Below are 65,229 nucleotides of genomic sequence, written 5' to 3'. Positions count from 1 at the left end.
ATCAGATATTCAACCCAAGTGGGCCTTGACGGATGGGTTTTTTTTATTTAATTTTATTTTAACTAATAAGGTTAACTAATAACTAATCAGATATTGGCACTTGCCAAGAGGACTTTGTACCGGTGTGGGGAAGTGCAGCAGTAATTTTAAGTGAATTCCACTGTGTTGAAGGAAGTCCAGAAGTGGGTCTTTTAAATGTATTTTTTATAAAGTAAAATTTGAACAGAAAGGATGGTTCTGAAAGAGACAGAACAGAATAGTGTATCTGTGTGGGATCCTGTGTCTTGTCTGACTGTGTCTGTGGGTAAAAATAGTGACCCCCCCTCCCTGGTCACTTGAGAACAGTGAATGAGAGAATGAGCCCTATAGGAACTTAAATGTGAGGTATTGAAAATAAATAAAGGACATTAGAATATTGTTTCAAAGTATTAGTTCTGCAGAACACTGTAATATGATATATATAAAAAATAATAATATATATATTTATTTGATAAATGTAATGCTTTATTTTAATAGATGAATAAATAATAAGATTGCACGTGCTTAAAGTATTATTTATTATATATAAAGATGTCTAAAAATGTCTATCTCTTTATCCCTAGGGGACAGTATGAGAAAGTATTCCAATGCAGAGAATTATGCTTGTGTTAAAATAACTTGTGCATTGAGCTGAGTGAGAGCGAGATTGGGTGACCAAGTTTAAAGAAAAGTTTCAACATTTATAGATAATTTGCAACAATCATAGGACCTTAGTGAATGGGACTTGGTGGTTCAAATTAAACCAAAAAAGAATTCCTGTTGGTTGAGAAAAGTTTTATTTACCAGATTATTTTTATTCCAGCATGTGAATATAGAAGAATGAAAAGTATTTAGCTGTATCACACTCAGTATCAGTAAGATAGATTATTGTCTTTCTTTTCTGCATACTGCAACGAAGAACTTGCTTTACTAAAAATAGAATGAAGGAACTGCTGTTGTCAACCAGTGACATTTGAAAACCAGTGAAGAAAATGGTTAGAGAATTGAATTTAGAAAAAGAGCTGATTGCTCAGATACAACTGGAATTAGAAGATATAAAAGTTCAATCTGATTCATGCAGATCTCTGAGTGTTCAAATTTCAGATGGCTTCAATGACAGTGCCTTGACCACTGAAGCAACAAGTGGGGAAAGGTGAAGACACGGCTGCAGGGAGAAGAAGAGAGTGGATGATGGGCTTTTTTCAGCTCCCTTCCTGAAAGGAGAAGATGACGCTTTCCAAAAGGTCAGCATGGAAAAAGACTGATTTAATGCAGGGAAAGGTGAAACTTTCACTTGAGGCTTTCCCGAGAACAGAGACAATATCCTGACATGCAAAACTTTGACAAGATTAGTCAAAAAGCTAAAATGGAGAAGAGGCTGAGAAACGACAGAGCCTAAGTTCCACTCGACAACACCAGGACTTTGCAACAGGCCTTTGAGTGATATCCGGCTGACGACACATGCAGAACAACAGCTGAGGAGCTTCAAAAGACTGATGATCTATACAGAATGAGTGACGTCGATTCCCTGACGGGCGGCACAGGTGCGGAATCTACAATGATCACTCTAGAGTCTGCTTCAAATTTGTTAGTTATGATATTCACTTGATTCATCTTGATAATTCACTGGTCTCATAGCAGTTCTTTGTATTCTCTGCTAAACTAACCTTCTCTGCTTTTTCAGTATAGGCACCAGTCCAGCCCTATGTCTGATGAAAAAAAAAAAGAGAAAAGAAAAACACAGTGCATTGACAGACAATAGTGGGTGTTCAACTCACCTAATAGTTACAACTGAGGCTGGATTTGATATAGTAAGGGCTAGAATGTTAAACATCTAGGGCTAAAATCATTAAATATGTATTCATTGGTTAAGAAAATATAGACACGAGATGTCTCACAGAAAAATATGGTAGGTAAACTGAATGTTGGTCACTCCATCTTGTTTAATAAATTTAACTTTAACTAGAGCTGGATTAAATAATAATAACTCCAAAGTCAAAAACATGAAGTCAGAATGCTGTCATCAGTGGGATAACGAGATAAAAATATTATTGGCCAAGGATCCATGATAATGAAGAGATCTCCAATATCATTCTTAAAGAAGTTCATGAGCAACAACAAAAAGAAAATTACAAACTTAAAATGAGACGAAAAAATTATTAAATGCACTTGAGAAATTACAATCGACTGTCTCAACTGCACCATAACTAGGTCTACTATCTATTAGACTTTGTGAGAAAAAGAAAGGTTCATGCACAGGGAATGCTACAGTGCCATGTTCAGACCTTGTGGCATTCCTGGTGTTCCTCAATTAGAGCACAACCTGTTGAAGCAGAAACAAAAATACATGATGGGGGTGTGATTGATGGCCATGGAGTGTGAGTGGATTGACAGAGAGTGTCTGAAGAGACACTAAGGCAAAAATATATTTTGCCAAAACAGCTGTATTTAAATTTAGTTTTTGTGGGCCCACAGGGCAAATTATGCCCAATAAAACAATGACCATGGATGAATTTGGTTAAGCTTCCTGGTCAATACTTTTGTGGTAAAAAAGAGGGAAAAATATTGCCACATTTGCGCAGCGCATAACATATCTACATTTCTTTTCAGCATATCGCTATGGAGCTGACGGAGCGGAATCAAAAGTGTAATATCATGTAACTGTTAACTTGAGCAAAGTGGGTTGAGTGCTTTCCATATGCATCAGAAATTATGAAAGAATAATGAGACTCAAAACAATGAAATAACTGAGTTGAATTGGCTAATTGTAAAGAATGAATTTGAAACTCTTTGGGGAAAAATGGTATAGGACAAAAATGATTATGAATAGGGGTTTTAGCCCTGCTAGTGATGTAAGTTGAGAGCCCTAAAAGGGGACAGGACAGCGCTCAGCCTCACAAAAGCTTTTCACAGGGACAGTGGGACAGACGAGCAGATGATTATTATATGTTGTTGTCACTAACAAGAAAAGGTTTAGTCTCAATTATAGGTGACAGGAGCTCAATTCAAGGAAGGATTCCAGTATGATCCAACAAAAAGAACCAGTGAATGCGCATTGTGATCTCATAAGAAGAGTGTGCATTGATCACCAGAGGACACTTGAGTCCATGCTTCTCATCTTAAAATACATCAACCAGCTTCAGCATTCCCACATACCATGAAGTAGGGGATACAGAGCGTACTAGTGACGTCTCTCCCTTACCAACGAGGGAAAGCCCATTGCAACGGCTCGCAAAGAGTCAACCTGGTGAAGAGTTGCTCACAGAATGATCATCATCTCAACAAATGGAAAAAAGGGGATAGGCTTGACCAGAGATGCACAAAAAAAAGTGTTGTAACTCATAAGGAGCTATGCAAGACAAAAGAATCAATCCAGAATTTCAAATGTTATGCTTTAGATCTCAACAGACGTATTAACAATTTAAAAACCCCAGTAAAATAAGAACTGATTAAAAAACAAGAGATAAAACTGCAAAACTGTAGAGGTGCAGATATTGAAAAATAAGAGAAAAAAAAGGTTGAGATGCAAAAATACTTGTAAGAGCCCCATAACTTCAAGGAATAAGAAATAAGAAAGAATAAGAAAAAAAAATAAAAAATATTATTACTACTAATAATAATAGTAATACAGAAGAAGAAAAACGTAAAATGCAAACTATATCACTACCGTAGATAAAAGATTGAAGTTTAGATAGTAGTAGCAGATATCTTTGGACTTGTGGTAAAGAATGACTTCTAGCCTCTTTGCCACTAAGAAATGAGTGCTAGAGTACGGCTAATTAAAGCATTGGCAATGAGAAGCAGAACAACTTATAAAGGCTTATAAAGGTAGAACTAAAAGAGCTTATGAACAAGATCCTAATATAAAATAGATGACTAAATTTCAGTCTAAAGTTAAAACAAAGTTTGAATTAGGACTATAGGTATTACCACGAATTTCAATTTCAATTCAAAAGCTTGATAGCTTGATTTAGTAAGACACTATGATACAACTAATTTGAATATTTATCAAGTAGTGCTTACAGAACCACAACCAAATTTAATAAAAAGTAGGCCATTAGAAGGCAACAAAAGAGGGCCAAAAAAGATATTTGCCATTCAGATAAAGGACAAATTGTTGCAACAACCCTTTTAAACATTCTTCGATGTGCATAGTTTGTGACATCTAAGAATGTTGAGGGGGGAATAAGATATTAGATGATAAGGAAAGATTAATGGATATTTATAAGATAAGGAAAGATAAGGAAAGATTAATGGATATTTATAAGCAATGTAAGAAAATGTTCAGTCTGAACTGTGAACATGTGTGCCAAAATATCGAACAAAAGCACTAAAAGCGATAAGTAATTGATTAATGAACAAATACTTAAATTACACACAAAGGAGTTTTATAATTATGTTTCTACTTCTAATCAAGTTTTAGAGTTTTGTTAGTAGTAAAAAGGAAGAAATGATTGCTTCATGAGCAGCTTGAACTGAGCCACTAAAGCAATCAGTCAGACTGCATTAAACTTAAGTTAAAATTATATTTATTGTAATAAACAGACAAGAATTTAAACAATCTAACAAAGAACTAAGTGTATTGTGACAACAAATGCACAACAATATTCTGATCATTCATCATCTAAAAATGATTTTGACTAAAAGATTGATTCTTCAGATTAAGGAATTAATAAGACTTTATAAAAATAGGAATTGATCAAAAAATAAGAAAGATAGTTTACCTTGGTTTAACCAACAATTATATGGATCAAGCAAAATAAAAACAGAAAATGGCTAATTTATATTTACTATAGTCAGGAGATTTAGAGATGATGCTTTATCTGTGCTATAGAAGAACAATTAAATGAAACAAATAGAATGACAAGGCAAAATAGGCAAGCCCTTATTTGATTATTGGTTATTGGCAGACAAAGTTATGAGTAAATTAAACAAGAGGCGTAAGAGCAGAAGTTAAAGAAAACTGGTTTAATTCTAAAGTTTGAAGAGTGATTTGCTAAATAAGGGATGTCTTTAAAAGTTACAATATCAAGATTGTTCTGTATCAATATGGTTATTTTTCTGCTGTGAAATTTTCATGTTAATATCACTAATTGTCAAAGCCATGGTTAAGTACATGGAAATGCTAAAAGGTTAAGATAATGAGACAACAATTAAGAGGGCAAACAAAGTATGTTAAGATTGGTCTGACAAACCAAATTGAAATGTACAAACATCTGATGGAGATTTAAGTATATCTAATGAGGGCAAAAAAGACGAATATGAGAACAATGTCTGGGTTAAGGATGTCTACATTCCAAAAATAACTTGTATTAGTATTATACATTGATATACTCTACATAATTGTGAAAATAACTTACAAGGCTGAGCCAATTGTATGTTCATGCTTACAACAATGGTCTAGTTTTAAAGGGAGCAAAAGAATCTTTTACTCTTTTCGGAAAAAGAAAAAGAATAAAAAGGAAAAATACACCTAAGAAAGGAAGAAAAATGTCTGAAAAGAGATGTTTGGTTCTGATGCTCATCCAGAGTGTGGTTGCATAATCTGGTCTTTGGCAATGAAGAGTGAGTGACTTAATTTAAGTCATTAGGAAGTATAACTAAGGAAGCTAGATTTTGAAGCTACACGTCTGGAAGAAAGATACAAAATTGGGGCTTAGGTAAGCCCCAGAGGGGGGAATGTAGAAGATTTTTATTATTGAATTTAATGTAAAATAAGCTGTATATAAGACACTATTAGATATTGGCTGTTTGCTGAGGTTGTGTTTCCCCTGTTTTAAGTTCGTGGGGACCTTGACAACATGCTTGAAAATAACATGTAGAAGATGCATGATGGACAGAAAAGGAACTGGGTATGCTGTGACATATGAGCCAGGAAACCAACTGGAAAACTAGCTGAAGGTTGTGACCATTTTGGGAAAGCATCTGTGTATATATGCTAGGTAAACCAAAGAACTGGAGTTGTCTCCTGCAGGGGAAACTCGGCTTTGTTAATTTGAATAAAGTCTTTCTGAAATCAAATGATCTTTGGGAAATGGTTTTTGCAAGAAGAAAATTTCCAACATGGCCTAGTGGGTACTCATCCCCATTTCGTCGTTCCGACGCAGTGTGAAGTTCCCTCGATATAGGGAACGGCTCGGGTTATGTATATAACCCTTGTTCCCTGAGAGGGAACGAGCACTGCGTCGCGCCGCCAGACCTCGGCACGCCTGGAGCGCATGCTTCAGAGCAAAAAACTGCCGCCATTATGCGCCGGCTCCCCTTTTATACTTCCGGGTACGCCGTCACAATGACGTCATCACGCACGCCAATCGGATTGGTCTAGTTTCTATTCAGACTTCAGAGCCGCTGATGCTTAGGGAGCATCCCCATTTCGTCGTTCCGACGCAGTGCTCGTTCCCTCTCAGGGAACAAGGGTTATATACATAAACCGAGCCGTTTTCTAAAAGTGCTGGATTCAGAGAGGGTTTCTTAAGCAGTGGGGTTACCCGAGCCTGCTTAAATGCTGTGGGAAAGGTTCCCGTGTGAATAGAAGTGTTGACAATGTGAGTGAGTGCAGGAGTGATTGAAGAAGAAATGGCCTGAAGGAGGTGAGTGGGTATAGGATCAAGTGGACAGGTAGTAGGGTGATTGGAAAGGATGAGTTTAGAAATATCTGCCTCGGAGAGAAGGATGGAACCGTGTTCGCGTTAGTTGTTGAGATGTGCGTGTCAGTTTGTGGTGAGGAGAACTGGTTGCTGATGAGAGAGATTTTGTTTGTGAAATATGATGCAAAGTCATCAGCTGTAAGAGTTGATGAAGGAGGGGGAGGAGGAGGACAAAGAAGACAGGAGAATGTTTTAAAGAGTGCGCGAGAGTCAGAGCAATTGTTGATTTTGTTGTGGTAGTATGTTGTTTTAGCAGTGGAGACATTTGTAGAGAAAGAAGAGAGAAGAGACTGATACAAGGTAAGGTCAGTAGAGTTAGAGAATGTACTGACCAGAACAAACTTTGTTCTTGTTCTTGCCACCTCGAGAAAACAAACAAGTGTCTTATTCTTGCAGAGTATGTTCCAAGCTTGATGAGTTAGAGAAGGATCAAAAACATTGCAGTTGGATAAAAGGTATTCTGACATCAACACTCCAATCGCGGAGTGAGACGTGACGAAGCCACCTTACGTATTTTTACTAAATTAAGGACAATCCAACACCTAGTTATCTACTACCCCATATGAAGAAAAAAAACCTATATGGTTCATATATGGCAACCATATATCTTCCTTGCTTAAATCATTCAGAATTATCTTGTATGTTTAATGTAAGTCCCATATATGCCATACACAAAATCGGACCGTTTATGGCCCATTTCATACTAAAGAGCACACAGACAACTTGTAGGGTATTTTTGGGTCATGTATGAATACTGCAAAAATATGAGTTTTACATGTAAACAGTATGCAATGGTATATGGTATTAGTGGCAAATACCTGATATTCATATACAAATCATATAAAGTTCTTATACTGAATCATATGCTAGTCAAATTAAAGTCATATAGGATTTATTTACATTTTTTCATTTTTTCATATCCTTTTCATTCAGATTTCATATTTTTTAATAGGGAAATGGTGTGCTAGCTCTTCAAGTTTATATACTATACATATAAACTACATATAATAATCATACATGATTTCAGTCATTATTACAACATCTCTAACATATATGATTTCAATCAATGACATACACACATTTGTGATGGAAACACTTTTATTTCAACACAAAATGAAACACTCAAATTATACTCCACATGAGTAATTTACAATTCCAACTTGATAGCAAACTGAACTTTGCTCAGGAAAAAAAGAAAACCCAAAAAACGACAACAAAATACATTGAACACAGTATAATGGCCATCAATCAACGATAATTAACGGATTAGTTCACACCAAAATTAAAATTGACTGATAATTTACTCGCCCCCATCTCATCCAAGATGTTCATGTCTTTCTTTCTTCAGTGGAAAAGAAATTAAGTTTCTTGAAGAAAACATTCCAGACTTGTTCATCATATAATGCTTTTCAATTGCAAACAAAATGTTGAAGGTCCAAATCAATGCAGTTTCAAAGGGCTTCATAGCCTCTGCGTGATCCCAGATAAGGAATAGGGTCTTATCTAGTCAAATGATCATTTAAAAAAATGAATATACTTTTTTAACCCTCATTGTTCAACTTGCTCAGCTCTGCGAGGTGCCAAGGATGACATAATCACATGTAAATGGTCACATAGACGTAAGCAGAAGTCCCGCCCTCGTGTTTACAAAGCGCTCGTGTGAAGACTAATACAAACGGCCTTTAGCAAAAACACAATTTTCAACTTCAAAATCATCATGTATTGTTGTTTTACCCCTTTTTTTTGTGCTAAAGGGCATTTGTATTAGTCTCCACATGAGCGCTTTGTAAACACAGAGGGGGAACTGCATTGATTTGGACCTTCAGTATTTTGGTTGCAACTGAAAACCATTATATGCTGAAAAATCCTGGAAAATTTTCTTCAAAAAACTTAATTTCTTTTCGACTGAAGAAAGAAAGACATGAACATCTTGGATGACATGGGGGTGAGTAAATTATCAGGACATTTAAAAAAAATATTTTTATAAAGGCCTTCTGAAGAGAAGCTATGCATTTTTTATTAGAAAAATAACCATATTTTTGACTTTATAGACTAAAATATCTTCCGGCAGTTAACCGTGCGTGTCTACTTACGCCAAAAGAGTGACCTCTGACCTGAAGCATGATGTATTGATGAATGTGGATATGCAGAGACTAGAGGAAAACAAAACACTGGTGATGAATTTGAATTTAAAGAGGATTCGATATAAGAGAAGAGCTTGATTTTGCAGCATAATTAGGCTAACGTTACCTGTACGTTCCCTAACACTAAGGCTGTGGCACCGACATGATTACAGAAACAAACAATTTACAAATCTTTTAGCAAATCTTGCCATTAAATAAGTTAACATTTGCATTTAAAATGACATGTCAAACACAAATCTTACAGGGAGCTCGACAATTCGCGGTCCCGCTGGGAGGCAATCATATCATAGGCGGAGGCAATGAACCCGCGATTGATTTCCGCCTGGCCGCGGCGCGTTGACGCATGCGCAGTTTGCGATGACAGAACTAAGGCTATTTTTTAGGTTTAATTATTTTTTTTTAAATATTGCTGATATTACTGTTAACAAATAGTTTGTATAGGTAGAACACTATTACGAAACAAATATATGGGAATATACTGCAAAGATATGCAAAATAGCCTATATTAAAGGAAATATAAAGGAATAAAGGAAACTAAAGCCTTTTTTAATATAGCTACTGCAATGTATGCATTGACCTTGTATGGCTATATTTTAACACATACAATATTTAGCATCCAGCATTTTTTTTTTTTTTTTTTTTTTACCATGTAGGACATATATGATTGAAAATATATTAATATTGCGCAATTTGTATATGTGGGACAGCAGCGGAGGAAATTTGCAGTGCCCAGGAGTAAAACAAAAAGACATTAACTTTATTTTATCTCACATACTCTTAAATTGCTTTACAAATAACTTTTAGGTGTCTGATTGTATGAAGTCTATTTCTGCCATTTTTTTTTTCTGAGTATTTGGGCTGTATTACCTCACATAATTTAATGATAATATTATATCAGAAATATTTGATTTTACTTGCTCTTTAGATATTTAGATTTCTCTGTTTTAAAATAGGTATATAATGCTAGTTAATATTTCAACATGTCTACAAGCAAAGCAGAATGCACCAAACATCTACTCAAAGTATTTTGAGCAAGCTCTAGTAGCAAACCTGTGCATGAACCTTTTTACTTGTCTTCAATATGACAAATCTGGCCAATTGGAATCAAGAAATATCACACGTGTATATATTTGAGAACCAATGAGAATCTTCTGGTAGCATAAGCTCCCATTTGGGCAAGTCTGGAGAATCGTGATTGTTAATGAAGAGGGAAGGGATTATCGTTAATTAGCCAAAATCTGTGGAATACAAAAAGACCAAAGGGCAGCATCTCAACAGTGTGACTAGCTGTTGAACAATGGCAGGAAGTTGGTGTGCAGTGCAGTCTCTGGCACTTTGTGTGTGGTTTTGTGCTTTCTGTCATGCTGTTCCACAGTGGAGTAATCTGCCCCAGAATCCTCAAGCTCTGATGTTACAGCAAACTGACCAGCGGCTTCAGAAGCAAGTTGGTCAACAGTTTCCTCAGTGGGTTCAACAACAAGCTAATCAGCAGGTTCCGAAACAAGCTAGTCAGCAGTCTCCTCAGTGGGTTCGACAACAAGCTAGTCAACCGTCTTCTCAGTGGGTTCAACAACAAGCTAGTCAACCGATTCAACAGCAGGTTCAGTCTAAGCAGCCAGTGGTGCAGGCAGAGCCCCTTGACAAATGCGTTGTAGCTGATTATGAGCAGATCCAATGTGGCCCAGATGGTATCAGTGGTGCTGACTGTGGAGCGCTCAACTGCTGCTTTAACGGACAGCAGTGTTACTATGGGAAGGCAGGTAAGAGTGTTGAGTCAATTTAAAGGGGTTCATGTTAAACTTCTCTTCAGCAATAACCTGCTCTCTTTGTTCCAGTGACTGTCCAGTGTATAAGAGATGGTCAGTTTGTGGTAGTGGTGGCTAGAGATGTCACTCTGCCTCGCTTGAGCCTGGATTCAGTCCGTCTCCTGGGTGGAAATGACCCACCTTGCAGTCCTGTGGGATCCACACCTTCCTTTGCTATATACCAGTTCCCTGTCACTGCATGTGGCACGAGCATGATGGTGAGTAGCTGCTTGTGCTTCTCTTCTGCTTAGAATGGACTGGATGCCAACAGTTACTATTTGCAGGAGGACAGTGGATATGTGGTGTATGAAAACAGAATGACCTCCTCGTATGAAGTGGGTGTCGGACCACTTGGTTCCATCACAAGGGACAGCCATTTTGAGTAGGTGACTTATTGTCTAGCATGCATGTTAATCCTTTACAAATGCTACAAGCTCTCTGTTTGTTGTCCAGGCTTCTCTTCCAGTGTAGGTACTCTGGTACTTCTGTGGAAGCTCTGGTTGTGGAGGTCAACACTGTTCCTGCACCTCCACCAGTAGCTGCTTCTGGACCCCTCAGGGTGGAGCTTAGACTGGCAAATGGTCAATGTGTCACCAAAGGCTGTGCAGAAGGCAAGTGTCTGTCCAAGTATGGATGATTTTCTACAACTCCAGGTTGCAGCAGTTTCTGTTTAAACGCTGTGTTCTTCCTCAGGGGATGAGGCGTACACGTCCTACTACAGTGATGCTGATTATCCGATCACAAAAGTCCTGCGGGAGCCTGTGTTTGTTGAGGTGCGCGTGTTGGAGAGGACTGACCCCAACATTGTCCTGATGCTGGGACGTTGCTGGGCAACATCAACCCCCAGCCCACTCAGTCTACCCCAGTGGGACCTTCTGGTAGATGGGTGAGTAAGGCTGGTCTTCATCCATCTAGTGTGCTGTAAGGCCTTTCTGACTGCCCCTTTGCCTTTCAGATGCCCTTACCGGGATGACCGTTACCTGACCACACTGGTTCCGGTGGCTGGATTTTCAGGTCTTCAGTTCCCAACCCACTACAAGCGCTTTGTTGTGAAGATGTTCACATTTGTGGATCCAGCATCACTTGCTCCTCTGCAGGAAACCGTAAGCTCCACAGCCTTGCCTGAACCCTTGATATTAGTCTTTGTTTTTTTTGTTTTTTATAGTGGCTTATGTGGCTTGACCCTTTTCCCTCTGCTAGATCTTCATCCACTGTAGTACAGCGGTGTGCCACCCCTCTTCTGGCTCCTGTGAGCAAAGCTGCGCTAGGAAAAGTGAGTGCTTGCTGTAAACTGACTTCAGGAACCATGAGAATTTGTTTTTTAAATGCCCCTCACAATTCTGCCATTTCTTTTCCAGGAAGAAATGCTGATGTCAAGACAGTCTCCGTTGGACAAACTGTGGTGTCTAGTGGAAAAGTTACCATGGTCATGTGACTTTAATGGTCTTAATAAACATGAAAATCAACAGCAGTGTCTCTTTGGTCTTGCTTTCTGATGCCGTTGGGTTTGCTTTATTGGGTCACTAATCTAAACCAGACTTTATATGAAATGGGTTGACTTAGAATGTCTTAAGTACATGTGTAGTCTCATCCTGTCATAATGAGTCAAGGGTCTGTCCATCTAAACCTCCCCTGTCCACTTGTGGAACACTTCAAATTAGTGACAGGGATTACCCTCAGTTATCCTCTATATTTAGCATATAGTTTAGCTTGGTGGTATGGTTCTGTTCCAGGCAAGAACTCCCTGTGCATTGTAGATAAGAGCAGCGAAAGGGCTCCCCAAGCACATGTAATGAAAGCCTTAAGCAACAAGCATGTTGCCCTTCCTCAGACAACCACATTGGACTAATAGGTAGCTGTAGTCAGGTGATGCCAGCTTGACTAATGTGACCTGCTAGAACTAATGGGGACTCTGTATAGGAGTTTTTCATTGGCAATGAATGGAACTAAGACAGTGGACATGTGCTGCGTTCTGTTTTTATCATGCCCTTCACTTGCAAACTTCCGTCTCGTTCACTCGGATGTGCGTCATTGCTTACGTTGCATGAGTGCCTACTACTGGCGGAAACTTTGCAATGGACTGAACTGGAACGCCCTAAGCCCTTGATCACTTCGAATCCACTATGGAGTTGATTTATTTATTTTCCTTTACAAAATTGTTTAATGCAGCATTCTATATGTATATGGATGTGTTTGGGTTGTTTTAAATGTTTTTTAAAATATCATAGAGTTGTTTGTGGTGGGGTAAATTAAATGAGATATGCGGTGACGTCACAATCGCGTTGCATTGTGGTATATGAAGCTGCGTGAAGTGTACATATGAAGTAGACTAGGTCAAAATCGAGGGAGCAAGGGTCTGTCCATATAAACTTCCCTTGTCCACTTCACGCAGTGGAACGCTCTACAAAATGGCGGCGGGGATTCCCCCAAGGGGAAGTGCTTAGGGAAGTTTGCAAGTGCCTGTCTTAAAGTGGAGTGCAACGCAGCAATGGTCATCAGTGAAAGGAATGAGGAAAACATTCCCTGTTCTTCCGATTTTCAAATTTAATTGGATAGTTAATTGGTCTGGTGCAATTGGAAAAGATGTGTCTTAAGATTTTATTTTTTTTAAATGACTTGGCAGGACGAATTGAGATTGGCAGGTCATTCCAACAGTTGGGAACGGTCCAGGAAAATGTCCGTGAGCGATTTCATGCCCCTTTGGGATGGAACCATGAGGCGCCGTTCACTCGCAGAACGCAAGCTTCTGGAGGGTGTGTAAGTCTGAACAGGCGATTGTAGGTATATTGGTGCAGAGCTAGTCGTTGCTTTGTAGGCAATAACCAGTGCCTTGAATTTGATGCGAGCGGCCATTGGACACCAGTGCAGTCTGATGAGGAGAGGAGAGGCGTGCCATGCGCTCTCTTCGGCTCGTTAAAGACCACTCTCGCTGCTGCATTCTAGATTTGTTGCAAGGGTTTGATAGTGCATTCTAGAAGGCCAGCTAGAAGAGCATTACAATAGTCCAGTCTGGAAAGAACAAGAGCTTGGACCAGGAGTTGTGTAGCCTGTTCTGATAGGAAGGTTCTAATCTTTCTAATGATGTATAAGGCAAATCTGCAGGACCGGGCTGTTGCAGTAATGTGGTCAGTGAAGTTTAAATGGGCATCAATCACAACTCCAAGGTTCCTGGCTGTCCTGGATGGAGTTATGGTTGATGAACCGAGCTGAATGAAGAAATTTTGATGAAGTGCTGGGTTGGTTGAGACAACAAGTAATTCTGTCTTTGCAAGACTGAGTTGAAAATGATGCTCCTTCATCAAGTCAGAAATGTCTGTCAGACCGGCAGCGATACGAACACTGACTGTAGGATCATATGGTTGAAATGAGAAGTAGAGTTGAGTGTCATCACCATAGCAGTGATAGAAGCCATGTTTCTGAATGACAGAGCCTCATGATGACATGATGGAGAAGAGAAGTGGTCCAAGCACTGAGCCCTGGGGAACCCCAGTAGCTAGATGATGTGACTTAGACACTTCACCTCTCCATGACACCCTGTAGGACCTACCTGAGAGGTAAGACCTGAACCACTGGAGAGCAGTTCCTGAGAGACCCATCTTCTTAAGTGTTGACAGGAGGATCTGGTGGTTAACTGTGCCAAAAGCAGCAGACAGTTCCAGCAGGATGAGCACTGAGGATTTGGAAGCTGCTTTTGCCAGTCTCAGTACCTCAGTTGCCGAGAGCAAGGTAGTCTCAGTCGAGTGGCCGCTTTTGAAGCCGGATTGGTTGTTGTCCAGGAGGTTGTTCTGTTCAAGAAACATAGAGTTGATAGAACACAACTCGCTCAAGTGTCTTTGCAATGAAAGGCAGAAGGGATACCGGTCTGTAGTTTTCTAAAAGTGCTGGATTCAGAGAGGGTTTCTTAAGCAGTGGGGTTAACCGAGCCTGCTTAAATGCTGTGGGAAAGGTTCCCGTGTGAATAGAAGTGTTGACAATGTGAGTGAGTGCAGGAGTGATTGAAGAAGAAATGGCCTGAAGGAGGTGAGTGGGAATAGGATCAAGTGGACAGGTAGTAGGGTGAATGGAAAGGATGAATTTAGAAATATCTGCCTCCTCAAAAACTTCATTTGCTAAATAACGATATATCTTCAAAATGTCAAAGGTGTAAAACATCTACAGGAAGTTTACTTCATATGCTTTGGAACTGTCCTGTACTAAATGACTTTTGGGAATATATAATTGGTACCACTTCAAATATTATAGGTACCCAAATGAGTAAAGATCCTAAAATTTGGATATTAGGGAATATTGATTTGTCAGTCTGTTCTCATCATAAAAAGTATTTTCTACAGTTAGCTGGAACTGCTGGAAAAAAAAAATTATATTAGTGAACTGGAAGTCGATTCACTCCCCATCCAGATGACAATGGATCAATGTACTCATTTCATACTGCACCCCTGAGAAAATTCCTTTTAATGTTAGGAATTCTCCGAGAACTCGTGAAAAATATGGGGCTCCTTTTTGAAACATTTACCTTCTCTTACTGTAAACTAAATGCAAAGTCATCTGTTGCTTTTTTTTATTTAAATTTATTTATTTATTTTTATTTATTTTTTTTGTTAGTTTGTTTGTTTGTTTGGTATAAGAAAAATTAAGGTTATATTTTATATTTATTTATATGTGTTCATTCATTACAAATTAAAATAAAACCGTAAAAAAAAATATATATATATATATATCTGCCCCGGAGAGCGGAGAGAAGGATGGAACCGTGTTTGCGTTAATTGTTGAGATGTGCGGGTCAGTTTGTCGTGAGGAGAACTGGCTGCTGATGAGATATGTTTTGTTTGTGAAATATGATGCAAAGTCATCAGCTGTAAGAGTTGATGAAGGAGGTGGAGGAGGAGGACAAAGAAGACAGGAGAATGTTTTAAAGAGTGCGCGAGAGTCAGAGCAATTGTTGGTTTTGTTGTGGTAGTATGTTGTTTTAGCAGTGGAGACATTTGAAGAGAAAGAAGAGAGAAGAGACTGATACAAGGTAAGCTCAGTAGAGTTAGAGAATGTACTGACCAGAACAAACTTTGTTCTTGTTCTTGCCACCGCGAGAAAACAAACAAGTGTCTTATTCTTGCAGAGTATGTTCCAAGCTTGATGAGTTAGAGAAGGATCAAAAACATTGCAGCTGGATAAAAGGTATTCTGACATCAGCACTCCAATCGCGGAGTGAGACGTGATGAAGCCACCTTACGTATTTTTACTAAATTAAGGACAATCCAACACCTAGTTATCTACTACCCCATATGAAAAAAAAAATATATGGCTCGTATATGGCAACCATATATCTTCCTTACTTAAATCATTCAGAATTATCTTGTATGTTTAATGTAAGTCCCATATATGCCATACATAAAATCAGACCGTTTATGGCCCATTTCATACTAAAGAGCACACAGAAAATTTGTAGGGGATTTTTGGGTCATGTATGAATACTGCAAAAATATGAGTTTTAGATGTAAACAGTATGCAATGGTATATGGTATTAGTGGAAAATACCTGATATTCATATACAAATCATATAAAGTTCTTATACTGAATCATATGCTAGTCAAATTAAAGTCATATAGGATTTATTTACATTTTGTCATTTTTTGATATCCTTTTCATACAGATTTCATATTTGTTAATAGGGAAATGGTGTGTTAGCTCTTCATGTTTATATAATATACATATAAACTACATATAATAATCATACATGATTTCAGTCAATATTACAACATCTCTGCATATACTAAACATATATGATGTCAATCAATGACATACACACATTTGTGATGGAAACACTTTTATTTCAACACAAAATGAAACACTCAAATTATTCTCCACATGAGTAATTTACAATTCCAACTTGATAGCAAACTGAACTTTGCTCAGGAAAAAAAGAAAACCCAAAAAACAACAACAAAATACATTGAACACAGTATAATGGCCATCAATCAACGATAATTAACGGATTAGTTCACACCAAAATTAAAATTGACTGATAATTTACTCGCCCCCATCTCATCCAAGATGTTCATGTCTTTCTTTCTTCAGTGGAAAAGAAATTAAGTTTCTTGAAGAAAACATTCCAGACTTGTTCATCATATAATGCTTTTCAATTGCAAACAAAATGTTGAAGGTCCAAATCAATGCAGTTTCAAAGGGCTTCATAGCCTCTGCGTGATCCCAGATAAGGAATAGGGTCTTATCTAGTCAAATGATCATTTAAAAAAATGAATATACTTTTTTAACCCTCATTGTTCAACTTGCTCAGCTCTGCGAGGTGCCAAGGATGACATAATCACATGTAAATGGTCACATAGACGTAAGCAGAAGTCCCGCCCTCGTGTTTACAAAGCGCTCGTGTGAAGACTAATACAAACGGCCTTTAGCAAAAACACAATTTTCAACTTCAAAATCATCATGTATTGTTGTTTTACCCCTTTTTTTTGTGCTAAAGGGCATTTGTATTAGTCTCCACATGAGCGCTTTGTAAACACAGAGGGGGAACTGCATTGATTTGGACCTTCAGTATTTTGGTTGCAACTGAAAACCATTATATGCTGAAAAATCCTGGAAAATTTTCTTCAAAAAACTTAATTTCTTTTCGACTGAAGAAAGAAAGACATGAACATCTTGGATGACATGGGGGTGAGTAAATTATCAGGACATTTAAAAAAAATATTTTTATAAAGGCCTTCTGAAGAGAAGCTATGCATTTTTTATTAGAAAAATAACCATATTTTTGACTTTATAGACTAAAATATCTTCCGGCAGTTAACCGTGCGTGTCTACTTACGCCAAAAGAGTGACCTCTGACCTGAAGCATGATGTATTGATGAATGTGGATATGCAGAGACTAGAGGAAAACAAAACACTGGTGATGAATTTGAATTTAAAGAGGATTCGATATAAGAGAAGAGCTTGATTTTGCAGCATAATTAGGCTAACGTTACCTGTACGTTCCCTAACACTAAGGCTGTGGCACCGACATGATTACAGAAACAAACAATTTACAAATCTTTTAGCAAATCTTGCCATTAAATAAGTTAACATTTGCATTTAAAATGACATGTCAAACACAAATCTTACAGGGAGCTCGACAATTCGCGGTCCCGCTGGGAGGCAATCATATCATAGGCGGAGGCAATGAACCCGCGATTGATTTCCGCCTGGCCGCGGCGCGTTGACGCATGCGCAGTTTGCGATGACAGAACTAAGGCTATTTTTTAGGTTTAATTATTTTTTTTTAAATATTGCTGATATTACTGTTAACAAATAGTTTGTATAGGTAGAACACTATTACGAAACAAATATATGGGAATATACTGCAAAGATATGCAAAATAGCCTATATTAAAGGAAATATAAAGGAATAAAGGAAACTAAAGCCTTTTTTAATATAGCTACTGCAATGTATGCATTGACCTTGTATGGCTATATTTTAACACATACAATATTTAGCATCCAGCATTTTTTTTTTTTTTTTTTTTTTACCATGTAGGACATATATGATTGAAAATATATTAATATTGCGCAATTTGTATATGTGGGACAGCAGCGGAGGAAATTTGCAGTGCCCAGGAGTAAAACAAAAAGACATTAACTTTATTTTATCTCACATACTCTTAAATTGCTTTACAAATAACTTTTAGGTGTCTGATTGTATGAAGTCTATTTCTGCCATTTTTTTTTTCTGAGTATTTGGGCTGTATTACCTCACATAATTTAATGATAATATTATATCAGAAATATTTGATTTTACTTGCTCTTTAGATATTTAGATTTCTCTGTTTTAAAATAGGTATATAATGCTAGTTAATATTTCAACATGTCTACAAGCAAAGCAGAATGCACCAAACATCTACTCAAAGTATTTTGAGCAAGCTCTAGTAGCAAACCTGTGCATGAACCTTTTTACTTGTCTTCAATATGACAAATCTGGCCAATTGGAATCAAGAAATATCACACGTGTATATATTTGAGAACCAATGAGAATCTTCTGGTAGCATAAGCTCCCATTTGGGCAAGTCTGGAGAATCGTGATTGTTAATGAAGAGGGAAGGGATTATCGTTAATTAGCCAAAATCTGTGGAATACAAAAAGACCAAAGGGCAGCATCTCAACAGTGTGACTAGCTGTTGAACAATGGCAGGAAGTTGGTGTGCAGTGCAGTCTCTGGCACTTTGTGTGTGGTTTTGTGCTTTCTGTCATGCTGTTCCACAGTGGAGTAATCTGCCCCAGAATCCTCAAGCTCTGATGTTACAGCAAACTGACCAGCGGCTTCAGAAGCAAGTTGGTCAACAGTTTCCTCAGTGGGTTCAACAACAAGCTAATCAGCAGGTTCCGAAACAAGCTAGTCAGCAGTCTCCTCAGTGGGTTCGACAACAAGCTAGTCAACCGTCTTCTCAGTGGGTTCAACAACAAGCTAGTCAACCGATTCAACAGCAGGTTCAGTCTAAGCAGCCAGTGGTGCAGGCAGAGCCCCTTGACAAATGCGTTGTAGCTGATTATGAGCAGATCCAATGTGGCCCAGATGGTATCAGTGGTGCTGACTGTGGAGCGCTCAACTGCTGCTTTAACGGACAGCAGTGTTACTATGGGAAGGCAGGTAAGAGTGTTGAGTCAATTTAAAGGGGTTCATGTTAAACTTCTCTTCAGCAATAACCTGCTCTCTTTGTTCCAGTGACTGTCCAGTGTATAAGAGATGGTCAGTTTGTGGTAGTGGTGGCTAGAGATGTCACTCTGCCTCGCTTGAGCCTGGATTCAGTCCGTCTCCTGGGTGGAAATGACCCACCTTGCAGTCCTGTGGGATCCACACCTTCCTTTGCTATATACCAGTTCCCTGTCACTGCATGTGGCACGAGCATGATGGTGAGTAGCTGCTTGTGCTTCTCTTCTGCTTAGAATGGACTGGATGCCAACAGTTACTATTTGCAGGAGGACAGTGGATATGTGGTGTATGAAAACAGAATGACCTCCTCGTATGAAGTGGGTGTCGGACCACTTGGTTCCATCACAAGGGACAGCCATTTTGAGTAGGTGACTTATTGTCTAGCATGCATGTTAATCCTTTACAAATGCTACAAGCTCTCTGTTTGTTGTCCAGGCTTCTCTTCCAGTGTAGGTACTCTGGTACTTCTGTGGAAGCTCTGGTTGTGGAGGTCAACACTGTTCCTGCACCTCCACCAGTAGCTGCTTCTGGACCCCTCAGGGTGGAGCTTAGACTGGCAAATGGTCAATGTGTCACCAAAGGCTGTGCAGAAGGCAAGTGTCTGTCCAAGTATGGATGATTTTCTACAACTCCAGGTTGCAGCAGTTTCTGTTTAAACGCTGTGTTCTTCCTCAGGGGATGAGGCGTACACGTCCTACTACAGTGATGCTGATTATCCGATCACAAAAGTCCTGCGGGAGCCTGTGTTTGTTGAGGTGCGCGTGTTGGAGAGGACTGACCCCAACATTGTCCTGATGCTGGGACGTTGCTGGGCAACATCAACCCCCAGCCCACTCAGTCTACCCCAGTGGGACCTTCTGGTAGATGGGTGAGTAAGGCTGGTCTTCATCCATCTAGTGTGCTGTAAGGCCTTTCTGACTGCCCCTTTGCCTTTCAGATGCCCTTACCGGGATGACCGTTACCTGACCACACTGGTTCCGGTGGCTGGATTTTCAGGTCTTCAGTTCCCAACCCACTACAAGCGCTTTGTTGTGAAGATGTTCACATTTGTGGATCCAGCATCACTTGCTCCTCTGCAGGAAACCGTAAGCTCCACAGCCTTGCCTGAACCCTTGATATTAGTCTTTGTTTTTTTTTTTTTATAGTGGCTTATGTGGCTTGACCCTTTTCCCTCTGCTAGATCTTCATCCACTGTAGTACAGCGGTGTGCCACCCCTCTTCTGGCTCCTGTGAGCAAAGCTGCACTAGGAAAAGTGAGTGCTTGCTGTAAACTGACTTCAGGAACCATGAGAATTTGTTTTTTAAATGCCCCTCACAATTCTGCCATTTCTTTTCCAGGAAGAAATGCTGATGTCAAGACAGTCTCCGTTGGACAAACTGTGGTGTCTAGTGGAAAAGTTACCATGGTCATGTGACTTTAATGGTCTTAATAAACATGAAAATCAACAGCAGTGTCTCTTTGGTCTTGCTTTCTGATGCCGTTGGGTTTGCTTTATTGGGTCACTAATCTAAACCAGACTTTATATGAAATGGGTTGACTTAGAATGTCTTAAGTACATGTGTAGTCTCATCCTGTCATAATGAGTCAAGGGTCTGTCCATCTAAACCTCCCCTGTCCACTTGTGGAACACTTCAAATTAGTGACAGGGATTACCCTCAGTTATCCTCTATATTTAGCATATAGTTTAGCTTGGTGGTATGGTTCTGTTCCAGGCAAGAACTCCCTGTGCATTGTAGATAAGAGCAGCGAAAGGGCTCCCCAAGCACATGTAATGAAAGCCTTAAGCAACAAGCATGTTGCCCTTCCTCAGACAACCACATTGGACTAACAGGTAGCTGTAGTCAGGTGATGCCAGCTTGACTAATGTGACCTGCTAGAACTAATGGGGACTCTGTATAGGAGTTTTTCATTGGCAATGAATGGAACTAAGACAGTGGACATGTGCTGCGTTCTGTTTTTATCATGCCCTTCACTTGCAAACTTCCGTCTCGTTCACTCGGATGTGCGTCATTGCTTACGTTGCATGAGTGCCTACTACTGGCGGAAACCAAGGTTATTATAGTTTTGCTTTTTTAAATTAGTTTTTATTTTATTATCGTTTTCAATTTTGCTAAAAATTTCAGTTTCGTTTTAGTTAGTTTTACAAATGGTTTTGCTAGTTTTAGTTTAGTTTTTATTTTGCAAATACATTTCTATTTAGTTTTTATTTATTTAGTTTCAGTTTTAGTTTTAGTAATTATAGTTTAGCAGAGTTACCATAATGAAGTGTAGAGACCAAATCGAGGTTTTTAATTTCAGCAAAGTTTAATTAACAGATTAGAGTTTAATCTTACTAAACATCCGTAAGTGAAATAACTTGATAAACGAGCATTATTGTTTAAACCCAGGACGGTCTTACAAAACATGCAGTAAAGTTGGGTCTTCACCTTTGAGCAAAAAAGCTTGAGTCAAACTATGACCTATACAGGATCTATCTTAAAGAACAAAATAGATGCAACGTAAAATATAAAAGTAAAAATTATAAATTCCAGACAAACTCACTCATAACAGATGAAATATTGTTAAACAATTAAATGCTTATTTTAATTTCTTCAGTAGTACAATGTAGGCTAGCAGTGTCTACACACTGTTTTGCTCTGTGTGTGTGTGTGTGTGTGTGTGCGTGTGTGTGTGTGTGTGTGTGTGTGTTTTTCTAGCCTGGTGAGGACTTCAACCTGAATGCACACAGACTCATGGGGACTCGTGTCACCGTGGGGACCTAAATTGAGGTCCCCATGGGTACAAAAGCTTATAAATCATACATAATGAGTTCTTTTGAAAATGTAAAAATGTAGAAAGTTTCCTGTGATGGGTAGGTTTAGGGGCAGGGGCAGTGTAGGGGGATAGAAAATATGCTTTGTATGGTATAAAAACTGTCTATATGGCAAGTCCCCACAAAGATAGCGCACCAGACATGTGTGTGTGTGTGCGTGTGTGTGTGTGTTTGTTGTGCTATAATTGTAAAGGGGACCAATATCCTCACTTATCTAGTAAAATATTATGATAACTGACTAGTAAGAACATTTGACTGGTCCTCACTAGTTAAAAAGGCTTATAAATCGGCCAAAACATGTTTTTATTTAAATCTAATGTTTTGCACGTTCTTGGGATGGGTAGGTGTAGGGATAGGAATTGAGTTAGGAGATATAAAATATCCTTAACCTGATATAAAATCAATGGAAGTCCATGCAATGTCCTCACTTATATAGTGAAACAAACCTGTGTGTGTGTGTGTATCCTGGCATTCCCTACTTTGTGCGGAAATGTCTCCACACAGATAATAATATTAGTAGTAGTAAATGATTATGATAACACCTTTGAGCCTGTCAATATTATGCAAACATGAAATCTCAAACGCACAGTAGGCTAGTAACGTTATTTGCTAATATAGTTGCTGACTTTTGCGCCTGCGTCTCTCGTTGTGTAAGAAACGGCATTCTAAAGCAGTGAGGTTAAAAGAAGTTCAACGTGCGTCTCATTACCTTGTGTTATTTCCCCTTTCACTGCCACGGACGCATTGATTCTTTGTGAACTCCCGTTTAGGACTGGCTATGTGTATACTGTCTGCACGCGTCCGTCACAGGATATCGGTTCATCTCCTCCTCAGATCACTTCACGCGCACTAGCGCAATAGACACTCCCTCAACCGCCACAGTCAGATTTTCCACCACATTAAATAGGGCTTATTAACAACGAAAACGAATATTTATTTTTGCTAATTATTATTTTATTTCAGTTAGTTTTTTAGTAAGAGTAGTTAGTTTCGTTTAGTTTTAGTTTTTTATTTATTCAGATTTTTAAATTTTATTTCAGTTTACGAAAATGTTTTTTGACCAATAGTTTTAGTCTTAGTTTCAGTTTTCGTTTACGAAAATAACCTTGGCGGAAACTTTGCAATGGACTGAACTGGAACGCTCTAAGCCCTTGATCACTTCGAATCCACTATGGAGTTGATTTATTTATTTTCCTTTACAAAATTGTTTAATGCAGCATTCTATATGTATATGGATGTGTTTGGGTTGTTTTAAATGTTTTTTAAAATATCATAGAGTTGTTTGTGGTGGGGTAAATTAAACGAGATATGCGGTGACGTCACAATCGCGTTGCATTGTGGTATATGAAGCTGCGTGAAGTGTACATATGAAGTAGACTAGGTCAAAATCGAGGGAGCAAGGGTCTGTCCATATAAACTTCCCTTGTCCACTTCACGCAGTGGAACGCTCTACAAAATGGCGGCGGGGATTCCCCCAAGGGGAAGTGCTTAGGGAAGTTTGCAAGTGCCTGTCTTAAAGTGGAGTGCAACGCAGCAATGGTCATCAGTGAAAGGAATGAGGAAAACATTCCCTGTTCTTCCGATTTTCAAATTTAATTGGATAGTTAATTGGTCTGGTGCAATTGGAAAAGATGTGTCTTAAGATTTTATTTTTTTAAATGACTTGGCAGGACGAATTGAGATTGGCAGGTCATTCCAACAGTTGGGAACGGTCCAGGAAAATGTCCGTGAGCGATTTCATGCCCCTTTGGGATGGAACCATGAGGCGCCGTTCACTCGCAGAACGCAAGCTTCTGGAGGGTGTGTAAGTCTGAACAGGCGATTGTAGGTATATTGGTGCAGAGCTAGTCGTTGCTTTGTAGGCAATAACCAGTGCCTTGAATTTGATGCGAGCGGCCATTGGACACCAGTGCAGTCTGATGAGGAGAGGAGAGGCGTGCCATGCGCTCTCTTCGGCTCGTTAAAGACCACTCTCGCTGCTGCATTCTAGATTTGTTGCAAGGGTTTGATAGTGCATTCTAGAAGGCCAGCTAGAAGAGCATTACAATAGTCCAGTCTGGAAAGAACAAGAGCTTGGACCAGGAGTTGTGTAGCCTGTTCTGATAGGAAGGTTCTAATCTTTCTAATGATGTATAAGGCAAATCTGCAGGACCGGGCTGTTGCAGTAATGTGGTCAGTGAAGTTTAAATGGGCATCAATCACAACTCCAAGGTTCCTGGCTGTCCTGGATGGAGTTATGGTTGATGAACCGAGCTGAATGAAGAAATTTTGATGAAGTGCTGGGTTGGTTGAGACAACAAGTAATTCTGTCTTTGCAAGACTGAGTTGAAAATGATGCTCCTTCATCAAGTCAGAAATGTCTGTCAGACCGGCAGCGATACGAACACTGACTGTAGGATCATATGGTTGAAATGAGAAGTAGAGTTGAGTGTCATCACCATAGCAGTGATAGAAGCCATGTTTCTGAATGACAGAGCCTCATGATGACATGATGGAGAAGAGAAGTGGTCCAAGCACTGAGCCCTGGGGAACCCCAGTAGCTAGATGATGTGACTTAGACACTTCACCTCTCCATGACACCCTGTAGGACCTACCTGAGAGGTAAGACCTGAACCACTGGAGAGCAGTTCCTGAGAGACCCATCTTCTTAAGTGTTGACAGGAGGATCTGGTGGTTAACTGTGCCAAAAGCAGCAGACAGTTCCAGCAGGATGAGCACTGAGGATTTGGAAGCTGCTTTTGCCAGTCTCAGTACCTCAGTTGCCGAGAGCAAGGTAGTCTCAGTCGAGTGGCCGCTTTTGAAGCCGGATTGGTTGTTGTCCAGGAGGTTGTTCTGTTCAAGAAACATAGAGTTGATAGAACACAACTCGCTCAAGTGTCTTTGCAATGAAAGGCAGAAGGGATACCGGTCTGTAGTTTTCTAAAAGTGCTGGATTCAGAGAGGGTTTCTTAAGCAGTGGGGTTAACCGAGCCTGCTTAAATGCTGTGGGAAAGGTTCCCGTGTGAATAGAAGTGTTGACAATGTGAGTGAGTGCAGGAGTGATTGAAGAAGAAATGGCCTGAAGGAGGTGAGTGGGAATAGGATCAAGTGGACAGGTAGTAGGGTGAATGGAAAGGATGAATTTAGAAATATCTGCCTCCTCAAAAACTTCATTTGCTAAATAACGATATATCTTCAAAATGTCAAAGGTGTAAAACATCTGCAGGAAGTTTACTTCATATGCTTTGGAACTGTCCTGTACTAAATGACTTTTGGGAATATATAATTGGTACCACTTCAAATATTATAGGTACCCAAATGAGTAAAGATCCTAAAATTTGGATATTAGGGAATATTGATTTGTCAGTCTGTTCTCATCATAAAAAGTATTTTCTACAGTTAGCTGGAACTGCTGGAAAAAAAAAATTATATTAGTGAACTGGAAGTCGATTCACTCCCCATCCAGATGACAATGGATCAATGTACTCATTTCATACTGCACCCCTGAGAAAATTCCTTTTAATGTTAGGAATTCTCCGAGAACTCGTGAAAAATATGGGGCTCCTTTTTGAAACATTTACCTTCTCTTACTGTAAACTAAATGCAAAGTCATCTGTTGCTTTTTTTTATTTAAATTTATTTATTTATTTTTATTTATTTTTTTTGTTAGTTTGTTTGTTTGTTTGGTATAAGAAAAATTAAGGTTATATTTTATATTTATTTATATGTGTTCATTCATTACAAATTAAAATAAAACCGTAAAAAAATATATATATATATATATCTGCCCCGGAGAGCGGAGAGAAGGATGGAACCGTGTTTGCGTTAATTGTTGAGATGTGCGGGTCAGTTTGTCGTGAGGAGAACTGGCTGCTGATGAGATATGTTTTGTTTGTGAAATATGATGCAAAGTCATCAGCTGTAAGAGTTGATGAAGGAGGTGGAGGAGGAGGACAAAGAAGACAGGAGAATGTTTTAAAGAGTGCGCGAGAGTCAGAGCAATTGTTGGTTTTGTTGTGGTAGTATGTTGTTTTAGCAGTGGAGACATTTGAAGAGAAAGAAGAGAGAAGAGACTGATACAAGGTAAGCTCAGTAGAGTTAGAGAATGTACTGACCAGAACAAACTTTGTTCTTGTTCTTGCCACCGCGAGAAAACAAACAAGTGTCTTATTCTTGCAGAGTATGTTCCAAGCTTGATGAGTTAGAGAAGGATCAAAAACATTGCAGCTGGATAAAAGGTATTCTGACATCAGCACTCCAATCGCGGAGTGAGACGTGATGAAGCCACCTTACGTATTTTTACTAAATTAAGGACAATCCAACACCTAGTTATCTACTACCCCATATGAAAAAAAAATATATGGCTCGTATATGGCAACCATATATCTTCCTTACTTAAATCATTCAGAATTATCTTGTATGTTTAATGTAAGTCCCATATATGCCATACATAAAATCAGACCGTTTATGGCCCATTTCATACTAAAGAGCACACAGAAAATTTGTAGGGGATTTTTGGGTCATGTATGAATACTGCAAAAATATGAGTTTTAGATGTAAACAGTATGCAATGGTATATGGTATTAGTGGAAAATACCTGATATTCATATACAAATCATATAAAGTTCTTATACTGAATCATATGCTAGTCAAATTAAAGTCATATAGGATTTATTTACATTTTGTCATTTTTTGATATCCTTTTCATACAGATTTCATATTTGTTAATAGGGAAATGGTGTGTTAGCTCTTCATGTTTATATAATATACATATAAACTACATATAATAATCATACATGATTTCAGTCAATATTACAACATCTCTGCATATACTAAACATATATGATGTCAATCAATGACATACACACATTTGTGATGGAAACACTTTTATTTCAACACAAAATGAAACACTCAAATTATTCTCCACATGAGTAATTTACAATTCCAACTTGATAGCAAACTGAACTTTGCTCAGGAAAAAAAGAAAACCCAAAAAACAACAACAAAATACATTGAACACAGTATAATGGCCATCAATCAACGATAATTAACGGATTAGTTCACACCAAAATTAAAATTGACTGATAATTTACTCGCCCCCATCTCATCCAAGATGTTAATGTCTTTCTTTCTTCAGTGGAAAAGAAATTAAGTTTCTTGAAGAAAACATTTCAGAATATTTCATCATATAATGCTTTTCAATTGCAAACAAAATGTTGAAGGTGATCAAAATCAAAATGTTGAATCAATGCAGTTTCAAAGGGCTTCATAGCCTCTGTGTGATCCCAGATAAGGAATAGGGTCTTATCTAGTCAAATGATCATTTAAAAAAATGAATATACTTTTTTGACCTTAATTGTTCAACTTGCTCAGCTCTGCGAGGTGCTAAGGATGAGCGCTCAAGGATAGTCTCCACATGAGCGCTTTGTAAACACAGAGGCGGAACTCCATTTATTTGGACCTTCAGTGTTTTGGTTGCAACTGAAAAACATTATATGATGAAAAATCCTGGAATATTTTCTTCAAAAAACGTCATTTCTTTTCGACTGAAGAAAGAAAGACATGAACATCTTGGATGACATGGGGGTGAGTAAATTATCAGGACATTTAAAAATATATTTTAATAAAGGCCTTCTGAAGAGAAGCTATGCAGTTTTTATTAGAAAAATAACCATATTTTTGACTTTATAGACTAAAATATCTTCCGGCAGTTAACCGTGGGTGTCTACTTACGCCAAAAGATTGACCTCTGACCTGAAGCATGATGTATTGATGAATGTGGATATGCAGAGACTAGAGGAAAACAAAACACTGGTCATGAATTTGAATTTAAAGAGGATTCGATATAAGAGAAGAGCTTGATTTTGCAGCATAATTAGGCTAACGTTACCTGTACGTTCCCTAACACTAAGGCTGTGGCACCGACATGATTACAGAAACAAACCATTTACAAATCTTTTAGCAAATCTTGCCATTAAATAAGTTAACATTTGCATTGAGAATGACATGTCAAACACAAATCTTACAGGGAGCTCGACAATTCGCGGTCCCGCTGGGAGGCAATCATATCATAGACGGAGGCAATGAACCCGCGATTGATTTCCGCCTGGCCGCGGCGCGTTGACGCATGCGCAGTTTGCGATGACAGAACTAAGGCTATTTTTTAGGTTTAATTATTTTTTTAAATATTGGTGATATTGGTGAATATTGGTAGAACACTATTACGAAACAAATATATGGGAATATATTGCAATTATATGCAAAATAGCCTATATTAAAGGATATATAAAGGAATAAAGGAAATTAAAGCCTTTTTTAATATAGCTACTGCAATGTATGCATTTACCTTGTATGGCTATATTTTAACACATACAATATTTAATAATTAAGACAAATAGCATTACATGTAATATCCATAAAGTTTTATCCTTTATTGTGTAGCCTTACTGTATATTGAATTTCCCATATTATTGAGAATGCATACATGCACACACGTATAAACATCTTTACAGAATGAGTTACAACAAATTTCTACTTCCCATCATGCTTTACCTCTGGTTTAAAGGAGGTTAAATGTTAAAATGAATTGTTATTTCATGTGTTTTTGCTCAATTTAATAGAGGGAGATAGATTGAGATAGTGGATATAGTGAGGTTGACGTTTGACCAAACACCAATAAACGTGTTACTTTTACAAACCTATAAATGTTTCTTTTTAAAAAAAATACTGTGTGTGCACTTTTCAGTACAGTTATAGCTCTTTGCTTAATATTTAGGAGCATGCCGGTGTGATTGACTTGTGGGATTGTTAACTGTAAGTGTGTGTGTGTGTATGTATATATATATATATATATATATATATATATATATATATATATATATATATATATATATATATATATATATATATATATATATATATAAATGAAAATGTTAACGATTACAAAGGGTTTTATATATATATATATATATATATATATATATATATATATATATATATATATATATATATATATATATATATATATATATATATATATATATATATATATATATATATATATATATATATATAACCCTTTGTAATCGTTAACATTTTCAGAAGTAACTGTAATATATATATATTTTTTTGTGCAATATATTTTTGGGTATATCATCACATGCACATCAAATAAAATGACATACATTATGATATATAAGTAAATATATTGTCACAAATTGAAAGCAGCAATTCCTCATGTATTATTCAATATTGTAATATATTTATCCTGTATATTTTTAATATGCAGTTAAATAATTTTATATATTTATCATTCACATAAATAAGGAAATATTTTCTTTGCGTTAGGGTTACCCATTTTTATTCGTTTTACTTGCTAATTAATTTACTAAAGTAAATTGCTAATTAATTTACTCACAAATAAATCATCTTTCATTCAAGACCACATCATGGATAAGATATTAGACCTTATGTGCTTAATGGGAACATGGCATCAGCCTGCAGTTTACTCAGCTTACTTAATGTAACCCCCTGGTTACAGCTACACTGGTCATGGTGGTGGCTTAGCTGTAATTCATAGACAATCATTGGAGCTGTCTTTTCTCCCTTTGCCCACAGTGTCATCATTTGAATATCTTGCTTTTAAATGTAAACCCCCTTTTTCTTTGACAATACTCCTTATTTATCGGCCACCCCCCAAAAAAATCAGTTTTTATATCTGAGATGCATGACTTTCTCACAACACTCTGCTCTACTTCTGCCAAAATTTTAATATTAGTAGATTTTACTATTCATTGTGATAACCTCTCCTGCCACCTGGCAGCTGAATTTCTGCAATTATTGGACTGCCTCAATCTCCAACAGCATGTGGATGGCCCCAATCATTCTAGGGGGTACAACTCTGGACTTGGTCATTTCGAACTCTCCTCATATTAGAAACCTCTTGGTGTATGATCTGGGTGTGTCTGACCACCAGGCCATCTTAATGGAGCTGTCACGCCCCTCTTCCCTCACCAAAGATACCCGTCAAATTTGCTTCAGGAACCTGAAAAAGATTAACCAAGACACTTTAACTACAGACCTTCAGCAATTCTCCTCTGCTGATCTCTCCTCAGTCACGGAGTTGGTTGACTTCTACAACCAGTCTCTGATCAGCCTGCTAGATCTTCACGCGCAAAACTAGAATGGTCACCTTCTCGTGCTCAGCCCCCTGGTACACCAGCGAACTGCAGAAGATGAAGACGGTTGGGCGTGTACTTGAGAGGTGTCTCAAGCTTTCAGGACTTACTGTTCAAAGCCTACAGAGATCATCAGAAGGCCTATGCAAGGTCCTTGAGAGGTACTCAGTCTCAGTTCTACTCTTGCATCATCAAAAATAACCATGGAAACTCCAAGAAGCTTTTATCCACTATTAATCACATCCTCAAACCGCAAACTCTAGCAAAATATAAATTAAATCTAAATTTCTAGCAACGTGGGGGAAAGGACGCTGGCATTGTCTGTTCGCCGCTCCTCCACCCACAAATCATGTTAACTGTACAGTTAGATTTAGATTTTGTTTTCTTGTGGCTGTGACTAGTCAAATGGTCAGGGCTGCAGTTGGGACTGTTGCTGATTGCTGGCGGCCGCGGAGAGGACGTTATTCGTCGTTTTCCACTGCTTCACTGCTGTGTTTGTTTGGATTGTTGCAGTTGCTTCTGGTTTGAAGGACGTTTCGTGTTGCTCGCTGCGGCTGCTTGCTGGTGGTCTCCCTCGGGCTTGGGCTGCATGGTGGCTGAGGTTGGCGGTTGATTGGCGGCGTTTACCCGGCGTAATCGGCGTCAGGCAGGATGTTGGGATGTTCCGTGTCTCGGCTGCACTGCTTCTCCGTCTTGCATTGCAGCCGTGGAGCTGCTTGGACTTCTGCGCCAACCCCGCTGTGTCCACAGAGGTGCCCTGAGAACTTAGTTTGCCTCCTGCATTGTGCTGTGGCAAACCCTCCATCTGATCTTCAGCTGCCATGCCTTGACGATGTCATCAGGACACTGGCGCATTGGGAATATGTAGCAACAGAGCCTCTAGCGCTGGGAGAAATGTAAAACATGGAGTGGGCCATAGTGTACTGTGGAGCTTACAGAGACTTCCACCATCAGCTCATGTGGAAGCTCATTTTAACTGTTATGTGTTGGTTGATTGGTTGTATTATTCTCGATTTTTACATGTTAATCTTTTTTCTTTTTTTATTGTTGTCATTATTATTAATATTAAACTCACTTTTTCAGAAGCCACAGAAGAGAGGTGCAATAAGTTCATGACCTTTTTTGAGAACAAAGTAGACAACATCCATTTGCTCCTATCTAGCACCTCCGCTCTGCCTGTCCGATTTGTTGATCCACAACCAGGGACCTTTCAAAATCTCTGCTGCTTCTCTATCATCACACAGCACGAGGTTGATGACATCATCAGATTACTGAAACCATCCACCTGTGCACTGGATCCTTTTCTCACAGCCTTGGTAAAATCTAACCTCTATGTCTTAAGTCCCTTTATAACCAAGATCATTAATAATTCCCTCCAGGCTGCCCATGTTCCTTCATCTCTAAAAACTGCTATCATCAGACCACTTCTTAAAAAACCCACTTTAGACCCAGATGTTATTGACAACTACAGGCCCATCTCCAACCTCCCATACCTCTCTAAGGTGCTGGAAAAAGTTGTTGCTGCACAGCTTCAGGTCCATTTGGAGCAAAATAATCTATATTAGAAATTTCAGTCTGGTTTCCGCTCAGGACACAGTACAGAAACAGCTTTGGTCAAGGTTAAAAAACGATCTATTGTTGGCAGCAGATGCTGGTTCCCCATCCCTTCTCATCCTCCTGGACTTAAATGCAGCTTTTGATACTGTTGATCATAACATCCTCCTTCACCGTTTAAATTCCACAATCGGTCTCTCTGACTCAGTCCACGATTGGTTCACATCTTTTCTCACTGGGAGAACTGAATATGTTACGTTGAGAGAAGCCACATCCATGTCACACAATGTCACCGGCTGTGTCCCTCAAGGCTCAGTGCTCGGCCCCACCCTGTTCATCCTCTACATGCTCCCGTTTTGTTTGTTTCTTTTCACTGCTAGGCTGATGACACTCAACTTTGCCTTTGGACAAGTTCATCCACCTCTGCTGACCTCACACCATCCATCAAAACTTTCTGCAGTTAAACAGCTCCAAGACTCAAGCTATCTTAGTTGGCACTCCACTTCAGGCCCGGAAATCCGTTATCATCAGGATTGCTTTCTCCCAGCCAACACGTGTATGTGGGGCCCACGTGGATTAAACATGGGCTACAGGGGTACAGAGTGGGCATGGGCTCAAAATGGGCATCTTATCTGGGGCCCACTTGGGTGAACCAAGTAGGTCCCACATGGGCAAACCCAGCTGGGCTCCTCATTTGGGACCTAGTTGGTTCACTAATGGGAAATGAGAACATGGGTGGAAAATGGGCTATTCAGTGGTCTAATTCATTCACAGTCAATTCCAAGTACAAACACAGTCAATTCCAAAGGTTGATTACATGGGTAGATAGTACACAAATATGCACCCTTGAAAAAAATGTATTGTTATTTTGACACTTGAACACAATTAATGTGACTTTAATCTAATCAAAATTTAAAAATTCCAACACAATAGCAATTTTATTTGGTTTATTTTGTGATCACAGAGCAGTGCCATACAGGGACCATTTTAGCTTTTATTATAAAAGTGTACACATTAAGTGAAATATTTTCTTTCACAAATGTTTAATTTTTAATAAATCTTTAATAAATTTTATTTAGGCACAGTACCACTAGTTTCCGATTATTAATGGCTTTAGAATAATGTTCCAAATAAGTTGGACTGTCTTCAGGGTTAGGTAATACTGAGTCATTGTTAATAGGTTACACCAGGATCTTTACTTTATACTTTATACACATTTTGTATGTCTCCATCATCAATCACACCTGATTCAACTCATGAGCTCATTAGTAGAGATTTCAAAACCTGGGTGTGTCAGCTATAGTGAGACGTACAAAATCTGCAGGGCTGGTGGTACGCCAAGACAGGTTTGAAACCATAACCAGCAGCCATATCACCCTGTAGCCCAAGACTGGTTTCCCACTGAAGCTAAGCAGGGCCGAGCCTGGTCAGTACCTGGATGGGAGACCAACTGGGAAAACCAGGTAGCTGCTGGTAGAGGTGTTAGTGAGGCCAGCAGGGGGTGCTCACCCTGTGGTCTGTGTGGGTCCTTACACCCCAGTATAGTGATGGGGACACTGTACTGTCAAAGAGCACCGTCCTTCGGATGAGATGTTAAACCGAGGTCCTGACTCTCTGTGGTCGTTAAAAATCCCAGGATGTTCTTCGATAAAGAGTAGGGGTGTAACCCTGGCATCCTGGCCTAATCTGCCCTTTGGCCTCTGTCCATCATGGCCTCCTAATAATCCCCATATCCTGATTGGCTTAATCACTCGGTCTCCTCTCCACCAATCGGCTGGTGTGTGGTGAGCGTTCTGGCGCAATATGGCTGCCGTCGCATCATCCAAGTGGATGCTGCACATTGGTGGTGGTTGAGGAGATTCCCCCTTCTATGTAAAACGCTTTGAGTGCCTAGAAAAGCGCTATATAAATGTAATGAATTATTATTATTATTATTATAACCATGACCAAATGTATTTATTTTTATTTTTTAACATTACATCCACTTGTGATTCTTATTAAGTGGGCACATAAATCTTCACCTTAATTCTTTTGCAGTTTGTGTCGTTTCGTCGCCATCTGTTTTTGTCTGACCCTACAGACCATGTCATCAAGATCAACTGGATGTGGGGCACCAAAAAGCTTTAAATGTGAAAAAGAGAATGTAAAAAAAAAGGTGACACAATGGTTGATTATTTTGAAATTTTTTCAAAGGGCTTTTGGGCGAGCGATTATGGTGGAGTGAGTGAGGAGCTGCACTGTTTTTATCTTTTTGTTTGTGAAATGCATAAACTTTAAGTGTACAGATGTACATATATAAACAATACAAGTTTTGTCAAATTATGTCTGTCAGGAGCTCTACTTTTTTTTTTTGTGGTACTTTTGTCAAATAAAGTTGTGACTGTAATTTAGTCGTTTTCAAATTATTCTAAATAACCCTTGCATGATAAAGTATAGCATGAGCTACATGGTTTCTGTTGATTATCTTTAACATTTTAGTGTAGTTTAGAGCAGTGGTTTTCAAACCTGTCCTGGAGGACCATCAGCCCTGTGTCTCCCTCATTTATCACACCTGATTCAACTCATCAGCTCATTAGTCGAGACTGCAAGAACTAAATTGGTGTGTCGAATAAGGGAGACATACAAAATTTGCAGGACTGGCAGTCCTCTAGGACAGGTTTGAAAACAACTGGTTAAGAGGATTACCTGTAATGTTTGTATTACGGGGTTCACTATAAGATAACTCATACAGAAACTATGCTAGCCCATCTATATATACCCGTTGTAGCCCATAAGAGCCCTACATAAAACCTATCTGGGTCCAGTCATTAACCCATATGGGCAGACCCATGTAGGCCCCAAATGGGTGCGACCTGGGTCACCCATATCAGCCTGGTATGAGCCCATAAAGAGACCCATCATTAACCCGTATGGGCAGACCCGTGTACGCCCCAAATGGGTGCGACCTGGGTTACCCATATCGGCCTGGTATGAGCCCATCAAGAGACCCATCATTAACCCTTATGGGCAGACCCATGCAGGCCCCAAATGGGTGCTACCTGGGTTACCCATGTGGGCCCAGTATGAGCCCATCAAGAGACCCATCATCAACCCATCTGGGCTAACCCATGTAGGGCCTCCATGGAAACTGAGGACAAAATTAGCTGGGTCCCAGTTGGGTAGCCCAGGTGGGCCCCAGATATCAGCCCATGTGCAACCCCTTTGGGCCCCACATGGGTGTGTTGGCTGGGCTCTAATCTGAACTGGGGGTCAGAATGGAATCGCAGCTTACATTTGAAGCTCACAGCAAAAATCTGTGTAAGACCTCCTTCTTCCACCTCAGAAACATTGCCAAACTTTGTCCCATACTAACTCTGGCAGATGCAGAGAAGCTTGTCCACGCCTTTGTCTCCTCCAGGCGGGACTACTGCAATGCGCTTCTTATTGGCATCCCTAGCAAAAATCTCCAGAGGCTGCAGTGTATTTAGAACAGCGCTGGTGGATCATCATGAGGGTGCGCAAATACGACCCTATCACCCCCATTCTAAAATCACTCCACTGGCTTCCTGTCTCGTTCAGGATTAAGTATGAGATCTCCTTACCCACCAGTGCATCCATGGCGACGCACCCACTTATCTCAAGGAACTCCTCACCAGACAAACATCGACACGCAACCTCCGCTCTGTTTCAACGTATCTTCTTAAAACTCCCACAACCAAACTCCGTACTATGGGAGATCGGGCCTTCTGCTCTGCAGCCCCTAGTCTGTGGAATGCTCTCTCTGACCACCTGCGGACTCCACAGACTGTAGATGCTTTTAAGCGTGGTCTTAAAACCCACCTTTTTAGCAGAGCTTTTGATTGATTTTTTACTTCTTAATTTTTCAGTTTTATTAATTTTATTTGATTTACTTATTTATTTATTGTTGTTTATTGTTTTAATTCTGTTGCACTTTGAGATTTTGTTTAATATAAAGTGCATTACAAATAAAATGTATTATTATTATATATCTTAAGATATTAGTTTAACTTTCTTGTCAGAACCAGGAATCAAACTCAGGTCCCTGGCATGAAAGTCTTATTTTCCACCAATGAGCCACAGGAGAGGTTTCAACTCAGAAATCAGACGGTTGCTTAGATGAATCAAAAAAGAGTTTATTAAAACAACAAAAAAGGAAAAGGGCACAAAAAGCCCTTTCTTTCAGGCAATCACAAAAAACAGGAGAATGTCCAGTCTAAAAAGGACAAAAATCAAGAAAGAGTCGGGAATCTCAAAAAAACAGTACCTCAGGGAAAAAGGTTCCAATATCAGCAGAAAGTAACTGAGGAAACAATCAAAAAACACCACAGAGGACTTCTTGGAACAAGCGAAAAACTTACATCAGTCACACTTCAGAACCACAATAACCAAGCGAGGATGCAGAGAAACAGGCCAGCTTAAATACACAGTACAGACTAAAACAATCACACAGATTACAAAAGGCACATGTTTAGTCATGTGAGTCCTATGGGGACCTCTAGTGGCCAAAATAAAACATTAAAGATCAATAACTATGACATTATTTGGCTTTGCTGTCCACTGATGAGGGGCTCTACAAGGCAGCTTCAACTCGAGATCTGATATACCCCCACAGTAACTAAATGTAGGATATGATATGGTAGGGCAAGGTTCCTGAGTTAAAGGTGAAGTTTGGGGAGGTGGTGGGATGCTGGAAGAGCTGAGACTGAGGAGACGTAAACAGCTGCTTATATACTCTGACTGTTGGCTGTAGATTGGAAGGTTAGATGGGCTCGCTCCTCCCTAAATTATGTTTAGGAACTTCACAAAATATTCTAAGGAAAAATTCTGGAAGTCATTCTGGAAGTCCTTTTTATGCTACCTCTTAGCCAGGTCATCATTATGAGAACCTGTTCTCAACTGACTTGCCTGGTTAAATAAAGGAAATTAATTTTCAAACTGTAAGTATGCTTGGTAACACTTTACAATACGGGTGCACTAATATGCATTAATTAATTCTTAACTAATGCATTTAACTTAAAACAATTTAATGATTACTTAATCTATTAATCATGTAGAATCTTCATTAGTTGCTGATGCAGTAATCATTAATAAATGGGTTAGTTCACCATTAGTAATACATGAACTCATTATTATCTGTGCATTAATTAAGCATGAATTAATGCATATTAGTTTACCCGTATTGTAAAGTGTTAACGTATGCTTTAACATTTAAATATGCAATACATTGCATATTATGGTTTCATGTTGCTTTCAAGTTTTTGTGTTTTACTAACACCTGGCAAAAAATGAAAGAGGAGTTTAGGATGTTTCAAATATTGCCATCTTCTTTGACCCTAAATAAACAGATAATGGGATGTTCTATTAAAGTGACACAATATAATATACAATCCGATATTTTCTTTTTGTGTGCGTGCAGTAGTACATTGTTAAACCTTGCTGTAGATTTCTTGGTAAATAACTGAAAAATCGGCAGTATTTAGCTTTAACATCATTTAAAGGTATTTTCCTGTAATATCAGGTGAGGTTATGCTGCACTAATAATTAACTACAGTACATTACTTTCATGATACTTGTGATACTTGAAATCTGTCCCAGCCACTGCCACTTTATTACAATACTTCATTACTGAACCAGGAGCAATAGTAATTTAAAATAATAATAAATATAAAAGCTTATTTGAAAATAATATTTTAATGTTAATATTTGCGAATTAGTCACTGTATTGGTATAGGCACAGTATTATACTGGCAACACTGTTGCCAGTTAGTCACTGTAACAGATTCTTTATAGTAACTAGCTGGCAACAGTGTTGCCAGTATTTTACTTATAAAAGACCTGGTAAGGTTTAACAGTGTACCCTTAAACTTAAACCACAAACCACACCCATCTCTAACTCTACCCGTATCTCACCTCAATATCAGCAAAGGTATTTTGCAATACAGTTTGAACACGGTAAGTACATTGTACTTATTTTTTGATGTAAGTACATAGTACTTAAGGCCACCTAATATAAAGTGGGGCCAGTGTATCTAACTTTTATGTTACTTTGGTCGTTTGTCTGTTTCCTTATAAAGGTCCAGAAATGTGTGTTTTTCTTCGTCTTTCGTTTTTGCCACATGCCTGTCCTGTCTTGTGTCCACATGTGGGTTTTGTTATGTTGAGCATGTGCTCGTGTCATTGTCAGATCCCTCCCCCTTGTTATCTGATTAGTGAAGAAGAAGAAGAAGAAGAAGAAGAAGAAGAAGAAGAAGAAGAAGAAGAAGAAGAAGAAGAAGAAGAAGAAGAAGAAGAAGAAGAAGTCTGTTGTTGGATCCTTGTATGTAGTGAGGGGCAGACCGAGGCTTCGTGAAGCACTGAAACCGTTGAAGCAAATGTGCCGAAGCTTCGAAACAATACCCGACACCCGTCTCCATGACGCCATCTAGTGGAAACAGCTTCCTGATTAGCAAGTTTTTTAGCCTCTCCTCACAACCCCTCACTTAGTAATATCCCTTTGTGTTGAAAATTGTTCCTGGAGTAACTGCATTTATCAGCAATTTAACTCGAGCTTATAAACAACTTGTTTTATCGTTGCTTTCATTTTTCTTAGTTAGTCAGGCTTTGCTGCAATGTGCAGATGCAAGCTTTCCAATTTGCCTTTTTGCCAACTAACTGTTTTTTTTTAATACAAAACAACACCAACACCAACTTCCACCCGAATGTCAATGGAAAATTATCTACATCTACTAGTCACACCAAGGCTCATCATGCATGGTAAGTGTGAACTATATGGTAAATAATGAATGTGTAATTGGCAGTTTTTATGCTGAGTTCATATTTTAGGAGCCTTCTAAATTCATCTAAGTGGATGATCAGCATTGAGTGGAAAGTGACACACATTGCATTGATGAGCAGTTAGATTTCTCTGTGGCACTGTGTTTTTCAGTGTCTTCTATGTTTTTAACATTGAAAATCAAGAGTCAGCCAGTGCCACATTAGAAGTCATTGAAAGGTACATGTGCAATCATGTAACATGAGTTTGCCACAGTTGTGCATTTTATTTTTTATTTATATATTATTTTGTAGTATGTTGTTTAATTTCTGAACTTTGATTTGTTACTCCATTTCTAAAATAGTTGTTGTCTGATTCGCTCAACAGGTTTTTATTGAGTATTAATCCTGATGGGACAAAGTGTGCTTCCAAAGCTGGAACCATCCGTAAAACTGTCATCTGTGAAGAAAGATTCAAAACATAAATCCACATGGACATACATTTTTGTAGTGGCTCACTGAATTTGAGTGGAAAACATGCAACTAACTGAAAGTATTTTTGTTAATGTTTTACTTGTACGGATATAAGAAGATAATTTAATTTATGTTAACATAAATAACCTGAGGGTCATTAGTTGCTGAGATGTAGTTTTGGGTGTTGTATCCAAGTTTACATTTTTTGGGGAGGATTTGACATGTCTTAAAAATATTTGTGTGTGGTTTCAAATTATGTTTGTTGATTTTATTGTTATGAGGGGGCAAATTATTTATATTTAGTTTTTTTTTTTTTTTTCATTTGTTTTTGTAATTCTGTTATGTTGGGCAATAGATAAACACCTAAGTAATAAAGTCAATTTGTGTAAAGATTCAAAAGTTCTTTCAATAAAAAAATAAAAATGAAGTAACGAAATAATGCTTTATGAGTTTAAGAGTACCACAATGAGTACTGCATTATAAAATATTTAAATGTATATGCAGTATGCCATTCTTGTACAGTAATTAACTGAAACAACTGCTGCCAGTAATCAACTGTAATGCCGGTTTTATGGTATAAAACTGACAACACTGTTGCCAGTTAGTCACTGTATTGGTATAGACACAGTACTATACTGTCAACACTGTTGCCAGTTAGTCACTGTATTGGTATAGACACAGTACTATACTGTCAACACTGTTGCCAGTTAGTCACTGTATTGGTATAGACACAGTACTATACTGTCAACACTGTTGCCAGTTAGTCACTGTATTGGTATAGACACAGTACTATACTGTCAACACTGTTGCCAGTTAGTCACTGTATTGGTATAGACACAGTAATATACTGTCAACACTGTTGCCAGTTAGTCACTGTATTGGTATAGACACAGTAATATACTGTCAACACTGTTGCCAGTTAGTCACTGTATTGGTATAGACACAGTAATATACTGTCAACACTGTTGCCAGTTAGTCACTGTATTGGTATAGACACAGTAATATACTGTCAACACTGTTGCCAGTTAGTCACTGTATTGGTATAGACACAATAATATACTGTCAACACTGTTGCCAGTTAGTTGCTGGTTTGTCACTGTAACAGATTCTTTACAGTAACTAGCTGGCAACAGTGTTGCCAGTATTTTACTCATAAAAAAACTTGGTAAGGTTTAACAGTGTAGCAGTAGATGAGCTAAAAATCTTTGTGTGCATTTTTATATTTTTATATTTTATATTTACATTTTTAAATTAATTTAATTATTTATTTTTCAGGAGCTGTCACACCACTGTGATTCAATGTTCCACACATTTGTAAAAGCTATATGGATAGCTTTCAAACCTCCAAAACACTTATGTATGATTCAAAAGACCAAATTACTAAGAAAAGAGGGCATACTGACAAGTACCTGTAGTAAGGTTCGTAGCTTTTTTGTGTGGTGGGGAAGGAAGAAGGTGGGGTCGGTCAGGGTATTCTCACAAAAATGCGTATAAATAGTACGAGTGTGCAATGTCGTGGAATGTATACGCCAAAACTCATTTTGGCGTGTCTATGGCACGCTGTTTTTCGCGTGCATATGATACGCATTTTATGGCGTATTATACATACGAACCCCCCACCCCACCACCCTAAACCTACCCAAGCGCGTGTCATATATACGCCATAAAGTGCGTATCATATGCACGCTAAAAACAGCGTATCATATGCACGCCAAAATGAGTTTTGGTGTATACATTCCACGACATTCCACACTCGTACTATTTATACGCATTTATGTGTGATCGGGTTGGGTCGGTGTGACTGGGACTAGCTGCTTTTATTTCTCATACACAATGGTAAACACAAGCATGCACAAGGGGGTATAACTCCGTATCTCAGACTCAGTCTCAAAACTCATAAACTCATTCACTATCACACAGGATTCTCAGGCTCAGGGGGGTGTCAAACCTTCTATAGTATCCCGCTAGCCCCAGGAACTGTCTAACCTCCTTCTTGGTCTTGGGTCTTGGACAAGTCGCAACCCAGATAGCAAGCATGTTTGGGCCACATGTGGATATTATCTGGCACATATGGCCCAGATATGGCATGGCTGAACAGATATGGGCCAGAATGTGACCTTGTTTTGCCATATGTTTAAAATCGGTGGGAAATGTTATCTTGGTTCACAACTTATTTTGAGGTATATGGCCCAGATAACAATGTACAAATAAGGGCCATATGTGTTTGAGCTATGGCACAAAGTGAGAAAGGCTGACTTGTGGTAAACCTTTGGATTATATATGGAAAAACACAGGACATCTGAAATCAAGTGCAGCTGACTTCCGAGGTTTCACACCTCAGGTGCTTGCATCTCATTAGTGGAATAAATCTGACTGATACGGCACCATTTTCTAATCTGCTCTCATGAGTTTTCAGTCACACATATCTTCAGGTAAGTGAAGTTTTAGAATTCCAATGTTATTTTGTGCAGCATTATGTATTTGTTTGAGGAGGGTGTCGAATTAGCCTCAGTTGAGTGTATTTACCATTTCAATCCCATGTGTAATGCAGCACACAGTCACCAAACGAGTCACTGATGCATGATTTAAAACTCCAGACTAGTTTTCTTGCATGTGTCCGTTTTAAACGCGCCTCAACTATCGTACAGTCAGACATTAATGCCAGTTTTGATCTTACAGTGTGACATGGCTTACAGCACTGATTATGTTTGTACAGCCTGACATGGAACAATCGTGAAGGACTATAATAAATCTAAAAGTGTGCACCCGGGTTAAGCGTTGTTGCGGCCGCAACAAAGTTAGTTAGTTTTTTTTTGCCGCAAAAAATAAATTAATAAATTCAAATCTTAACCTGGCTAATGATAAATTACAATGATAAAAAAAGTGACAAAAAATTATGACAGAATTATATTTTTGGTTGAACTATCCCTTTAGTTTAAGTTTTATTTTAATCATAATTATGCAGACCTAGCTTCCAGGTTGAATTGCTGTTAACATTATTTAAATGTAACTTTTTATTGCAGGTGCAGTTGGTTGAAACAACGCCAGTCCCAGCAACACACTTCCAACACTGATTAGTGTCACAGTTCACCACTGTGTGTTCCCATGCTCACCACCAGAGGGCACTCCAATCCGGACTGTCATTCTATCATAAACTACATTACCCATTATCCTTTGCCCAGACTCATTAGCACTCACTGTTTACACCTGTGTCTTATTATCCTGTTTTCCGCCTGGTTATCTCTGTTATTCTCTGTGAAGTCTTGTTTTGTGTACACTGCATTTCTGAGCATTTTCCTCGGTTTCATGTCTCTTGGTTTGTTGGATTTCTTGTCTGTTTCCCGGATTACCCATTTGCCTGTCTCTCCTGTCTTTTTTGCCTTTTTGGACTGTTTGCTTGTGTATGACCTTTTTGCTTTTGACTATGATTGTGGATTACCCTCTTAATAAATACTGCATTTGGATCTCCTACCTTCTGTCTCAGAGCCGTTCTTTACAATTAGAGACTTTTTTTCTCTGGTGAAGTTGTTGTTTGTTATCTTTATCAAGTTACTATGATTTCCCCCCTCCCTTCTACTTCAACTTTCATTGCTAGTTTAGCATAATACACACTTGAAATTTGGTGTCACTCTTTGAATGTTATTTAAAAATCATGGCCTCCAAAAAGACCTCCATTGGCATTCAGTAGCCTACATTCCCACTGACCCACTCACAAGACCCATAAAAGGCACTAAAGACTTCGTAACAAAGTCCACCTCATTACAGTGGCTGTACAATAATTTTACCAAGCGACGAGAATAGTTTTTGTGCGCAAAAAAAGTCAAAATAATGACTTTATCCGCCAAGATATTGTCTTCAGTGTAGGTCTCGGACGTGAACTCACCTGGAACACACGATAGCGGCGCTCCTCCTCTTCCGGGTCATGTATTCGCTATGATTTGAACGGCGGAGCTACACCATATTCTCGCGCATGTGTCGAGTTCACCTCAATAATTTGGTGGATTAAATCATTATTTTGTTTTTTGTGTGCACAATAACTATTTTCGTCTCATTGTAAAATTATTGTACAGCCACTTTAGTGAGAATATACACATTCTGGATATACGAGCCAGAGTGTGTATATTGACCTTACTGGAAGTGAAGCGTGTGAAGGCTTGTTTAGCATTTAGTGTGAAGACTAAACAAACTATATTTCTTTTAGGACAGCTCTCCGGTCTGTCTGTGAAACATCGACATGAAAATTGAATCGTGCTGTTTTCTACACGTACAATATTACACTTTAAACTATTGCATTTACATTTGTACATTTCATGGCACTGCCATAGATACACACTTCTGTTGTGTATGTCTCTAAACAACAGTTGAAAAAATGAATTATGGTAAATAAGTAGTTGCTCTTAAATAAGTAGTCAATTGCAAATGACTACACAGAGCTGTCTGTATCTTGGCAAATGGAAGTTGCAATATATAATAAAAGGGTGCCATTTATGGTCAACGTGTTTTCGAGAAAAAAACATTCATAATGTGAATTTTTCCCCCACTTTCAATTATTTAACTTCAATAAAAGGTAAGAATTTTGCATATTTTGAATGAAAGATGAAAAGGATCAACAATGCACATTTATTTTAACATCCATCTTTGATCATATTTAGCAGGGGTGCCAATAATTCTGGCCATGGTTGTACAACATCCTCTGTCTGAAACACTTAGGCTTATTTGGGCACTGTCAATGATAAGCATCCTATCCCTTATGTGAATAGTATCCATAAGAAGGCTCAACAGTGCTTATTTCTATTGCAAAGGTTGAAGTTATAAAAGGGTTATATGGTTTTTTTTATATAATCTTGTGTGTTAGCAGTGTATTCAGTAGTTGTTGAATCAGTTATGACCTTTAATATTGTATCCTAGTTTAACTTTCTTCCAGCTTAGAAGAAAGCTTTTGAATTTGAAACATGTAGACATTTCACAGAGATGTTGAACGATGGAAGAATACATAGAGTTGGGTTCTTCATTAAATTATGCTACAGTTTTCGCAAAATATCTGCAGAGCAAATGCAGAATATGACATTTATAATGTATTTAAAAACAATGCATTTTATTTGAAACACAAAATAATACCAAAAGCATCACAGAGATCATCCAAGATAACATTATCTCATTACTTTACACTTGAGCCGCAGTTATGTTCTATACATTAATGTGCATTTTTATGAGGATGAACAGACAGTTTGTGGGTTAACAAAGAATGAATCCTGCTTCGAATCTCTTTAGTTTTCAATGAGTAAATGATGGGATTCACACAGGGCGTGATAAGGGATGACAAAGACAAGCACACCAGACCTACATTGGGGTCCCAAAAAACTTCAAAAAATGAAAGAATGCATATAATTAAAATTGGAATATAGAAAAAGGTCACTAATAAGAGGTGTTCAGTGCATGTGGCCAGCGCCTTATAACGGCTCTGATTATTTTTCATTCTGAATACAGCGATCAATATACCAATGTAAGTAAAGAAAATAAAAGTCAAAGGTACAACTATGAAGGCCATACTTAAAGTAGTGCCCAAAATCCACTGATGTGTCATATCGTTGCAAGCAAGTAGTAAAACAGGAGCAAAATCACAAAAATAGCTGTTGACCTCAAGAGAGTAACAAAATGAGACGGTCAGGATAGATGTAACCGTATAAATTAACATAAAAATACAAAATAACCAAACTGCACCAATTATATAAGCCATTCTGGTGTTTGTGTTTATAGACTCCTGTCTTAAAGGCAAACAGATTGCAATGAATCTGTCATAAGAGAGAATACATATGGAAAATGACTCGAGGGATACAAAATTATAGTACATGAACATTTGCACAAGGCACAGTTTGAATGAAACAAAATTGTCGAGAAGAAGGTAAATCTTTATCATGGCAGGCACAAGAGAAGTGCTGAGAATAAGATCAACCAGAGCCAGATTACCAACAGCCATGAACTTAGGGACATGCAGTCGGTGGTCATAGTAAATGATGGTGATCAGAAAGACATTGCAAATGACTGTGATTACAAAGAGCACAGTGAGGAACATGACATAGATATTAATGTAAGGCACTGAACTCAAGCCAACAATGTAAAATCCTGCAGGATGAATGATGGAGTTGTTGGCAGAATTGCCATTCTGCATGGCCGTCCTTCTTTTATGATCCGGCTTCCTTGCAGCGTGCTTTGCTTTCAATAGACGAGAAACCAGATACCTGTGAGAAACACTCATAAACAGCTGGTGATTTACAATTCCCCTTTAACATCTGTGTTATTTGGTGGCAAAAGTCCCTAAAACATTCAACCAGAAATCTTACTGTAAAAATGCTACTTTGTCTTGATAATACATACATGAAAAAGGTGTTGTGGTTTTTGCCTCTGCTTCACAGTTCCGGATCGTAAATATAAACCTGAGAATATTTTTGGGCAATATATTGTCCAATTTGCCCCCCGGAGATGTCATTACACAGTAAAGAAACTCCTGTATCTAAAAGTCTTGAGAGAAAAGACATGCATTAGTGGTTTTTGCTTCACGAATGTGAGATAATTGATGGGATAACTAATTGACTCACTAATTAGTCTGTTTTTGTGTTCTTTTCTGTAGCAACAATAGAATGTCCCAGAAGGATAGTGCTAAAACAAGATTACAGACTCCAAAACTCATAACACTTAAATGGGAAAATCTAAAGTCATTCATTTTATAATAATACATAAAATAAATAAATTATATATAATACAGTATTAAAAAATCTTATAAAATATAAGACACAATTTTGCAAGTAAATTTATGGTAAATCTTGCTTTACATTTACAGTAATTGTAAAGCATGTAAAGTAAGAGTTTTTTTTGAATGTTGAATGAAACTTGTACCAATGTTAGTACAATATACATTTATTGTACTATACACACTGATCAGGCATATTATGCGTTCCTTCCTATATTGTGTTGGTCCCTTTTTTTGCTGCCAAAACTGCCCTGAGCTCTCGAGGCATGGACTCCACTAGACTCCTGAAGGTGTGACGTGGTATCTGGCACTAAGATGTTAGCAGCAGATCGCTTAAGTCCTGTAAGTTGCAAGGTGGGGCCTCCATTGATTGGACTTGTTTGTTTAGCACATCCCACAGATGCTCGATTGGATTGAGATCTGGGGAATTTAGAGGCCAAGTTTACACCTCAAACTCGTTGTGCTCCTCAAACCATTCCTGAAACTTTTTAGCTTTGTGGCAGGGTGCATTACCCTGTTGAAAGAGGCCACAGCCACCAGGAAATACCATTCACATGAAAGGGTGTACATGGTCTGCAACAATGCTTAGTTCGGTGGTACATGTCAAAGTAACATCTACATGGATAGCAGGACCCAAGGTTTCCCAGCAGAACATTGCCCAAAGCATCTCCCTGCCTCCGCCGGCTTCCCCTTCTTTCCATAGTGCATCCTGGTGCCATGCGTTCCCCAGGTAAGCCATGCCCACTCACCCAGCCATCCACGTGATCCAAAAGAAAATGTGATTCATCAGACAAGGCCACCTTCTTCCATTGCCCCGTGGTCCACTTCTGATGATCACATGCCCACTATTGCTGCTTTTGATGGTGAATAAGAATCAGAATGGGCGCCCTGACTGGTCTGCGGCTATACATCCCCATACGCAAAAAAAAAACAAAACAAAAAAACACCTGTGATGCACTGTGCATTCTGGCACCCTTCTATCAGACCCAGCATTAACTTATTTTTTTTAAGCAATTTGAGCTCCATTAGCTTTTCGGTTTGATCGGACCACAGGGGCTAGGCCTTTGCTCCCCACGTGCATCAATGAGCCTTGGTCACCCATGACCCTGTCGTCGGTTCACCATGCACTGTTCCTTCCTTGGAGCTCTTTTGATATAACTGGCCACTGCAGACCGGGAACACCCCACAAGAGCTGCAGTTTTGAAAATGCTCTGACCCAGTTGTCTAGCCATCACAATTTGGCCCTTGTCAAACTCGCTCAAATCCTTGCATGCTACATATGCCCATTTTCTTCAAACACATCAGCTTTGAGGACAAAATGTTCACATGCTGCCTAATATATCCACCCACTAACTGTGCTGTAAGGAAGAGATAATCAGTGTTATTCATTTCACCTGTCATAATGTTATGCCTGATCGGTGTATGTGAGAGTAACATGTTAGCAGCAGATCACTTAAATATACCCAAGGCTTCCCAGCAGAACATTGCCCAAAGTTGCCATTACTATTACTATATCTGCTTGATGAAAACTATCAAATATCCCAATGGACATCCTCATAATCCATTCTCAGAAGGCCCTATTGTCACACATCAGTCTGTTCTACTATCTGGCTATTGTATCCCTTTACAGACATATCACCCATATGGTTACGCATATTTTTGGAAACATATGTCAATCAGGTGTTTATGTATTTCACTTATATTTTGCCATATTTTATTGTTCAGACTCCACCCTTCTAAATACAAAATGATGGCTTGATTCCCTATACTTAACTGATATAATGTTTGACCCTATTATTTGATGATCGATCAGCAAATTCATTCTTTTGTGTGACTGGCTGAAGTGTGCAAGCTGATGCTGTCATCTGAAAACTGAAATGTCCCATTCCTCCATGCTAAAAGCAGACTGGGGGGTGGAGCAATATACTTGTAGAAGATTTGGTAACGCTTTAGATTACAGCCCAGATAGTACTGCATAATTAAAGTGAATTTACAGCATAACTTTCAGTAATTATAGTGGAACTATAAAGTAGGTTAAGTATGTGTAGGTATAAGGGAACAACATGTAATATTTGGGGAATAAAGGGGTAATATTTATACTGTAAGTATTTTTTAATTAAGGGGTAATTATCCGTGTAGTTACGGGGTGAGTATGGATGTGCGGGCAGTAAATTAAAGTGGCTTTTGTTACCCTCTTGTTTCATGTAGTTATAGGGTATGTACAATAAAAACATACACAATCAATCTGATATTATTTATAAATATTTATTTGAAAAACAACTTAATTCAAAACAGATTTATAACACGTATTCGTTTTTTTTTTTTTTAAATAAACTTTTCATTTCAAATGATAACGTCCTGACAGAAAGAGGCACGTTTTGTCACTTTCTCTTTCTTTTCTTTTGGACTGCATTTAAATGGGGAAGACCTCATTTTCGTTTCCATTATTGGATGTTAGAATGAATCCCATGTCTATTATTATTTATTAAAAGAAAAAGTAGTACACCAAGAAATGCTGTCATAACTTAGTAATCGTTTCATATCCGATCAGCTGTTACCACGTGCTTTCATGACGTTCTCATGCACGTTTCATCTGAAACACGCGAGACTCTTGTATCGCTATTATCATATATTATGTTATTGTTTGTATATTGTTGTGAGCATAAAAAAAACAAAAAAAAACAGACAGCATCAGACATGCATCCACATGACCAGAGTTTTTCGGCACGCGAACGTCACGCTTCAATTTACGTCAAGCGTGAAATCAACCCTCGCATGCACACACAGATAACTGCTGGTCGGATGCGATATATTGTTATTTTTCTTACAAACACTTATCGTTTAACTTCAGAAGACATTGATTCATCCATTGGGATCGTATGGATTACTGTACTTATTGCAATGTGCTGTTTGATGCCTTAACTCTTAGAAACCCAAATGAGTTTTAATTAGCAGAGATTATTTATTTGTTTGTGTTCATCTGAGGAAATAAAGTCGAAGTAAGAGAAATGAATGTGTTCTAAATCTGTAAAAAAAAAAAAAAAAAAATATTTAAAAAAAAAAAATATTCCTGATAGTTACCCCTTTATTCCCCCAATATTACATATTGTTCCCATATACTTACTTTATAGTTACACTATAATTACACAAAGTTATGCTGTAAATTCACTTTAATTATGCAGTACTTTCCGGGCCGTAATCTAAAGCGTTACCAAAGATTTTTTTCTCAAAGTAGAGTCTACCGTGCAGTTGAGAAATCAGTTAAAGGATTTTAATAACCCACTTTTAACTCCTTGAAACTTTAATTAAATATAATTAAATATAATAATAATAATAGTAATTTAAAATTAGTTTTGATAATCAGGACTTCATTCATTTTGTTCAAAGCTTCCAATCAAAGGATTTAAGCTGGCCATATAAGTTATTGGGTTTTAAGTGGTCAGTCTCTCCGGATGTGCGCCTATAATTTCCGTAAATTAACCTGTAATGTACCGCCATTTCATATCAGTTATTCAATTTATCATTAAAAACTATATACAGTAGTGGAGACCGGGGAGGGTTATCACAGGGTCAGTTGTAACACAGTTGTGAGTTTGACTGTGAGTAACGTAATCAATACCATACACTCCCATTTTCTTTTTGAGTTCACAGTAAATTGCATGTGACTGTGATCAAATTAGTTTATTATTAAAAGTTTATCAGTTTATTAAAAATGTTACAACCAACTCCTATGATTCCATATGAGTACAGTTATCGAACACATCTGATTATCAATCACATCCAATGTGATTCAGCTATGTGTTGCATATCGAGGGATTTATTCAGTAGGCTAAATCTGTTTCTATCATAATTAGAATTAATAAAAATTAAATCTAAATTTTTGATCTAAATTATTTTGCATGTCTTCTTACCAGTTAAAATAATCTGCCTCAATTGAACTCTAAAAGTTTTTTGGTCCACATTATTATGATTTAGGCGCATCTTGATTTTTTAGATTTCAAGTTTACTTTACACAGATTTAATGCAATGATTTTTAAAAAAATTACCTTGATGCCATAGTGCAAGTGAAATATATTGACTGCAATACTTTTTAAGATGTTTTGTATACATTTATTTGTGCCTAACAGTGGTGGAGAAAGTACTGAATCTCAGTACTTAAGTAAAAATACCAAAGACATGACTCTGCCTACACATTTTTGCAACACCAGAAATATGTACCTCCAGGTACGTTTACCTGCACTTTTTGGGTGAAACGTCCACTGGAGGCGCTCCGCCAACCTGATCTCACAGAATGAATATTTATAGCCTAATTTTATATTTTGGAGCAACTAACTCCACTCCTACCCTAAACCTACCAACTCTCAACAATATAAAACACGTAACAGGCAAATAAATGTACAGTCACATGTATTTATTGCAAAAACTGACCAAAAAAACTGTATAAAAGTATTAACTCTGAAGAACAGAGTTGATCTTAATGTTTTAGTTGTTGAAATGATGATCGCGCTCCTTTGCGAACAGAACACACACACTCGTTCATTCATATTTCTAATTCAAATGATACACACGGTCGGAAAGTTACGCAATCGGTCACGAGACACACGAGAGCCAATGGCATTTTACAATCAAAGCTGACGTAATGACGCATTTGTTCACGAGACACACGACAGCCAATGCTGTCAAAGCTGACGTGACATTTCTTCCAGCGGCAATATTTGAAATGTATTATTAATATTCGGCGATCGCTTTTGGGGATTTTCTTCAGACAAATCAATCGTTTGGCCTCGGAACACTTGGGATATTTGTACTTTCTGAATAAATTGTGCCTGCTGTCATATCTGCCTGTTATATCCTGTTTTTTTTATAATACACAAATGGGTAGGTTTAGGGGAGCGCTGGAGTTACACGTTCAAAATGTGTCTGAATATGTGTGTGTGTGTGTGTCCACAAGGTAAATAGATTTATAAACATACTAAATTGTTTTATTGAAAATGTAAAAATGCAGAATGTTTCTTGTGATGGGTAGGTTTAGGGGTTGTGTGTGCATGTGTGTGTGATAGGTAGGTTTAGGGGTAGGGGCAGTGTAGGGGATAGAATGTAACGGCATTGATAAACACACTAAAAAGCTATTATGCGTCTTGATAGCATGGCAAAATGGCATATGAATTGGCATGCCATACATACGCCATTTCATGAGATCAGTCTGTGAATGGAGAAAAAATATTACCACCACTTAGCGTTTCCGGTGGACATTTCACTCAAAAAAGTGCAGGTAAACGTACCTGGAGGTACATATTCCGGGTGTTGCAAAAATGTAGGCAGAGTCACGTATTTCCAATGAGACTGGGTTGAAGTAACCAGAGACATATTTACTTTAGTAAAAGTAAAAGTACTACAATGACAATACTAAAATAAAAAGTACCCGATTTTAAATGTACTTTAAGTATTTAAAGTACTCACAAAATTTCTCTTAATTTCTATATTCTATTAATTAAAAAGAAGAAAACAGTATGTACTGTGGCATTTTAATTAAGTTAGTTTACATTCTGACTTACAATTCTGGTTATCTATCTGGGTGATCTGCAGAGTTAAATATCATTATTCTGAACCAACATTCTCATCAGCTTTGATGTATTTAAATCTTCATATTTTTTATATTTTTAAATGTTATAAAGGACACCCCCCCCCCAATCTTACTAAATATAGGCTATGCTTCAGCTTTCCCTTTATATTCTTACATTTCATCAATAAATTAAATTAGATTAAGACAGGTTTTTACCAATCAAATTAAATAATTTACACTGAAGTCAAAAGAATTATTTTTTTACTCTACTTAAGTATACGTGAAAAATTTACTTAATAAAGTAACAAAGTATTTGTACTTCGTCACATTCCACCACTGGCGCCTAAATGCTCTTAAAATTAGACAATTATGTGCTTATTGGGTTTATAATTTATATACATTTTGTCCCTACTTTTTGTTACATGTATATATCGCTTTTCTAGTTACTTAAAGCGCTTTACATATAGGGGGGAATCTCCTCAACCACCACCAATATTCAGCATTCAATTGCATGATGCAATGGCAGCCATATTGCACCAGAACGCCCACCACACACCAGCTTATTGGTGGAGAGTGATGAAGACAATCAGTGTAAGGGGATGATCAGGAGGCCATGATGGACACACCACTATTATTTTTCCGAAGGACATCCTAGGATTTTTAATGATCGTAGAGAGTCAGGACCTCAGTTTAACATCTCATCCGAAGGACCGTGCTTGTTACATTATAGTGTCCCCATCACTATACTAGGGCATCAGGACCCACACAGACCACAGGATGGTCCCAGCTGGCCTCACTAACACCTCTTCCAGCAGCAACCTAGTTTTCCCAGGAGGTCAATCCTGCTTAGCTTCAATGGGAGTCTTTAGCTTGATATGGCTGCTGGCGGCAGATGTATTTTCTTTTCTTTTTTTAAATAAATTCTAATGATGATTGATTATGATACACAATATGATAAGGTGTGATTATACATTATGCCTGTAGACCCAAGAGCTGCAGTAATATAAATTTGGATATGTAATCTTTGGCTTGTTAAGGGGTTAATGTACTTCAGTTTCCATTCTGACATTGGTCAGGCAAACAATTAACAGAATGATAGAATAATCTTTATAAAGTCTGAATAAAGTCTAAAAAATGTCCTTGCAAATGTTCCAACTGTGCCACATAAAGAAACACACATAGTGTTTCGTAAAACACTAAACACACTAACTCTAAAAACACAGAAATCTAACCTGATGTCACTTATTTGCCATTTCAAGACAATGCTTTCCAAAATACCACCTCTATAAATCATTAGAAAAAGTGAGTTTACCTGTCTTCAACAAAAATTTGAAGGCAACGTTGGGTAGAAAGGACAAGGGGGAAGAGAGGGGAAGGGGGTAAAGAGAGGGGGAGAGGGGGAGAGGGGAAGGGTGTAGGAAGAGGTATAACTGAAGTAGGATGTGGACAAAGAAGACGTGGACCAAATTTATCGGATGTGATTCTCTACTGAGTACCCATGGGCTGACATTAAGAGAGGCTGGACAGAGAGTTTAGCCCAACCTCAGCAGATATAAAATACAAACCTTTGAAAATGCATAAATTAATCAAATGATTTTACAATGTGGAGAGAAAGAAACATAAATATGCAGTATTGGTCTTGTGTGTACTGTTTGGTCAATATATTCATATACTTTACTCTAACAATATCTCTGGAAAAAAAATCAAACCCAAATTATATCATTAGAAAAGTAGAAATTTTACAAGTGTATAAGATTGAGAACAGCAGTGTGTAAATGATTCAAATTAAATTGGGTTCCATTTCAGTCAGTACACTCCGATTTATGTCAGTACTGACAAAATGGGGGTTTCGCTTAGAAGCCAGCTGCCTTCAACCACAATCAAAATGATCCAATGGCATGAAAATGCCATTGGTCTGCGGAATTTGCATAATGCAACTCCGCCCCACCGCATGGGTATAAATGCTGTTGCATTGCAGTCTCATATTTATGTTTCTGCTTCGAAGCCCAGTTCTACTTGCCTTCCTGAGCATTATATCTCTTCAAGACGAGTGTCTCCCCAGAATGTTTGCTTACGGCACATTCCAGCGAGTTCCGAGTGCACCTGCCAGACTCCCCAGTGCCTTTCTTTCCATGAGCGTAGTGCTGACCCTGCTCTCATGCAGCAGCTGTGGGCGGCCACTGACCACACCCTATGGGCAAAGAAGGTGACCGCTCGGGCTTTAGGTCAGGTGATGTCCACTTGTATGGTCCAGGAGCGCCATCGATGTCTCAACCTGGCTGAGATGCGCGAGAATGCTGTATTTCCTGAATGCTCCCATCTCCCAGGCTGGGCTATTCGGTGGGGCCGTCGAAGACTTCGCCCAACAGTTCTCGGCCGCACAGAGACAGACTGAGGCCATTAAACACATCCTGCCCTGGTGGTACGCTGCTGTGTCCACCCAGCCATCGGCCCAGCCGCCTCAGCCTGCTCCCCGTCAAGGCTGACCTCCTGCAGCACCCGCCTCTCCTGCTTGGACCCAGCTGCAGCCTTCACCTGGGCTGAAGCACGGAGGTGCCCGCACCAGCGTGACTCAGCCCTTAAGCCGGCTAAACAGCAGGCTAAGTGCCGTCCTGAGACAGGCTGCTCGGAGGTGAACTCTGTTCTCTCCCAGGAGATGGTAACAGGACCACTCCTTCCCCCAGAGTAGGGTCAGGGGAAAATCTTTTGTTTAAAATCCAATTCCCCGCTGTTGGTCTAAAAAAAAAAACGGACAGCGGCACCCTAATCTTGGCTGAAGAGAGAACTGACTCATCAATCAGTCATTCAACTTTATTTATATAGTGCTTTTACAATGACAATCGTTTCAAAGCAGCTTCACAGTGTTAAACAGGACAATATTGCAACAAAATTTGATTTGGCTGTACAGTTGTTCTGGAGAAAACAGTGATGTTATCAGCTTATTTTAATTTATCATAGAGCGACAATGTTGGCAGATCAGTATTATAGTTTATAGAATGAAAAAATACCTAATTAATTAATTTTATTTGTATATTTAGTTGAATAATTTGGATCACAATTTTAGTGTCCCCAACTGAGCAAGCCAAGCCAAAGGTGACAGTGGCGATTCATTCACCTCCGAGCCCCAAAAGGGCACGACTGGCAGTGTGCGAAATTTGACATGGTGCTCCAATTGCCTGTTATGCAATTCATCCTCATAAATAATATGGTAAACAGAACGAAATATTGTACAAAACTGATATTCTCGTCAATGTGTCTGTCTGGCGTAGCAGAGCATAGATAGATAATTATAGATGGATGGATGGATGGATAGATAGATAGATAGATAGATGTATTAATTGTCCTCTGGGGAAAGTTGTTTTCATAGTAAAAATGTCTTCATCAGCTATGGAATCAGTGTATCCACACTCTAAATAATGCGGGGTTATTTTTTTAACCCAAAATGCTGGGTTAAGACTGTTGGGTAATTTTTGTTGGTTTATTTGATCACATTTTAAACACCATTGGGTAGTTTCAAATTTACAGTCGTTGGGTTAAACCATGGATCCGATGCAATGTACTGACTCGTGTTAGTTTCGGTAGGCATGTGACGATAGATTACAGTTTTTTTTCAGTCGCTAACAAGCGTTTGTCCAATCAGTTGTCACATTTTCAAAACTCTAAACACAATTAGCACAGCATTGTTTTTTTTGTGGCCATACCATTCACACATTTCATGTCGTTTTCACACAATATGCAGTCACTGAACACATTTCCACAGTGCTTACATTTTCTTAACAGACAAGCTATACCTCCCAACAAAATGATGGATTGTTTTTGTTGTATTTACGAATGCTAACACACAACATCCCACAATAGCAAAAACAATATTCCAAACTTTAGATACAGTATAAAACCCCTGCTTCAGCAATGATATCAGTTAAAAATATATATATATCTCAGCTGATAATAATTCTATTCTCACTTGACATGTCAATATGTCAATAAGGTCATACAGTAATGCATATGTAGAATGTTTTGTCCCTCTAAAGAATACAACGTCTTCCACCCTCTGGGAGAAGCTCCTCAATAATGAACAAGAGCTTGCCATTGTAGACATGGTTCTTGAAAATAATGCAATAAAACCGCAAGATATTCAAACTAGAATTGTGGCGGACCATGAGATTTTTGACAATATCGATAGCATTAGCCATTACGTGGGCATTGTCCAAACACAGAGTGCGGATGAAGCAGCTCTACACTGTTCCCTTTGAGAGGAACAGTGAGAGAGTCAAGGAGCCCTATTCACCTTTCCTCAACCCAATAGAGGAGTTCTTCTGTGCATGGAGATGGAAGGTTTATGACCATCAGCCACATGACCAGATGTCCCTCCTTGAAGCCATGGATGCTGGCTGCAGGGACATCACAGTTCGTAATTGCTAAGGGTGGATCCGACATACCAAGTGGTCTTATCCCAGGTGCATCGACTTGGATAATATCAGAAGTGATGTATGAAAACATGTGGCCTAACCCTGAAGATCGCAGAGATTAGATACAGTAATTTTGTGCCTTTTTTAGTGTCTCTCACCCCCTCAAATTTTTTTCAAATCTGGGATTTTGCTGTTGTTTTTTTGTTTTGTTTCTAATGCTCTTCTGTGTTTCATGGATATTTTGTTCACTGTAAACAATACTGTAAATCTTTTTCTGTTCTATCATACAGTGTATCTACTGTATCTCCTGCAGTAAAGAGTAAAGAAAAAATGAATTGCTTTTTATTGTAATGCTTTTGAATATGAACATGTGAACACTGTACATGTGGACATACAGTTCCCAACGAAGAAAACGGCGGATTGCATGTTTTGCATGCAAATACTGGTAAAACTGAAACAAAAGTCTGTGCAGTTTTAGTAATGTTAACAATAGCCAGTATTTTGAATCCTGCTGTACTTTGATTGACTGCATCTACCTTGTGAAGTGAAAACAAGTGTTATTCTTTGATAGAATAATTAAATTTTGAGTCAGTTTTCCAGTGTTTTGGTAAAGTTAGTGTGTGCAGATAAAGATGTGTTCTGTTTTGAAATGAAGAGTTAGTATATATTTAACAAAATATGTTTGTGATAAGAAAATGATCCATTTGGCTAATTGTGTTTTGTAGGTGTTAGTCTGTGTTAAGAGTTTAGAAAAAGTATCTGAAGTATGGGAACGTGCTTGTTAGCGATTGAAAAAAACTGTAAGACAGTTTGTGATTACACAGAACCATGATCCCCTTACGAAAATTAAACATGGTTGTATGTAGGGATGTCAAGTACCTGTACTTCGGTACCAAGTAGATACTGAAATGTTAAAAATGTGACTATATAGCATCGACTCACAAGTAAACTATATTCGGTCCCGCAGCTGCGTTCAGTCGCGTCACGCAGGCCGAATATATACGAGTGTCTATGGCCGGGGAGCTCAGCCTCGGTATGAGGGGTGGTTTATATATTTACTTTGCTAACTAAGCAATCAATCGTGTCGATCGTCGCGTACCTTGACGTGAGCAAAGACGTGACCAAAGACGTGTGATAAGAAGCGTTACACTTTCGTCGCCCACATACTCGCCTGAGAAGCTACGTGACGTCTGCGCGTGTCGTCTGAAGTTTTGCCAGTTATCGGAAAAAAACCTTCAATGTTCGAAGTAATTACAGTAAACTCTGTGCATTAACACTTCGTCTAGTGAGGAGGACCGATGGATAGCCAGTGTTTTAGTTCATCCCTGCACATTCTAAAAACAAGTAATATTTATTTACAACATGTAGGCTAATAGGTCTCTTGTACTGGAATACGAAAGGAAATCGCCTATATTACTTAATTCAGCCAGTTAAAAAAGGTAAATAAATGTATTAAATCGTGCATTTTACAGATTTTACAATGTGTTAATACCATAGACTGTATAAAAATATGGACGTAGTGTCCGTGACGTCACCCATAGGATTCTGATAAGCCGTTCTGAAGCTTAAAGTATGGGCGAGCTGGGCGTTGCCATCTTGTGAGCGAGTCAACGCGTGTCACTCCCGGATAACAGAAAATGGGCAAAAAGGCGGGATGTGCGAAGAGCTGAGGTGACGCAATGAGTATAGGCGGCGGATAAATGGCTATCCATATGTAACCACGCCCTTAATTATGCAGAACCTTAAGGCTTAATATAACGGAAACGAATGAGTTATAAAAAAATTCACCCCCCTCAGAGTTGTCATGAAGATCAAAATTAGCCTTATAAGCCAAAACCACAATTTGTACCAGGCTGTAAACATGTTTTTTTCTGCTTTAAAGTTGAGAATTTTAACATGGGGCTCAATGAGATTCTGCTCCCTTCTGGAGCCTGCCTCTAGTGGCCAGTTAAGGAATTACAGTTTACATTACTTCCGTATTGGCTTCAAGAGAGATCGCGGGAGGTTGCCGCTTGGTTAATACTATACAGTTAGTAGTTAAAAGAAATGCCCATTTATAAAGCTGTGTTTAAAATAGGCCAGAAGCTAACCCAGTTAAACACGTATTTATTAGGAGAAAATACAAAATATACATTTATCCACATTAGATAATTTATATAGGGGAGAGCAGGGCACAACTTATAACGATTTTTAGTCTCAGTTTGTGTAAATCCGCTTGGGGTTCAGAGTGTTTTTTGCCTACATTAATTTCACACGTCTAATACAATTATGTGGTTGTGTTTCATTAAGTGTAAGCTTTTTTCTTGATTTATCCTGAAACAATGGACGTGAAATGTGACAACATGCCCCATAGGTGGGGTAGTATGTCCAAATAACTGCTTAAAATTTTATCATTCGATCAAAACATATACAAGACAAACTAAAATATTTTTGTTAATAAAATACAATTCTTAACGTTTTAAAATAAAATAAAGGCATTTTTTCATCATTAAAAATATTTAAACAATTGAGTTTGACAACAAACACATCGCTTGATACAGCACAGGATAGTTAAAAACATAATAATGAATAATTTCTGAACATTGACTCCCAGTCTTTATTAACCCTTTTGTCATGGTTTTCTCAAACGAATTACAAAGAAAAAAGATTATAATATCATATTTCTAATAGGGCTCATTGTAATGCAGTGTTACAACCACGCACCCCACCTGCTCCACTGGGATTTAAACCACAATTTCTGTTTTCTGCTGTTTAGATCATCATTAAAGAACAATATAAACTGTTAAATAACAGATAGGCCTAGAAGATTATAATAATATTAGATTTGTCTTATTTTAAATGAACACTAAAAACAGATGAAAATAAACGTAAGAGATATTAACTTTTGCTACACTCTAAAAGATGTGTTAAAATCGACACAACATGTGTAACACAAGAGTGTGCTCAATAAATGTAGCATTTAACACAGAAATTGTGTCATTGTGGCAGCAGTTCGTAGTCGAGTACAGAACGCATGTGCACAAAATGCAATGTTTCAAACTCTATGACTTTATCCATGCAATTGTTCACAGTTTAACACCTCACCGATAATACTGCTTTTGAGAGAAGTTCATGAAGAGAAAACAGTTAACAGAGTTTGCACTTTAAATTAAAATGATAAAAAAAACTTTATATTAATAACTTTTATTTGCATAGGCCTGTAATTGTTTGCAAACATAAACACTGCATACACTGCACAATGATGGTGTGTGTCGAGCACTTTATAACATGCTGTGTTGAAAACAACACAACGAAATGAGTTTAAAATTGACACACGTTGTGTAGATTTTAACACATGTAGTGTATGTGCTCGGACGACACATGTTGTTTCTTTAACACATATTTGTGTTACCTGTAACTCAACTAATGTGTTATTCCTCCCACACAGAAGTGTGTTGAAACCTTTTACACACTGTGTTATAATTACACCGCGTGTGTCAGATGTGTTACATGTGACTGTATTTGCCATCCGAGTTATTTCCTGTAATTGGGTGAGCATACGTATTGTTAATTTGTGTTTAGTCCAGTGAATTTTAATAAAGAGTTTAATAAAGAGTTTGTTTGAACATTTTATAACTTGGATGTTTTAGACATCATGAATCTACACACACACACACACACACACACACACACACACACACACACACACACACACACACACACACACACACACACACACACACACACACACACACACACACACACACACACACACACACACACACACACACACACACACACACACACACACACACACACACACACACACACACACACACACACACACACACACACACAAGCTCTTAATGAGATTATCAGAGGTTTAGATGCTGATGATTTATTGAATGTTGATTTGAAGTCTCCAGAATCACGATTAGTGGCTCCTTTATTTGATCTCTTGACCCTTTACTTGTCTTTTAATTCTTCTCTGGTTGCTGTAACTGTATTGTAATCAAGTACGTTTGTTATGGCAAGAGAAAATATTATCAGAAGTTTTTGAGAATATGGATGGTGTTTATTGATTTCATTTAGGTGCTGTTAGTTATAATGGTCTTGTGAAACTTCATCATGATATCCAAGATCCATCTTGATATATACAATGTTTTGCATAGACCAGGGGTTTTCAAACTTTATGATGCCAAGGACCCCCAAATATGATGAACCTTTATGAGGGACCCCCTTAAATCCATCTATATATTTTTTATGTATAAAAAAAAACATTGAAACTGTTAGATAAATTGTAAGTGTGACATTTTAAATAGAACATTGTTTCCAAAATTAAATCGCCTATACTTTACATTGGACGTGTAAACCTGAAGAACATGTTCAATAAAAAATGACTAGTATAGGCAACTTTCACAATAAGCAGCTATGTATCGCATTAAGAATACTGCTCTACAAACTCAGTGAGCGAGATAAAGGGGACTATAGTGAGAAAAACTCACTAGAAAAATACAAAGCAAACATATACAATTCTGAAAAGTATGTATATGGCAAACAATGAAAAACGTTTAGAAATAAAACAGTTAGACTGTTCGGTAGACTTTATTCATTTTTGCTTTGTCTTTTAAATTAGGCTATCTGAAATTTTTCTGGGGACCCCAGCCATAGACTGTAACATCCTGTACACACATTTTGAATATCTGAAAACAAATGTGCAAATAATGACAACATTATTATAGAAATATTATATATGGTAGTAACTTCTCAGATATCTAACAAATGCATGTGATGTGATGACAACATTATCATCTGATCAAAAAAGCCGGTGGTCGGGCAGAGGGTTAAAGATAGCCTAGGCCTACATTTATAATGCAGAAGCTTTATACTTAAAGGGGGGGTGAAATGCTGTTTCATGCATACTGAGCTTTTTACACTGTTAAAGACTTGGATTCCCATCCTAAATATAGACAAAGTTTCAAAAACTAATGTTGGACGTTTGATGGAGTATTTCTGTGTCAAAAATACTCCTTCCGGTTTCTCACAAGTTTCGGTGAGTTTTTTTCGAGTATGGGTCTATTTGACGTTAATAAGAGCGGAAGGTCCTTGTATGGGCCGTACGGGCTCTTCTCCCGGTAGGGTGCGCGCGCGCGTGACTAGAGCACGCTGTAAACAGTCTCTCAGCTGCAGATCCAGTCGTCCGTGAACGGCGCCGCGCTCCACTTTATTCCTATGGGTGACGTCGAGCGACTTCAACGCTTCAGCACAGCATTCCGGGAAGGCAGCGCTGCATTTGAACCGATTTGAACGCAGAAATGACGGGAAGCTTGACAACATCGTTTCAGTTGCGTCTCAAAATGGATTTACACGCCACTGCTGTCACAGGACTTCACCAAATCATACCAAAGAAGTGTGTTTTTGACTGAGCGGTCCCAGCGATAAAGCTTCGACGGTGAGTTAACTTAAACTGCTTCAAATGTCTCTGCTATTGGCTACCGTCGCATGAGTAAACATCAGTAAACGACACGATCTTCGTCATTCAAATGCGCTAACGGTTACTCCATTGTTGTTCTCTGTATAACGTTACAGTATTCTGACGTGCAAAACCGTTTTGCTTGCTACTTCTAAGGTCTAGTCGCATACAATAGTCCATAAACCGAATCATGTCCTCATACTCTGCGAGTAAACACACAGAAATGTGGAGAGGCCACTTAATACAGTACATACCACAGAGACGGACGTTCAATTTATTTCTCCCTCAGATTTGATTGTGGATCATTATCTGTATTAGCTGAGATAGATGGGTTTCTCCACGCTTGAGGACGTCACCGCTTTGCGCGCTTGTCATTCTTTAGCTCCGCCCACACGATACGCCTCCAGGCAAGACTCGGTATACAGCCTATATTTCTTTTATAAATATGATAAAATAAAGACTTTTCGGAGATATGAAGGATGCAATACTACTCTATAGGTACTCAAGATTGACATGAGATTGACTGAAACTGAGTGTTTCACCCCCCCTTTAAGATAAATAAAAATATAAGCTTTTGCAGCACTATAAATGTGTATACTTTAACTTCATCCATCCTTGCTGAATAAGCTTCCCCAAAAAATTCTGTTATTTTTTTTACTTTCTATTCATTATAATAATCCTGACAATAAATTATACACAACTGTTTTCATCATTGATAGTAATAATAAATGCTTGAGCTCAAATCCTCACATGAGAATGATGAGTGAAGGATCATGTGACACTGCGACTGGAGTAATGGTGATACATTCAGCTTTGATCACAGAAATGGTTTAAAATCTATTCAAATAGAAAAAAAGGTTATTTTATAATATAAAAATATTCCAAAATATTGTTTTTGCTGTATTTTGGATCAAATAAATGCAGTGCCTTAGTAAGCAGAAGAGACTTCTCACAAAAACTATCAAAATAGTAGGATACAGTTTCCAAATTTTGAAGAATATATCCAGGCGTTTATCCACGCGTACGTTATCCAGGCGTTTATCCACGCGTACGTTATCCAGGCGTTTATCCACGCGTACGTTATCCAGGCGTTTATCCACGCGTACGTTATTCAGACGCAAAGTAAAAAAATATAATTTCTCACATACGTCGCCGCCACGCCGCCGCGCACTTTGAGCGCAGCTCCGACACGTGACCGTGACGTCTAACGTCTCGAATCCTACGTCTGACGCCTGAATACTATGGGATTTTGGCCAGACGGCTGGCGAGCGTATACACGTTAGTTCTCCTCTCAGTTTGCTTAGCAATCACTTATTTTGTATAAACCACCCCTCATACCTCGGCTCTTCAGCTGGTAAACATAAATGCGAGACTGCAATGCAACGCCGTTTCTACCCACACGGTGGGGCGGAGTTGCATTATGCAAATTCCGCAGACATATGGCATTTTCATGGCATTGGATCATTTTGATTGAGATCGAAGGCAGCTGGCTTCTAAGCGAAACCCCAATTTCGTCAGTAGGCCTACTGATGTAACGTCTCCGTTCCCTTCTTTCAGGGAACGAGGGTTACATACATAACCGAGACGTTTTGTTAAATGATTGCACCATTTTGAAAGAAGTGTTTCATTTTGCAAAAGAAGAAGGTGTTCTGTTGTGTGTGTGTGTGTGTGTGTGTGTGTGTGTGTGTGTGTGTGTGTGTGTGTGTGTGTAGTGTTTTGACTGAATTAGCCTTGAGTTTAAAATCATGCTTACAATTTGTGCTTTACACTTAAAAAACAATTTCTGAAACCTTGCTCCATTTTCTGAAAACATTAAACACAAAACCTCATCGTCAAGCACTATTTACAAAAAACCTCTTACTACTCTTGCAAAATTAAACTTTCATCTCAAAACAGTTTTACCTGTATTCAAAATTTAACACTGCTCTCAGATCATGAATACAGTGTTCAAAGTGATATAGGCCTACACTATCAAGCAATCAGTAAACAATACACCAACAAATAGAAAACATTGTTCAAAACATATAGTTCTCAGGGAGAAGTACATTTCTAATCAAAAAACAAATGTCATATTTTTTTCAGACAATAAATTTACAATTCAGACAATACTATAGAATACAATAGTATACTAAAAGGGACAAAAATCAAAGGAGTAAACATGTGATCACTGTGCTTCTTCTTGTCTTTGGGCTGGGTCAGGCCAGAGCAGTTGGTCAGCATCATAAATAATATTGTCCTTCCTGGAGCAACTGGGGAAGAAGCCGCTTGTGTGCCGTATCCAGCCCTGACATGATTCCTCATCACCTATATCACCACAGGCTAAATCTATGGCTTGTAGCAGATTTACTCTGGTGTAGGGTTGTCTATACTTTCCATCTCCAAGAGGAGAAAAACTCCTCTTTAAAGCTACACTGTGTGATATTTTCCTCCATCTAGCGGTGTAAAGGTATATGACCATCCAGTGAATAATAGTTTCTGTTCCTCTCAATTTTAATTTCGTTTTAACTCCTACGGTGGCCGATTTAGTCCAAGATTAACATGGCAATCCCCCTCTTCACATTCGACACGGTGCCATCGAGTGTTAAAACGCGAAAGGCGAAGCTTGAATTTACGGGTATGTTCCTCTTTGGCTAATGTACTTTCAAGATGGAGGGGCAACATGGTGACCAGCATTCGAACCCCTCACCCGTATGTATTTTCAATGCTATATTATAAACTTATGAGAATACTTTATTGCTTGAAAGAAGTAAATATTCATTAATGAGCTTGTATATTTTTGAAAGAACTAAGTGTTTTAGCTAAGAATAAACTAAAAGAGTTACACAGTGTAGCTTTAAGGATTTAAGAAAGGCGAGTATGCAGGGAGGTACAAGTTCATAAACTGCTTATTGATGTTAAATTATTCCCTTAGCTGAGCAGCTTGGTGGAATCTGAGGTGGGAATGGGTTTCTCATTTACTTCTTGACCCCGCTGCTCTTGAACCAGCTGCTCAAATAAAATATATCTTAGATTGGCAATACATCTTAGAAAGTGCTGGGTGTTATTTTCCCAAGTGTAACACAGTGATGTAGAACAAAATGGTTGCTGATAGCAGCACAGACTGTGACATTGCCACCTCGTTGACCAGGGACTTCAACAATGTCCTTCTGTCCAATCATGTGTTGGCCTCTCCTTTGCCTCTTTGTTAGATTGAAGCCGGCTTCTTCGACAAAGATGAAGTCATTTGTAAAAGCAATGCGGATGCAAATTGACCAAACAATTATTTTATCAGCAATCAGGAGGCAAAAGAAACTTTCAAAGAAAATAAATGTAGGTTTAATAAAAAAATGTTTTGTCAGACTCTTGCTTTCGTTTCTGTGGTTAATGAGCCACCACAGAGAGTCCTAGTTCCTAGAGGTCCTTTCCTGAAACTAGTAAACACATTAAGGATTTTAATGAGTCTCAATTAGAGCGTATTGGAGCAGCAACCTTTTTAAGTCCATGGCAGTATCTTGAAAATCCCAAATGCATAGACATCCCAATAATTATTAAGATTAATTAATAATTATTTCTGTGAATAAGAAACTGGTTTTTTTTAACCATCTATATCACTACATTTAGTAAAAATGCTTATAAAATCACTGTTTATTATAAAATACTTTTGTTCATATTATTATGATTATTTATTGAGTTCCACATGTAGTTAAAAATAGTTTAGAATGTATTCAATATTTTTTTTTTGCAATTGCTGAGTGTTAACTCCTGAAAAACTTTACTGAGAAGAGGTCTAGTTGCTTGGCCGACAATATGCTAATGTGTTCCTTGTACATAAAAGATAGTATAGAATGGGTTGTCACAGCACTATAAGGAATGAGTTGGCACAAGACCAGAGAAGCACAAAAGGCTACGGCTGGCCATTATGAGGGAAAATAGCTTATTTCAATGGGTTTCATTCTTTATCGCTTGCTCTTTTCTTTTCTTTTTTTTTGCTGCTGTCGGCATTAATATTTGACTGTTTCCTCAATT

At 38.3% G+C, this 65,229-nt stretch overlaps 3 protein-coding genes and 1 pseudogene across 3 annotated transcripts; 3 read left to right on the top strand and 1 right to left on the bottom strand.

Annotated features, from left to right (window-relative positions):
* Positions 1-10,066: 10,066 nt before the first annotated feature.
* On the top strand, positions 10,067-12,080 carry LOC137062232 (zona pellucida sperm-binding protein 4-like). Its single transcript, XM_067433081.1, has 8 exons — positions 10,067-10,569; positions 10,645-10,832; positions 10,899-10,996; positions 11,068-11,225; positions 11,308-11,500; positions 11,570-11,717; positions 11,815-11,887; positions 11,973-12,080. The coding sequence occupies exons 1-8, from the start codon at positions 10,107-10,109 to the stop codon at positions 12,047-12,049; spliced, it is 1,398 nt and encodes a 465-aa protein (XP_067289182.1). The 5' UTR covers positions 10,067-10,106; the 3' UTR covers positions 12,050-12,080.
* Positions 12,081-18,739: 6,659 nt separating this feature from the next.
* Positions 18,740-20,753, top strand: LOC137062247 (zona pellucida sperm-binding protein 4-like). Its single transcript, XM_067433102.1, has 8 exons — positions 18,740-19,242; positions 19,318-19,505; positions 19,572-19,669; positions 19,741-19,898; positions 19,981-20,173; positions 20,243-20,390; positions 20,486-20,558; positions 20,644-20,753. The coding sequence occupies exons 1-8, from the start codon at positions 18,780-18,782 to the stop codon at positions 20,718-20,720; spliced, it is 1,398 nt and encodes a 465-aa protein (XP_067289203.1). The 5' UTR covers positions 18,740-18,779; the 3' UTR covers positions 20,721-20,753.
* A 12,434-nt stretch (positions 20,754-33,187) lies between these two features.
* Positions 33,188-33,304, top strand: LOC137063231 (5S ribosomal RNA; annotated as a pseudogene).
* A 10,942-nt stretch (positions 33,305-44,246) lies between these two features.
* On the bottom strand, positions 44,247-45,284 carry LOC137063058 (olfactory receptor 5P52-like). The gene has a single exon (XM_067434079.1). It carries the CDS (start codon positions 45,219-45,221, stop codon positions 44,247-44,249), a length of 975 nt encoding a protein of 324 aa, XP_067290180.1. The 5' UTR covers positions 45,222-45,284.
* Positions 45,285-65,229: the final 19,945 nt, after the last annotated feature.

The sequence above is a fragment of the Pseudorasbora parva genome, chromosome 23, assembly GCF_024679245.1.
Source record: "Pseudorasbora parva isolate DD20220531a chromosome 23, ASM2467924v1, whole genome shotgun sequence".
NCBI lineage: Eukaryota > Metazoa > Chordata > Actinopteri > Cypriniformes > Gobionidae > Pseudorasbora > Pseudorasbora parva.
Note: the sequence above shows the minus strand (reverse complement) of the source record. Positions and strands in the feature narration are given on the sequence as shown.

Excerpts from the sequence above, each read along its gene's own strand:
- LOC137062232 (XM_067433081.1), top strand. The coding sequence starts at position 10,107 with ATGGCAGGAAGTTGGTGTGCAGTGCAGTCTCTGGCACTTTGTGTGTGG. Across the intron at positions 10,833-10,898 it reads CATGTGGCACGAGCATGATG|GAGGACAGTGGATATGTGGT; the intron begins GTGAGTAGCTGC and ends TACTATTTGCAG. Across the intron at positions 11,501-11,569 it reads TGGGACCTTCTGGTAGATGG|ATGCCCTTACCGGGATGACC; the intron begins GTGAGTAAGGCT and ends TTTGCCTTTCAG.
- LOC137062247 (XM_067433102.1), top strand. The coding sequence starts at position 18,780 with ATGGCAGGAAGTTGGTGTGCAGTGCAGTCTCTGGCACTTTGTGTGTGG. Across the intron at positions 19,670-19,740 it reads ACAAGGGACAGCCATTTTGA|GCTTCTCTTCCAGTGTAGGT; the intron begins GTAGGTGACTTA and ends TTTGTTGTCCAG. Across the intron at positions 20,559-20,643 it reads GCAAAGCTGCACTAGGAAAA|GAAGAAATGCTGATGTCAAG; the intron begins GTGAGTGCTTGC and ends TTTCTTTTCCAG.
- LOC137063058 (XM_067434079.1), bottom strand. The coding sequence starts at position 45,221 with ATGCAGAATGGCAATTCTGCCAACAACTCCATCATTCATCCTGCAGGA.